Consider the following 71634-nt stretch of genomic DNA (forward strand, 5'->3'; position numbering starts at 1 on the left):
AACTGCAAAGCGTTTGTTCGACCGCCGTAAAGGGCATCTCGAGGGATTAAACGTTTGGGGAAGTCAAACTCTTTTAGAAAGTTTATCACTCTCACGTCGTTTTCCTTCATTTCACACCACTCGTGCTCCCAGAGCGTTGTGACATGCAAACTGTGTGTGTCTTGCAAATACTTTATCTTTTCCAACGACTTAACCCTGACATCACCAAAGCTAACTTTGCGGTTAAGAGGATGCGGTGCTGATGAGGGAAAGCACTTTTCACAGCCGTGATAAAAACAACCGAGAAACTCAAAAACCTTACGCGTCTGACCTACTTCACAATATCCGTCAACGAAATATGAACCGAACCTGACTTCACCTTCGTTCAGAGCATGTTGAATAGGTAGGTTATGTGTGGCGGAAATGTATTCGAGCCACTGAATGGCAGGTGTTGAGTAAGATTTCTGTCTGTTGATGTAATTATCGAGAGGTGGAATGGCGAGAACGTTTTTTTCGAGAAACATTGTTCTAAATATTTTAAGACAAACCGAAGCTATCGTAACGGAATTAAAAGGATCCACCGTTGTACTTTTTTGAATTTCATTTCTGAAAGCTATACAACCTTTTCTCAAAATGTCTACGTCATTTACACAGTATTCAGTCATCTCTTTCTTGAAATCAAAAACTTTGTCAGACACCGTCGCATACCACTTGAAAAAATCCTCCCTGTCTTTGGACATCATGTCATCCACACCATAAAACCGAGGTTCGGGGTACGGTCCTACATAGTTTTGATTTTCTAACGTGTTCCAGAAATGAGGAAAATAACCTTTCTTTTTTTCTGAGAACCCCATGGCCTTAGGAAGATTGCTAAGCTTCATGGGTAAGAAAGACAGGCTATCGATGTATTTCTGGTTGAATTCGGTATCGGTGAAACACAGTATCTTTCCGCCTTGTGCAATAATCTTGGGCGTGATTCCTTCTTTCACTAAATGGTTTAGCAAAAGGTATGAATCAAACCCTCTAGCATTATGCGCGATAAAGGTATAACCTCTGAATCTCCTACAGCGGAAATGTCTAAAAAACGCTGCGACGCATGTGTCACCTGAAAACACCCATGTCTGACCACGGTAATTAATACAGCATAAGAAATTAGCTATATGAGTACCCGTTTCCTGTCTAGTTTCAAAGTCATAAAAGATGTATCTCTCATTAGACTTTTCCCTCTTTAAAGGCTGTATAAAACACCTGTGTTCACAATCTGTATCAAGTTTTTCACCACAGAACTGACACAAACTCTCAGGGCAAACGTGACGTTCAAGACCAAATGGGTCGCGGTACACCCTATTACACTTGCTGCAGTAGAATCCTCTATTGCACTGAGAAAATTCACCTCCTTCTGACTGGCGCAACGCTTTGTGACTATCGAAACAATATTTTGATCTACACAACCTCATACAATCCGGGCATTTTGTTATGTTTTGAGGGTGTTTGTAGCAGTCTACATCACAACAAACGTTACAACTATATGCACATCTATGGTTCCGCATATCCTTAAACCCCGAGTGACAGAAATGACAGACATAACCACATCCCAAAAATCCTGTGATGTTTTTAATACCGTAATAATGATGGTTATGCAAAAACAAGTACAACGTTTTTTCATGCGGTATCTTGCTGGTTTGAAAGAAAGAGAATGCGGCTTTATCGCTAGTTTTGTACACAATTACAATTTTACACTGTAAATGTGCCTCAAATTTACTCACATCGGCAAAGGTGACGGGTGTGTTTTCAGTTAAACCTACAGCGTATTGGAGCTGTTTAGCAATTTTTTCATTTTGAAAATCGCTTTTATCACGATTTAAAAGCTGTGTAACGCATAATGCAAAACACATGTTGTCTTTATTGTAAAAAATATACAAGTGTCGCATCTTCTTCTGTACAACTTCTGAATTGAATATTGTAGCAACTTTCCGTCTACAACCTATACCACCGCGAGGTGGTCGAACTATCTGTACTACCAGTTCAAGCGAATTATCCGTAAATATGTCACGATTACTTTGAATGGTATTTTCGAGCATGGTCAAAAAAGACTGTAAATCGATGGCTCCATTGACTAGTTGAATGTGAGATGACACATTGAGTGTAACGCCTCTAATTTCAACGGTGACATAATCCTTAGGTGAAATCATTTCATTCGCAACTTCTATCACGCTGTTTAAAATCTCTAAAACATAATTATAAAATTCAGCAAAACTGTTGACGTTAGCGATAGAAGAAAAATTCACTCTTCTTATGATCTCTGTGTTATTGAAGTTGTCACGATTAATTATCCTAATATTACTATCTACACCATGACCTATTTGATTGTTTTCAACAGAAGGTGGCGGCGATGCGTTGTCTACGTGATCTAAGGGTACATTTTCACCCGTAGGCGGCGACGCATTGTCTACGTGATCTGAGGGTACATTTTCACCCGTAGGCGGCGACGCATTGTCTACGTGATCTGAGGGTACATTTTGAACTGAAGGTGGCGCACTGTCTACGTGATCTGAGGGTACATTTTCACCAGTGGGCGGCGACGCATTGTCTACATGATCTGAAGGTACATTTTCACCCGTAGGCGGCGACGCATTGTCTACGTGATCTGAGGGTACATTTTGAACTGAAGGTGGCGCACTGTCTACGTGATCTGAGGGTACATTTTCACCAGTGGGCGGTGACGCATTGTCTACATGATCTGAGGGTACATTTTCACCCGTAGGCGGCGACGCATTGTCTACGTGATCTGAGGGTACATTTTGAACTGAAGGTGGCGCACTGTCTACGTGATCTGAGGGTACATTTTCACCAGTGGGCGGCGACGCATTGTCTACTGATGTATCATTTACCATTTCAGGAATGTACTCATGATCAGTTTCGGGATTTTGCAGAACATTAACAGGTTGGTTGATTAAGTTAATAATATTGTCATTTAACAAAATAAGACTTTGATTAAGACCATGAAGCAAATCTTGTTGAGATGCAGGTTCTTGATAGGTTACTGGAGTTGTTGCATTAACGACATTTAGTTCGTTAGATAAGTTAAGACTTTCGTTCAATTGGTTTACAGCTTCTATCAAAAAGGGATTTAACGGCACAGGTTGATCTTGATCATTTAGACTATTCTGCAACGTTAACAGACTCTGATTCAATTCTAAGAACACGTCATGATGAGGCAGCTGTGTTTGTGTCGCTGTTAAATTATCGGTCAACCCCGGATTGGGGCTCTGAATATCGTGTCTAAGTGTCGATCTTAAACCATCATTCAACTCATTGATTGCATCGATTAAAAATGGATTTAACGGCACAGGTAGATCTTGATCATTTAGACTATTCTGCAACGTTAACAGACTCTGATTCAATTCTAAGAACACGTCATGATGAGGCAGCTGTGTTTGTGTCGCTGTTAAACTATCGGTCAAACCCGGATTGGGGCTCTGAATATCGTGTCTAAGTGTCGATCGTAAACTATCATTCAACTCATTGATTGCATCGGTTAAAAAAGTATTCAGGGCTGTGTACGGATCACGTTGTAACAGACTACTTGAAAAAGTCGAAGTTTCACCAAAGCAGAGATCATGTGATGATGTAGGGTCATTTTCAATTCTAATTTTTTTAGCTTCTGAAGAGGGAGAATTACTCGAACGCTTCTGAGCCATTTCTAAAATAATATTGTCTTAACATTTCTTTTATTCACCATAACACAGCAATTTAAGGATTCCAGAGTATTATGCAAGGATTGAACATACTCACTGTAGACATGCTCAAAGTTTTCAGTTATTCTATCCCTTAGCTGAAAAAATCCTGAAGAGAGTGTCTCCAATGTTGGAATTTTCTTCAAGGGGGGTTGATTGTAGTTTCTTACTCCTTCAATGACGGTATCTAAATAGAATACAGATTACAGAAAAATGTGTGGAGGATTGTTTTACACTCTTAAGGGTTGATTGAAAAGAGAATGCTAACGACCTTACCCAAAAAAATCTGAACTATCGGAGTCAGACGTTGTTCCGGTGTCTTCTGAACATGTCACACATACAAAATAATGGATAATTAAATACTTAAAATATCATATAAGGTTAATGAAAGATTTACAACATACATATTTTCATGGTGTAACTTACCCGTAGTTTGTAAAACTGGTCTGAGCTGTGGGGGTTACTACAGCTATCGACTTTTGGATAGACCCCGGATGTTCCCCGTTCTTAGGCCTAGCACGTGCGTTGTAGAAGGCTCGTCGCGGGAAATAATCTCAATACAACTGTCTAAAAATGAATAAACGATGAATTAAATAAATAAATATAACATTTAGAATATAATGTAATATATGATAAAACAATCGACTGAAGAAAAAAAAAAATACAGATCTAAGAGTCAGAATGAAATTACCCTGGAAGGGCCGCGATTGTTTGACCCCGGATGTTCCCCCGTTCTTAGGCCTAGCACGTGCGTTGTAGAAGACTCGTCGCCGGCAAATAATCTCAATACAACTGTCTAAAAATAAATAAAGATAACATTTAGATTATAATGTAATATATGATAAAACAATCGACTGAAGAAAAAACACAGATCAAAGAGTCAGAATGAAATTACCCTGGAAGGGTCGCGTTTGTTTGATATGTTTTCACAGACAATTGCGTCAGATAGGCTGGCCTTGTTCTGTAATTAAAACAGACTTTACGTATAAACCCAACTACAACTAGTTATAATATCAAACGATAAGCATTCTAATACTTATAAATTAACAATAAAGTTAATAATAAACTCTTACCTATTGAAAAGGCCGTGCTCTCAATGCTTAGAAGATCGTAGATGTTCTGTTCCGTTGTGAAAAATCCAAAGACGCGAAGTCATAGCCAAATTTTCGGAAAATTCTCACTTTTTACCTACACGTGTGGGCGTGTCCGCTCAGGCGTTTGCTCCTTTTTTCTCACGCGTGTTTCCGCTCAGGTGCACGTTTCCGCTCAGGATGCGCGTGTGTGACGTTATAGATAGCACCCCCATTGACTAACGATCAGACTGAGAGATGCTCCTAACACAAAGGAGGGTGTCATAATCTTGATTTGAAAACCATCCGGCCTTAGAGGAGGGGTAAGCTATCGCAAAACACCCCCCCGGATCAACTTTTCTTCTCACGCGCGTTTGGTCAGGATGCGCGTGTGTGACGTTATAGATAGCACCCCCATTGACTAACGATCAGACTGAGAGATGCTCCTAACACAAAGGAGGGTGTCATAATCTTGATTTGAAAACCATCCGGCCTTAGGGGAGGGGTGACCTATCGCAAAACACCCCCCGGATCAAACACGAGTTTTAAGTACCTATCTCTATCTATTCAATCAAACATATTTACTTGTTTACAATACTGCTTCCTCTGATGGGGTTAAAACAAACCCTTTAAAAAAAAAAAAAAAAAAAGTCCTTGTTTACAACACTGCTTCCTCTGAGGGTCATAAAACACCATTTTAAAAAAAAGAACATAGGTCCTTGTCACCTGTCTACGGGAACAAGCCAAAAACATAGGTCCTTGTTTTTACAACACTGCTTCCTCTGAGGGTCATAAAACCCCATTTTTAAAAAAAAAAAAAATATAAGAACATAGCTCCTTGTTTTAATTACTTGTCACCTGTCTATGGGAACAAGCCAAAAACATAGGTCCTTGTTTTTACAACACTGCTTCCTCTGAGGGGTCATAAAACCCCATTTTTTTAAAAAAAAAAGAACATAGCTCCTTGTTTTAATTACTTGTCACCTGTCTATGGGAACCAAGCACTGAAATGAGAGGGGGTGGTGGTGGGAGGTCTTGACTTGACTTGGAGTCAAGACATGTCTACCACACCAAAAGGTATAACCTTTAACCTTTAATAATTTCATATCACTAATAACAGATGTCATAACAGCTGACATTGCAGCTGCCAGGGGTAATAAAACTGTCACCTTGATGGAATATGACCTTTAAATCTCTCTGTTGGCACTCCGTTCAGGGTGTATCCTGCCTTGATGCCCGATGACACCTGAGATAGGCACAGGCTCCCCGTGACCTGAGAAGTTCGGATAAGTGATAGAAAATAAATGAATGGATGGATGGATGGATGGATGGATGAATGAATGAATGAATGAATGAATGAATGAATGAATGAATGAATGAATGAATGTTTGCGAGGGCCAGGGCAGATGGGGATGTTTGGGGCTGCACTTTGAGGATTGTTATAATGCAGCTATAACATACTGACCACTGTGTGCATTAACCACAAACACGTCTCATAATACACTGATTATTTATTGACCTTCATTCTTCTACTATTTTGTAACAATTCAAATCACTAGTAAGAGAGAAAGAAAGAAAAAATGAAGAATTGTAAACAGTAAGTATAACTCAGACCATTTTACATGGAAAAGATGATTTTAACATAGAAAGAGAAATATATGATGTAAGACTGCATGAAGACAGAAATAAATAAATTTTGCAGAACAGGAAGTCATATCATGATCAGACATATGTGTGTATGTTACATATATTAATATATTAATGTTGTACATAAACTTGTTAAATGTTTGAATGCAACCAACATGATTTTCTTTTAAAGCAGAGAAATGTAAATAAAAAGTAAACGAATTCATGTTAACAGTCTGTATAATAAATCAGATTATATTTAAGTTTATAACTAAAAGCTTCAATCATAATGTCTAATTATGTAAAAAGTACATTTAGTAAAAAAATATTCATTACTTTATTCATTAATTTTTCAGGGCTCAGACACACTTTCCCAGTTCTAAAGCAGATTAAAAACTCATCTCTTCAGTCAGGTGTAAACACACACACACAATACATCTCATAAATTTATGCACCAATACTTTAGACTTGCACCTTTTTTATGAACAGCAGATATGTTAATCCCTCTACACTGCTTCTCTCTTTCTACCCATCCCGAGGCATCCAGACATTGCACCAGATCCGATCGTCTTCCGAGCAATGAAGATTTTGGACCTCCACTGAGATGATGCTGACTCTATGAAAATCCTGAGACATCTACAGATCTACCAGCTCCAGTTGGACTCTATGATACCAAGAGGAGATCTGAACTCCATGTGATCTTTACACCAATTCAACACTTGTTTGACTGAATATTTGTAATCTCACCCCCAGACTTGCTCATAGGGGATAAATAAATACATACATACATACATACATACATACATACATACATACATACATACATACATACATACATACATACATACATACATACATACATACATACACACACACTGAGAACTATATAAATCTTATTTTTTTTACTATATTAATTCTTTTTTCTCCTTATGTCTACCTTCTGTTCTATGTTTATGTTCTGTAAACCTGCTTTGAGACGAAGCCCATTGTAAAAAGCGCTATACAAATAAAATTGAATTGAATTGAATTAATGGAGAGAGGATTTAAACTGTTTAAGGTTCTAAGCACTCCCTTCAGTGTTGTTCAGACTGGTAAACAGACGCTGATCAATTTTGTCCATGTGATGCTTCACCCACTTGTATTTGGGATCTGCACACACATGACGACCGTCCTGTAGAGTAAAGCTGTAGAGGAGAGAGAAGATTTACATCAGTGTGAAACTGTAATAAAATCAGAAAATCAGACACGCTGACACGCCCCAAACCTCCAAGATAATATAAAGTTAGATTCATATATAAGATTTATAAGTTAGATTCAGTAGCAAGTTCAATTCTATTACACATAAACATAAAGAATTAATAGACATGAAAAAAATGTACTTTATTAAAAATAAACAAGGGACTGAACACTTACATGACTCCAGGTTTTGTACACCGAAAATCTGTTACTGCATAAGCTGTAATGACTCTTACAGGGATTGGTCGTATCTGAAATCTGAAACAGCACTGATCTACTTCATTTCCATCTGTGTGAAAACATTTCTACATTTAGTTCTGTGATTAAATGTTCAATAAGAAAATATTAGACACTTTTATATCTAGTATCAGATGCAGATTATTGTAGCTATTAAACTGTATTATCTCACAGTTGAGTTCTGGTCTCTGATTGGTCAGAAGGTGTTGATTAATTCTCTATAACGGCAGCTCTGACTGTAGTGTAGGTTTATGTTAATGCACTTATTTGTTTCTATAGTAACAGCTTGTTTACAAGGACATGTACAGCAGATTGGACACATAAACTGATTAAAAGGTGACATTTTCTATTGGGAGACGTTAATTGATTTTTTTAAATTAAATTGAAGTGAATAAAAAAGAGACAGAAGGAACTGTTTATAATTGCAGAATTAAGAACAGGAACTAACTTGTTTCACTGACATTAAATGTAACGGCAAACCTATAAAACATATTTTTTAAGACCAATAAATAAATAAGTATGTAAGTAAGTAAGTAAGTAAGTAAGTAAGTAAGTAAGTAAGTAAGTAAGTAAGTAAATAAATAAATAAATAAATAAATGTTGAAATATTGTTGTGGTATAAGATGAATAAAACACTGTTTTGAATGAATAAAGCACTTGTGGACGTTCTGTTACAGAACAATCCTCATCTTTACAGTGTAACAGTAACTCTGCTTCATCACACCACCACATCACTCAGTATTTTACTGTAACAGTGTGACAAACACACAGTGGTTTATTAATGCTGCTTATTTACAGAAACCTGATCAGCTTTTTAGGAAATTCAGCATCAGTATAAACCAGGGGTTTAATACTACTACTGATAATAATAATAATAATAATAATAATAATAATAATAATAATAATAATAATCAACTTTTTCATACTGTTGGCTGTTGTGAAGGACTGAAGGCAGGCGAGAACCAGCAGAACCAGCAGGAGAGAATGAGAGATCATGACTGCTGATGACGATGATGAAGAGAATGATGAAGATAGTGATGGTCAGGAGCAGAATGATATTAGTGCAGATATCACCTCCTTCTTCAGTTTATAAAGCTGGTGAGAGGGGTGGGAGAGTGTGGTCTGGGTGTTTAAGTGACCAAAAATTTCCCCTTTGACAGAAATAAAAAAAAAAATCCACCTCTTTCACAGGAAGTGAATATTTAATGCCTTGTAATCAAACAAATCTCACACTAAGCTATTAATCTCATCAATTAAAATTTAATTAAATATGTGCAGCTTTATTGGAGTTCAACATTAATTCAGTGAAGTCCAAACTCAGATCTCAGATCAAATCACACGTCATTCACAATACAGAGAGATAACTAGTGAAACACATAATTAAGGGTCAAATTGTCACATATCATCATCAGCATGGTACACACACACACACACACACACACACACACACACACAAGCTTTTCTAATATAAAAGGTAGGGATTTTCTATAATGGGTTCATTCAGTGACATGTGTTGAGTAGGGACTTTCAGAACTGAAACACAGACAGTTGCTCTCTCTGTCTTTCACACACACACACACACACACACACACACACACACACACACACACACACACACACACACACACACACACACACACACACACACACACACACACACACACACACACACACACACACACACACACACACACACACACACACACACACACACATCCATTGTAAGCCTTTACAATTTTGTGAATTTTCCTTAGTCATTAGTAGGGACTTTCAGAACTGAAACACACACACACAAACATACACACACACACCCACACACACACACACACACACACACACACACACACACACACAAACACACACACACACACACACACTCACACATGCACACACATTCTAAGCCTTCCTATTTATAAAATATGTGAATTTCCCTCAACAGTATGATATTGTAAGAAACATATTAATGAGATAAGCAGGGAGTTTAAGTGCTTCAGCACACAACTGCATTACACTGCAGTACACCTATAGTAAAGTGTAGTACAACTGCAGTACGCATGTAGTATAGTGTAGTATAACTGCAGTACACATGTAGTATAGTGTAGTACAACTGCAGTACACATGTAGTATAGTGTAGTTTAACTGCAGTACACATGTAGTATAGTGTAGTACAACTGCAGTACACCTGTAGTATAGTGTAGTATAACTGCAGTACACATGTAGTATAGTGTAGTACAACTGCAGTACACCTGTAGTATAGTGTAGTACAACTGCAGTACACATGTAGTATAGTGTAGTACAACTGCAGTACACATGTAGTATAGTGTAGTACAACTGCAGTACACCTGTAGTATAGTGTAGTACAACTGCAGCACACATGTAATATAGTGTAGTACAACTGCAGTACACATGTAGTATAGTGTAGTACAACTGCAGTACACATGTAGTATAGTGTAGTACAACTGCAGTACACATGTAGTATAGTGTAGTACAACTGCAGTACACCTGTAGTATAGTGTAGTACAACTGCAGCACACATGTAGTATAGTGTAGTACAACTGCAGTACAAATGTAGTATAGTGTAATACAACTGCAGTACACCTGTAGTATAGTGTAGTACAACTGCAGCACACATGTAGTATAGTGTAGTACAACTGCAGTACACATGTAGTATAGTGTAGTACAACTGCAGTACACATGTAGTATAGTGTAGTACAACTGCAGTACACATGTAGTATAGTGTAGTACAACTGCAGTACACATGTAGTATAGTGTAGTACAACTGCAGTACACATGTAGTATAGTGTAGTACAACTGCAGTACACCTGTAGTATAGTGTAGTATAACTGCAATACACATGTAGTATAGTGTAGTATAACTGCAGTACACATGTAGTATAGTGTAGTACAACTGCAGTACACATGTAGTATAGTGTAGTATAACTGCAGTACACATGTAGTATAGTGTAGTACAACTGCAGTACACCTGTAGTATAGTGTAGTACAACTGCAGCACACATGTAGTATAGTGTAGTACAACTGCAGTACACATGTAGTATAGTGTAGTATAACTGCAGTACACCTGTAGTATAGTGTAGTACAACTGCAGTACAGATGCTAATTAAAGAACATGCAGTAGTTTAAGGCTTTAAACATGTAGAACAACTGTCACTAACACAAGGTTGTTCTAAACCATTAATCACATGAACCATCTATTCTGAATCATTTAATATAATTACAGTCCACAATACTGGGTATTATATTTTATTCAAGTCCTTTACATTTAAAAATCATGAAGCTTAGCTTTAAAGCCGAAAGTATACCACCCCTCACCTAAAGACCTGTTAAAGGCTATAATTCAACCTGCTTTCTAAATTTAGCTCTTGTGGATTAAACAAATTTGAACCATTAAATAGACCTTACATCAATAGTCAAGCTGTCAATAGGGCTACAAAGGATGGCATCTGTTATTTCCTTTCCACCGCCCTCACCAACAATGATAGCATCAAGTACAACTATGTGACTGTTTATAAACTCCAGATCAGCCTTCAAAACGCAGTCCACACACATGTTGGCCTCTAAGTGCATGACCCACAGACCTGAGTCAATAGTGTGTCAATGAATGCTGACTTGTATTAGTCTTGGATATAACAAAATATGTAAAAGGAAAATATTTTGGCTAGAGAGACTTGCCTATGTGTTTTCCTTTCAAATGCAACATAGAATTACAGTTTGCTCATTTGTTTATATTTACATTTACATTTTAATTGCTTACACAATCTTTCTAAGAATAGAAGATAAGAAGAAATTAAAGGGACCCGATGCCACAACATCCAATAATTATATACAACCCAAATTCCGGAAATGTTGAGACGTTTATAAAAAATTTGATTAAAATTAAAACGAAAAGACTTTCAAATCACATGAACCAATATTTTATTCACAATAGAACATCAATAACATAACAAATGGTTAACCAGACAAATCTGACAGTTTTATCCATTAAATGAACTCATTTTAATGCCTGCTACAGGTCTCAAAACAGGGGTAATAAATGGCTGAAAAAGCAAGACATTTTGAAAAGATTCAGCTGGGAAAACATCCAGAGACTAATAATGTTAATGGATATTAGGTACAGTGATAGACTGGCTAACCCAATGGAATTTGAAAGAGATGCAGTGTTTCCTGAGGTTTGCCAACTTTTACTTGTGCTTCATCAGGGGTTTCAACTCTACTGCCCTGACTCTCATGGTTCTGTTGCAGAGAGATGTGCCTAGCTTGGAATCCAGATGGAGATCATGATAACAAATATATAAAAAGGGAATATGTCATGGCTCAATGCTAAAACTCTATGACCTGACCTGGCCTTTCATTGTAGGGATGGATGCTTCTGAAATCAGAGTGAGGCAGTGTTATTGCAGTGATTCTGGGAGAGGCCCAAGCTGCACCAGGTGGCCTTTTTCTGTTGTTAGCTGCCCCCTGGAAAGCAGAAGTACAACGTGAGGATATGTAGCTGTCGATGTTTTAGCTGGCCCTCACAGAGCAAGCAAGCTGGTCCGTAACCTACAACAATTTACAATTTACAGAGATCATAAGGGTGAAACTTGGTCAGTTAGGAGTTAACAGTGCATGTGCATGTGTGTGTGTGTGTGTGTGTGTGTGTGTGTGTGTGTGTGTGTGTGTGTGTGTGTGTGTGTGTGTGTGTGTGTGTGTGTGTGTGCAAATCAGGTCCATCTGAGTATGCTGCAGTGGGAAGTGGAGGGGGAAGGGAGAAATTGGGATCTTTTCCAGCCCTTGAAACTCCAGAGACGTCCACAGAATTCCCCCATTCATTCACCTCTGCTAGACATGCAAGACTGCTAGACATGGCTAGGGAAAACAAGGAGGAGCAGCCATCTCAATTCTGCTCTGTTATAGAATATGTCCATGTATGTGAAAATGGATAGACCAGGCAGCTACCATCATAAATCACCACATTGAGGAACAACACGCAGATGACTGCTGGTACAGTATGACCCATATACAGTGAATAAACAGGTAAAAAAAAAAATACTCAACTTTACCTCATCAATTTATTAAAAAGTAGACTGGACCTGCCTCTGCTTTGTCATCCTTTGTTGTTTTCTCCAAAAACTTCCAGGGTGTACTGGTCCAGAACACCTAAATGAGTCATTGACATTTTTTCTTAAAAGTTTGTGATCTCATGGGCAGGCAATATCACATCTCCCTACACAATTCCAAATCTCCTACTGTCTTACTTAAACAGGGTGTCCCACAGGGCTCTGCTCTTGGCCCACTACTATTCATTTTGTACATTCAGCCGCTTGGCAACATCATTCTTCGACATGGTTTTAGTTATCATTGTTATGCTAATGATATTCAGTTATATACTGCCTGTCATCCAGATTCTGTTAATGTAAAATCCTCACTCCTCTTGTGCTAGCGAGTTAAAACTATGGCTACACTCAAATTTTCTTAGCCTGAATCTGGGTAAAACCGACATTCTGATAACTGGTCCTCCATCTGTAATAAAAAACAACTCTGTGGACTTTAGACCCCTCACTATCCTTTGATGCCCACATTCGCAGCCTCTCCAAAAGATCTTTTTTTCATTTACAACGCATTGCCAAACTGCAAACTTTTATCTGCAGAAATGATGCCGAAACATTAGTACCTGCTCTGATTACGTCCCATCTCGATTACTGCAATTCACTCTTCTCTGGTCTATCAGCTCACAATCTCACGTTTACAGTACATATAAAACTCGGCTGCCAGAATGTTAACCTCCAATAAAAAATCTGCCCACATCACCCCTATATTATTTGATCTTCACTGGCTGCCAGTCTCATCTCGCATAAAATATAAAATCATACTGCTCACTTATAAGGCACTAAATGCTCCCCCCCACCTATTTTTCCGATCTTCTCTCATCCTATGTACCTTCACGATCACTCCGGTCTTCAAATTCGGAACTTCTTTGTATTCCTTGATACTGTTTATCCTCTGTGGGTGGCAGATCCTTTTCTGACATTGCTCCAACACTATGGAACTCCCTACCTATTGCATTCAGAACCATCACCAATTTGTCTGAATTTAAATCAAGGATTAAGACCCACCTTTTCAACTTTCATTATCAGTAAATGCATATGTACTGGGAGTCCTTAATTTTTTTTTTTAAATGTGGTGTGTGTATCGTGTACTATGTAGAGTCATATCTCTTGTACTGTATGTTTTTGAGTATAGTCCTGTCTTCTGTTATCATCTCATGCAGCTGCATGTGATCCTTCTTCATAGGCAAATGTCCGACGAATATGTATATGTATGATCCTTCGTCCTGGGCAAATGTCCGACGAATACGTACAGTACAGACCAAAAGTTTGGACACACCTTCCAAAAGTTTGGACACACCACCTTTTCAACAGGACAATGACCCCAAACACAGCTCCAGGCTGTGTAAGGGCTATTTGACCGTAATGGGGTGCTGCGCCAGATGACTTGGCCTCCACAGTCACCGGACCTGAACCCAATCGAGATGGTTTGGGGTAAGCTGGACCGCAGAGTGAAGGCAAAAGGGCCAACAAGCGCTAAGCATCTCTGGGAACCCCTTCAAGACTGTTTGAAGACCATTTCAGGTGACTACCTCTTGAAGCTCATCAAGAGAATGCCAAGAGTGTGCAAAGCAGTAATCAAAGCAAAAGGACTTTGAAGAAGCTAGAATATAGAACATATTTTCAGTTGTTTCACACTTTTTTGTTATGTATGTATATAATTTATAATTCCACACGTGTTAATTCATAGTTTTGATGCCTTCTGTGTAAATCTACAATTTTCATAGTCATGAAAATAAAGAAAACTCTTTGAGATGGTGTGTCCAAACTTTTGGTCTGTACTGTATGTGTATATCATACTATATTTCATTTGTCTTGAAATACTGTGCCTTGTAAAGCATCCTCGAGCTTGGGAAAGGTCCTATATTGTTATGCGAGACACAGAGGAGGAAGCCGGAGTGGAAGCAAACAAAGTTTATTGTGAAAACACGGAAGTAGAATAATCCGGTGGTGCGCGGAAAAGCGCGGCCCACAAAGATCCAGAGTAGCAAGGCAGTCTCTGTAATCCGGTGGTGCGCGGTGGAAGCGCGGCCCACAAAGTCCAGAGAGTAGGGGATGAAAGGCAGTCGGTGTACTAACCACGGGAGCGCGTGGGAGAAGCACGAAGCTGAACATGAACATGAACATGAACATGAACATGAACATGAACATGAACATGAACATGGGCGTGTCGAGAAATGTTCAGTGAAACCATGGATAATAACTGACGGTGAGGGGGAGTGAGAGACGGATTATATATGGTGGCTGATGAGAGTGAAATGAGAGTCAGGTGAGAGCAATCAGTAAGCAGGCGAGCCGCTCCGTGCGGGCGGGGCACGCACGGGAGCAGAGTCAGAGAGCTCCCTGACATATATAAATTAAACTTATTATTATTATTATTATTATTATTATTATTATTATTATTATTATTATTATTATTTCTCCCTTATTTATATATCAGGGCTGTTTTTCCATTATAACCATGTATTTTCATTGCATGGACATGACATGAAAAAATAAAAAAATGCATTCTTGTTTGTTTATGGTTCCTTCCACTGAAAAGAGGTAAAATTAGCAACAAAAAAAAAATCAATAAATAAATAAAATTTATTTGCAAGTATAGAATATAGTATGCTGATATTTTATGACTTAAAAACACTTATGCCAAACAGAAAAGTAATTCAGGTCACTGAGGATGTCAGTGCAGGACTGATGTCTGATCACATACATAAACTCCACACACTGGTATACATAGGTCAAGGTATATTCTGGCAAATGGTTTCCCTATTGCAAGTCGCGATGGGTAATTCGCAAAGCACAATGTTCCTTCCGTTTTCCCAAGCCGATACCATAGAAAGGAATTAAAAGTTCGAGGCTCCAGGTGTAAGAGGCGGGGCAACAGTTAAAAAAATTCAAACTTAAAGTTCATGCAAACAGATATTAATAGACAGGTTTCAGTCAAATATTTATCTTTTATTTAGCAAAATTCTGTGTTATAAACATGCATCCTCTTCTATGTTTAATATTCTCATCAAAGTGAGCATCATGAATTTAGAAATCAAAATAATAAAAGATAGGCTACTACACCTGTCAGAGGAAATTAAATTTATTTTTGTGCCCTTTTATTTATTTATTCATTTATTTTATTTATTTATTTTTTTGTTAAATAAATCCATTTGTGTGAAAATGGTATCACAAAAACAAGTAAATTAATGCTGAATAATAATTAATCACGTTTCGTATTAGTTTCTATCAACAGTCCGTATATGATTGGTCAAACATAATAACCGCGCAATTTGAATTTTCACGCACTTTTAACTGCTCAGTCGGAACCAGGAGTTTATTAGCTAATGAAAATATTATAACAAGCATGTATGAAGATGGACACACGGATATGGAAATATTAGATCGTTTATCAGAGCTTGGTACGCAAAGAGGGAATTCAGAGCAAAATATACGGAAATTCCGCTCTGAAAGTGTCCTTAAAAGAAAATGTATCTCCGAAGATGAACTGGAGTTGGCGGTTTCGCAAGCTGTTGTAGAGGTGAGAATGTTTTTTAATCATTTGCTATTATTTAAAACTTCTGCTACACATAGTCGTTCATTTAAAAATTGTTATTGTACATTAACAACCATAAAAATGCTGCATTATAATACAGCGCAGTAATGTACAATAGTCACAGAAGTATGCAGTGTTGTAATGTAACGGAGTACAAATACTTCGTTACTGTACTTAAGTAGAAATGTCACGTATCTGTACTTTACTTCGCTATTTAAATTTATGACAACTTTCACTTTTACTCCACTACATTTCCTAGATAAAATGTAAACTTTTACTCTGTTATATTTCCACTAAGCATCTTCGTTACTCGTTACTACAAAATAAACTCAGCAGAAATGTGTGTGACTGTAATAAGGGAGGTTTGGTGAATCACTGCTCCTAGATTGTATTACGCTCCGCACGCTGTACGGAGAAGCACACAAGTATGCGCAGCGTGCACGCGCGGTCAGAGCTGGAGGCGTTTAACTATAACGGCGGCAACCAAAAGCATTGAAATGTCACTATTCTTATTACCAGAGTTGTAGCACAAACACAATATTATTGCAATATCAATACTAAATAAAAATAACATTTATTGATTTGGTCTTTGTCTTGTGAATATTAGTTTATTAATGACTGCATTCATTGGACACACTGTTTGTAGAGAATGCACACATACATGAACTGATCTGATTCAAGACTGACATCATTACATCATGCATAAAATTTTGGTGTCCACTTTTGCCATTTAATAATACCATAACTTTTGCCTTACTACGTAGTCATATAATTATATAATATAAAACTCTTCTTGTTTTAAATTCTCACTGAGGGATAAAAACCCTAAAGATAAAACCCTAGAACTGTCCCTGGTCTTATAACTACTGAAAATCACTGAAATTTTACTTTTACTTCAAATACTTAAGTACATTAAATATCAGAAAATGACTTTTGATACTTAAGTACAGTAAATATCAGATACTTTAAGACTTTTACTTAAGTGATATTCTAAAAGGTGACTTTCACTTCTACCGAAGTCTTTTTCTAGTACGATACACTGTAAAAAATTTGGAGTGGGATTTACTTGAAAAAAGCTTGGAAAGTTTTTTCACTCAGAAAAGGCTAGTAAATTTACAAATATTTGCCAAGTAAAAGCCTAAACATAATTATTAGTAAGTTTAATTAGACATTTTTAAGTTTTTAATTGTTAAGTTTACTTGGGAATTCCCAGTTAATTTTATTGACTTTTTTTTGTAAATATTACTTAAGTAATGCTTATAAATATATGATGATTTATTGCATTTTTTTTTACACAAGAAGCCTAGTTATCTTTTTTAGTTATCCTGAGTAACCTTTACTTTAAATGTTCTAACATATCTACATATCTAACATAATTTGTGATGCATCATAACTGATGTCTTCAATAAAAAATAAAAATAAAAAAACACTGACAGACATTTTCCTTGAGTACTTTTATTAAAGAAATGATCAAACCAATGGACAAACTATGTGAAACAGTTCAGTACAACTTTAGCTTAACAAGTCTTTTGCAGACATATACACTCAATGCCAAACAAAATGGCCAGCTAGCAGACTTACATCAATAGCTTTCTCTGCAAAGAGCTAACTTTTGGAGAAAATTTCAAAGCATCCAGTCCAAGAAAAAATTTCTGAAACAGTTCAAATGTGTTTCTTAGCTTTGAAGGATAGCTCAAGTTCAGGGAGTAAATGAAGCCCATGAGCAGAAGGCAGGCATTTGTAAGATTCTTGCATCCCGACAGTACCGCAGTTCCCTCAATGACGACATCAGCTATATTGGCATCTTCCTCTCCTGCGGTGCTGCCCAGTACAACAATCTTCATTAGATGATTGGTGAAGCTATCTTCAATCATGTCTCTTCTGACATCCTGTCAAATACACAAATGAGTGAAAAAGTGGTTACAATATTGTACAGTAAGTTGTATGTTCTCTTTATTTTTGTGTGATAAGTGCCCCACACAGAGGTTAAATCTGTTATTAAATGAAGAATGAAAAAATTAAGAAATGAAGAACTGTGTCTGCAAGACACTTAAACTAGTTGCAAAGCTTCAGTACTGTAAAACGTTTTAGGCACTTGTGTAAATATTCTGTAAAGTGGGGATGCCTTTAAAATGTTTTCATAAATTAATTTTCATTTACCTTCTATTGACTAAATCAATATTTGGTGTGATCACCCTTTGCGCTTAAAGGGTTAGTTCACCCAAAAATAAAATTCCTGTCATTAATTACACTACTTAATATACAATACAGTGTTTCGAGGAAAATACATTCTTCAACAAGAAGAATCTTAGAAAAGTGGAACTTAAGTGCATCAATTTAGTTAAATGTGCACAGACAATCTTGATGTAGGCAAGGAAGTGGTACAGTTCTGCTGTAGATTCCATGTTTTTCCATCACATTCACTGTAAAACGTTAATGAACATCTGCAAATGACTACATATTTTAAGCAGTTTAAGTTGCTACTAGAAACAAACAAAAAATAATAAAAGAGAAACTTTAAGAAGCACATTTTTGAACGGTTATTTTAATACACCCGAGACATATGCTAGCATTAGCGACAAGCACGTGTACATGCATACACGCTTATATGAACCGACAAAAAAAAAATCGCCTGAGACATATGCTAGCATTAGCGACAAGCACATGTATGTGCATACACGCTTATATGACCCGACAGAAAAATCACCTGAGATGCTAGCGTTAGCGACAAGCACATGTATGTGCATACATGCTTATATGACCCGACATAAAAATCACCTGAGACATATGCTAGCGTTAGCGACAAGCACATGTACATGCATACATGCTTATATGAGTCGACAGAAAAATCACCTGAGACATATGCTAGCGTTAGCGACAAGCACATGTACATGCATACATGCTTATATGAGTCGACAGAAAAATCACCTGAGACATATGCTAGCGTTAGCGACAAGCACATGTACATGCATACACGCTTATATGAACCGACAAGAAAAAAAAACTTATGCCAGCAAAATACTCATAGTAACATGAGCTATTTCTGTCAGGTCAGAAATAGCTCATGTTACTGTGAACGGATAGAAAATGAGAAAAAATAACTAGCATCAATCAACACATTTACACTAAGTCAACTTAATAACAATTAACTAATATAGGTTTTAGGGTAATCATTTATTGTCAGAAAGATATTTATATATTAGACTATTTACACTCACCGTTTAAAAGTGCTTTCTAAAATCAACGGTTTGCGCGCCGAGGACCAGACCAGACCAGACCAGACCCTACCTTTCGACACAGATGCATTTTGCTAATAACAGATGTTTGTGCAAATCGGTTCTTAGCAAACTTAACTCTGTCAACTATTAACACTTGACGCCTTAACTCTTTAGCCACCAGTCTTAATAGTTCTATAATTTTCTGCAAAGGTAGCTAAATTGACCAATAAACAAATATTTAATTAACTTACCGTGTAATAATCAGTCTTCAAGACGATTTTCCGTTGCACTCCTCTGCCTCTGCGCCACACCGCAACCAGGAACGCATGCGCATAGATTGCCTGGCTTCTTTGAGTACGTTTTACTTGGTTTTGTTATTTTTTGCATTAATTCATTAAATGACAAAACACTAAGTACATATTACTTAGGCAGTTCCATTTGAATTTACCTATGTATTTAAGCACAATTAATAAAAACGAAACCTTAAGTAGCTTATTGAATTAAACGTGACATATTGAAGTAAAAATACAAAATAGTATTTGTTTGTAAAATTTACTTAAATGATGCTATCTTTATTTTACAAGTTCAAAAAAATCATTTTTTACAGTGTACTTGTAATTTTACTCAAGTATTGCTTTCTACTACTTTATACAACACTGGAAGTATGGTAATTACTAAATCACTAACTTAATTATCCAGACCTATTGCCTAACCTAGTGTCAAACACGTGATTGACGTAAACTACACATAGTAAGTTACACATACAGCAGTAAGTTACTACCATATCTACTGTATAACGTAAATTTTTAAACATGTATGTAGGTAACTTACACTGTCAATCCTGTACTTGATACTGTAAGAACTGAATCAAAATGACATACTATTTAATAAATAAATTATTAACTGTATGATACTGTAGTGATAAAATACTGGCTTATACAATCATATTAAATTAATAGTTTACTTCTTAAGATTGATATGTTTATTACATGGTCCACAGTTGTTGTTTTTTTTCCAAATAAGTTATGTTGTTAAGCTATAAGTTAAGCTATATAAGTTATGTAAAACCAAAGAAAAGTTTACATATTCATTATGTGCTGTTATCCTGTTTACATGTACCGTTAATTTTGAATTTTTGGTATGTACAGACTGGACCATATTACAGACGTAAAATGATGACAGGCTACCTTGCTGCACAAGGAGTTCATGCATCAGAGGTTCGAGTGGGGCAGACATTGGCACAGATGCATGAACCATATCACCAGGCTCGATGCCAGGTAGACTTATGTGCCAAAGTACATTATTTATCACAAACATACATAATTATCATGTGTTAGCACCTTCATTATTAAAAGTTACATAATGTGTATTTAGCTTAGCATTTAACTTTCCAATGTAGAGAGATAAAACATACATGACATAGGCAAAGGGTAGGTATAGGGCCATTTCCTGAAGGTTTTCTGGACAAGTTTTAGATTAAGCCCGGACAAGACCATAGATATTTTTGGATTTTTAAACATACTTACTGGTGAGACAAAACAATGGCACTGATATATTTTAAACTATCTCAGAGCAAGCTGTTTTCAGTTAAGAGAGCTTAAACATGCATTTTAGTCTGGGACTACACTTACACCCTGTCTGGGAAACTGCCCCATAGTCTCTCTACACCAGTTTTTCTAAAACTAAGGGCCAAATACTTTCTATATGTAACCTAATTAACTTTGTTTTGTTTCAGGGTGCACGTAATTTAAACCCTGTTCCATATAATGCAGAGTATGTGGGTCACAAACTGCATATGGACCAGAATGAAAAGCTTTGCATGTTTGGTGTGACCCATGTCATAACCATTGATGGCTTCAGCAAAAAAATTGTTGGACATTCCACCATGCCAATAAAAATTCACTCCCTAGCAACCAAACAGAGTAGCCAAGAAACCATTTAGTAACTTCAATATTATCATAATTTTAAATACAAAATGACCACCATGGTTTGAAGGTACAGCTGTAAAGCATGTCAGTGGATACAGGGCTGCATCTTCACTAAACTTTGGTGTACTAGTGTGATGCTTGGGAAATGTCATCACAGTTATGACTTGTGCATGTACAGTTTTATCTCAGGGCCACTTACAGGTAAAATATATGAAACATAGCTATTTTTGCTGATAACTTGTTTGCTGATAACGTATGAGGTTTTCCTAAGTTTGTCAACTGGTTTCCAAAACTCCTGTTAATTTCCTTTTCTGCCCTTGTTGGGTGTAGCGAATTTGGCTCGCAAAGCAAGGTAAATATTTATAAGTAATTGTAATGTGTTATAGTGACTCTAAATATTTTATCCTGAGTTGAAATTAACGGTAATGGAATTAACGTTACACTTATTTGGTCTGTTCGTCCACCGAACAGGCCGTGTAACTTTATTAATTCTATGAAGGAGGTGTCTTCCCAGCCTTTCCAGCCCTCCCTTTTTACTCTACACTGTAATTTAAATTGAATTTACTTAATAGAGCATGTAGTTCAGACCTGATGTTGCAGGTACCTTAATTTGTGAGCGATACTCAGAGACAATCACTTATTTGGCACAAAGATATGGCATTTAATGAATGAGACAAACACAACATAAAACTAACTACACAAACAAACAAAAGAAATAGGGAAAATGAAGATGAAAATAAAATAAAACAAAGAAATTAAAATTGGGGAAAAGGAAGGAAGAGACTGGAAAGAGAAAATTAGAGAAAGGAAGGAAAGGAATGGCAAGCTTAAACTCCAAAATTAATCACACCCTAACTGGGAAATCGACACAGAAACTTAAATTCACCTTAAGATTCAATGAAAGATTACTATTTAAAATTACGCATCTAAATTGGTTGGTAAAGGAAACGGTTACTTGCATTGGCTTACTGCACAAGAGTCCGGATGCAAGAGAGAAAATCTCTGAAAAGTCAGTTAGGGTGGGATCAGACGTTCTTCCAAGTTCTCCTGAAGATCAGAGCAGTTGTCGTTCTTGGAAGTGAAGCTTGCTGGAACTTCTCTGAAGGAAGATGGAGTCGTCTTGAAGCTGTTCCGAAAGTCTGACCACGGATTGGTGGTGTTTGTGACAATTTAAAGGTCGCGAACTCCACCCATCTTTGGGGAGATGACCAATACTTCGGTCAAGGTTTTGGAGGGAAAAACTCCCTTTGTTTCAGGTGTCTGTGGGCGTGGTTTAGCTATCAAACTTTTAGATGACTTTAAAGTTTGATCCAGGATGTATTAAGACGGTATGGCGCCTTTCGTGCTCAAATAAAATACAACAGTGCTTGAAAAATGAGTAACCGATAATTTTGTGGTCATTTGGATACTAAACATGAAGAGTAATGACGGTATGAAGGCAGCGGTACATTACATACATAGATCATTAATCAAAGGGTAACTGAGGTTAATACGATATTGTGTTCTTATAAAGGCAAAGAAACAAAAATTAAACATAAAACAAGATGCACTTTCATTAGGGAAGTAAAAAGAAAACGATAGCTTCGTATACATTCTGACATCAGACCTTAAAGGGGCATACGGCATTAGAACAGGTATACATTAACATGCCATGATCAGTAAGATATGATGATAGAGTATAACGGATTTTAAAATACAATGTTGTTTTCTGACACATGAATAAAATAAACCCTTGTCAGGAAATTAAGGAGCAAATAATTTTAATTCAGGCAAACCTTAAAAGAAGGACACATTACAAAAAGGGTTATAAGAATGAGAACCTTAGAGTACCTTATCTTTGGGTTTTATTAGTAAAAGGAATGTCTCATTGTGTTGTGTGTGTGTGTGTGTGTGTGTGTGTGTGTGTGTGTGTGTGTGTGTGTGTGTGTGTGTGTGTGTTCTGATTGAGGGCCCAGAGAAGCCGCATGGGGTTATCTAGTCTTTGTGTAGGCTCCAGACATTCTGGAGCCAGGTCTGTGTGTAAAACTGGGTTGCTCATCGGTTAATTGAGGATTAGATGTTGAAATTTAGTGTGCCTGGGACATGAAATCTAAAATGACCGGTACCAGACGCTACATGGGCTTGACCCTGGTATTGCTGCTTGCAGCTATATTTAATCTTTGTTAATGAAAATAGTTATTCATTGTTCATGCTAATTCACAGTTAAATAACCAATGTTAACAAATACGACTTTGATCTGAATAATTAATTAGTAAACGACGAAAACTAAGATCAATAAATGTTGTAGAAGTATTGCTCATGCTTGGTTCATTTACTAAAGATTTACATTTACATAGTTTAGGTTTATACAAATTATTTGAGCTCTTTGTAAACCTAAACTATGTAAATGATTAAATTCAGTTGAATCATTTGCATTGAAATGGTTAGTATTTTTTCAGCTGCCTTCTTGAACTTATTTCTTCAAAATTACTTGAAAATTACAGGTGCAGTAGGTGTTGAAGCTAGGCAGGACCTAAACTCTGGTAGGAAGGTCTTAATGTATGATCAGTATTTATTTACATATTTCCTTACAATTCAAATGTTTCTATTAATATGCAAAGGCATTCCTAATCTGCTGGCCAGAGATGGCTGCAAGAGAAGAATTTCAGAGCAACTGCTGCCAAGGGCCTCAGAAGCTGCAGACCTATACAGACATGACATGGGACACAGTTTGACTACTCCATCAGCATTTGGCATCGATCCATTTCAGTCTGAAGAGGACAAAATGTGATAATAATAATAATGCTATGTGATAACACTAAGGGGCCGTTTCCCATACAGTGTTTAAAGGAGTAGTCCACCCTTAAAATGGGGCCTATTGTCTTTTCATGGAAAAAAAATTACTATGGTCTGTGTGGACCATTTTTGGGTGAACTATTCCTTTAATAGTCCCAGACTAAAATATATGTCTCAACTGTACACAACTTGCACTTGAAATTTGGAAAAAAAAAAAAAAAAACAATGTCATGTTTTTGTCTTAAGATATACAACCAGTAATGGTTTTTGTAAGGTATGTTTGTAAAAACACTTTAAAATCCTAATATAACAACTAGTGCTGGCTTAAACACTTTCAGGAAAATAATCCCTAAGTGTCAGATCCAGGTAACTGAAAGGACAAAGTTGTCCTAAGAAAACAACAGGTACACATTTTGGTACACAAACTTTCATAAAATGGTTTTGATACACTTCAAATTTTGACTACTGTTGATACATGTCTGTCTGATGACTAGTTGATTACTTAGCTTAATTACACAGCTGGTAACCCTTCAGATGCGAGAAGGACCTCCTCGATTTTGTCTCTTATTTCTAAGAGCTCTGATTACTCGTGTTTTTTAGCTTGCCTTTAACAGTTGAAAGACAATTAACAGATGTAAGAATTCCAAACCAGATTTAGACATTGCTTTCTAAACAATATTTGAGATCACCTGAGATAGTGAGTTTTTCAAAAAGCATTTGAGATTAAAATGATAAAGTACATCTGTAAAACTACTTTCTATAACTACCTCCAGAAAAAAATAGTCCCATACATAGGAATTTCTAACTGTTTTTGTCAAACTTTATTGTCCTCTGAGAAATCCAATCTCATCTGAAAGTTAATGTCTGTCACTGCAGATAACAAACACCTTTTCTTAAAAGTTTTGGTCAATGTGAACAACTATAGATCTTGCTAACTAGCACATATTCTGCTTTCGGCATCCTTTATGTTGTGGCTATCTGTTTTTTCCATCTGGCAACAAAATAAAGAATATAATAAAAGTCAACAGCAATATCTTGTAATTGTGAAAAACTGGCCACTGTAATATCTGAAACATGTGGTTTCTCCATGTTTACATGGGCTTATATGTAGAACATGGCAACAGGACAGATCATATAGTTCACAATAGGACTGTCTCTGTGCATCAAAGTAGTTTTTACTTTGTAAATTTTAAGAGGGAACTTGTAGCTAAAAACTTTTACTGCGATTTAGGAGAACTCTTAGATACTGTAAAATGATTTCCAAACACAGGCCCAAATCAGAATAATGAAGCTCGAAGTAATGGTGTAACCTAATGAACTCTGTTCAAGTACAATTATTGCTGTGTTGAGTGTGGGATCAGAGCGGTAGGAATTCCTTGCAGATTGTTGAAGCTGACTTCTATTGAGTGAACTGCAAAGAAATCTCTTCAGTAACATTTTTTTATATTAAACTTCATCTCTGACTTCTGATTGTGATTCATCATCATCAATCTATGGACCTTAACTTGAAAGAGACACTCCCACCTCTGTAAAATACACAAAAGTGGGAGTGTTTGGTTTGTACATCTAGACCCATTCGAAGTTGTACATAAAATCACAGATGCCGAGTGATAAGAATTGATAGCCTATAGACTAGGCTAATCGCTAAAGCACTTAAGATTTTTGTTTACATATATTAAATGTTCAAAGATGAATACACGTTTCTGGTGAAAGCAATTTTGATTTTACCCTAGTTTTCTTCTTTTTCTTCTTCTCATTTCTGCAAAAATATCTTCTTTGATGGCAAAAAAGTGCCTGGAGCTCTGCTTCCAATAAGAAGAACCTGTGACAGACCGGATAAATAGAATAGTGAAATTCAGAATGGTACTGTCATGGTAATACACTAAGTAGTAACTTGCATGTTGATGAGCTGTGGTGAACCTTTTGTGCCAGGGGTATCAAGGAGTAGGTTTCCTTGACTATCAGTTAAAATGATGTTTTCATCAGCACCCACAGCAAGGGCTTCTTTAACTTTGGTTGTGATGGTAGACAAACAGGCCTCAGACTCTTTAAAAGGGATTACCAAGGCCTTGTCCTGTACTATTTTGTCACCCTCAAGTTGACCAAGGAAAATGGTTCTGTGGAAAAACACACACGCACATTGTGTCTAACAGATGTTTTGAATATTCTAAACACAGACTTTTGGAGTGCTTTAAAATTGCAACAGAAATGAACGATATCAGAAAACTTAGAAACCTAGAAACCAGACTCATAGATTCTTGTAATGTGTTTTTTTACACACACAACACATTATTGAAAAAAATATTTTTTGTCAGTTTTTACCATCTTAGGTTAATTGTTTGTTTCTGGTTTTGTAGCTTCTGCCATTTTCTATTATTTTGTATTAATAAATATGTATGGTATACTATTACTGGTTATAGAAGATTCAGAGCCATCATCTTGTCAAACAGAGGTTCCACAAAGTATTAAATGAAGAATGTCAGTAAAAAGAGATTGGATTTTTGTGAAAACATTAAATTAAAAAAGATAAAACATTAAAAACAGACTCAAAAATCAACTTACCTTTGGTAGATTTTTTGATTAGTTGCAGGATGGGGTGTGCAAGCAGCAGCAGTAGTAGCAGTGGATGATATTGAAAAACTAAAACGAGGTCGACTCTGACCAGGGTTTGGGTGAAATGGGATTGTGACTGGGCTTGGTAATGCCCCAGACATTTCATCCCCCATCACCTGGAAGGTTCCTTTACCAGTCATGAGATCCAAACTACTAAAGAATCCAGATGTGGATGGAAAAAACTGAAACACCCTGGTCACTGGTCAAGTAAACACTTGATTGTGTTACCTACATGTACAGAGAAATCAAGAGAACAGTTCAATCACAATACAACATAATAATTATATTGAATTTAATTAACACTTTTAACCAACAAAAAAGTTGGCTTGTTTAAGTCCTACATGATTCCATGATTTGATTTTTAAACTAATTGTGTGTATGTATATATATATATATATATATATATATATATATATATATATATATATATATATATATATATATATATATATATATATAATTCTTAGCAATTAGCCAATGCAATCTTTTAAAGTTGTACATAAAAAAATCATGTATATGTCACTTTTTATATTAAAAGATTTTAATATAACTGAAGTCAATTTGCGTAAGTGAAGTTTATGCTGATTGCTACACATTTCATTAGCAACGGGAGGGGGACGTTTATAGGTTATCGATGATTAAAACAGTTTAATTAGAACAAACCTTAAAAATCTTCGCCAAGTTGTCAACTGTTATATCATCCTCTCGAAGTACGGCTGACAACGTGCCCCTCCTCAATGTGTAAGTTGTTCCCAAAGACATCTTGTAAAAGTTCAGAGACCGTGTGATGCCCACTAAAGTGATATCACATTTGTGGTAGTTTCTGTAATGTTATAATTAATGTTTGTGAATATTTGTTCATTAAAGTTTGTGAGTATTTGTTCTGGGGTAACGAACCTGGTCCCACCATCCTTGCACTAAAACATTTTATAGAAATGTCAGGAGTAATTGTGGAGTTCGCCAGCAGGGGTAATATGGTGCTTATCGTACTCCAGGGGGCTTTGCGTCAGTTCGGTCGGCTTTGCGGTTTTCCTTTTTCTGCTGAGCGAGATGAGAAAACGGATGCAGAGTTTGCCCTGTCTGATTTATTTCTCCTGTTTGCAGGTTGGTGAAATCGTAGATTAAGCGAAGTACTCAAAGTTTAATAGGCTAAAATGTCTCTGAATGTTTTAATGTCCGCCAATAAGGCTGTGTTACAAATATGTGGACATATATGTATATATAGCAGCAGCCGCATTTTCGTGCCTGATGACGTCACCTGCTGCAGCCCAAGTCACGTCAGACAGAGATGTATTTTTAGCTCCTCAAACATATTTGTAAAGTCTTAATACTTTTGAAACATCTGATATTGTGTAAAATGTTAAAAATTAATGTTAATTTTTGTCATGGTTGAAAGTTAAGGATAAAAACAAATGCGATATATTTTATAAGTGGTAAAATAAAGAAGTTAAAAATCTGTCAGCTCATGCATTTTAGGAAGAGTAAAGATAACTTTATCTGGAAATGCAAAATGCATTTAAGAACCATATGTAAGTGATAACATAAGCTATATGTTTTCTAAGTTTATTTTCAGTTAACTTACAGAGTAACACCTGGTTATTGTCATTTTGATTTATTTAATCACACCAAACTTATAACTCAGTATTTGCTGAAAGATGAAGAAAAAAAAGGGACAATTGGTATTTTATTTTGAAGCTGTGTATGTCAAAGTGAACATTCAGTGTTTGTAACAGAGGAGGATTTAAATTGTGAATGTTTAATAAATCCTTTTCTGCTGAAAACGGATGCTGAGTTTCCCCTGTCTGATTTATTTCTCCTGTTTGCAGAGAGAGCATATACACTGTTTATGTGGTACCAGCCAGTACCTGTAACAACCGCACCAAGAAACCGCCAATTTAAGTGCTAGCATAAGCCACATCCATTTGACCTGTGATAGGGCCTGTAACGTTACGCCTCATAGAGGTCATTTCACGTAAATACTTTGATAAAGCATTTCACTGAAATAATATATGTTTGTTTATTATTACCATCCAGCCCATGTACCTGATTATTTATTAAATAATGGTATTGACAGACATATTTACAATAATTATGTTTGCAATCCATCCTACATACCTACAGTTTATAATACTGCATATTTCTGTATTTATTTACTAAAAAACTAAATGTAGCCTAATTACTAAAACAACGCCAACTGGTTAAGTTTGTATACTTCAGCCATTGTAGTGTGTAAAGTTTCCTTTGCGAAATTCATTATGAAATTGCACCTTGCAACCTTTTTGTGTTAAGTTATTTTTCCATATTAAATAATCATAAAATAAAATAATAAAATAAAAACAATATTGTCATCATTGCACAATATTTATCTATTCATATTTTGTTGCAGAAAACAATTACAGATTTGACAATAATGCAAAATTAAAGTTCCATCATTACACATTTTCATTTGGATCAAAGCCTATCGCGTGCGCTGCGGGTAACTCACGGGATGGGTAGCCTAATAAGAAATAACATGCATTTTATATATATATAGAGACATGATATATGGCTAAGTTCGGTGACCCATACTCAGAATTCGTTCTCTGCATTTGACCCATCCAAAGTGCACACACACAGCAGTGAACACACACCGTGAACACACACCCAGAGCAGTGGGCAGCCATTTATGCTGCGGCGCAGGGGAGCAGTTGGGGGGTTCAGTGCCTTGCTCAAGGGCACCGCAGTCGTGGCCGGCCCGAGACTCACTCTCTCTCTCTCTCTCTCTCTCTCTCTCTCTCTCTCTCTATCTATATATATATATATATATATATATATATATATATATATATATATATATATTAAATAAATGAACGTTCATTTAAAACAGCATTCATTAAAAAAGTATTAAATGATATCGAAGCTGTCGATTTGGGTGGCGTTTATGATTCGAGCATCTCTAATGTACAGTAAGAAAAAAAGATTAAGCTGTAGATGATTTCAATGGCAGTCTGAATGTCCACATCAGTGGTCACCATCACTATTTCTGAATGTGGTAAACATTCGGTGGTTCTAAAACTGCATCAGCATGAGACCCCCTGGCAGTATGCAATGTGCATCCTAGTTTGTGTCCCCTTCCACAGAAAATGAATGACACGAAACAATTTCAAACTTACAAACCATACATATGAAATAATACAAAATGATTTGATAAGTTATGTTGGTTGGTAGTCTTTTTCTCTGATGATAACGTTCAATAAATTCTATAGGCGTAGTTCATAAAATGTCAAAAGTGTGGCTAGCCCTCTGTGCCATCTGGCAACTCCTCGGGAGACATGATGACCATCCGTTTGGAAACAACTAGGTTAAAATCCATATTAATGGACTTGTATTACATAAAATAATACATAATGTTATTACAAAATGGAGGTTATGCTTTGGTGGGGTTGTTGCCACTGTCTTATTTGTTGAATTCTTTATACTTAACTGGATTTTTAATTGATTCACAAATAAAGACTGAGAAGCATAGGATGACCTTTCATGGACCTTTCAACCCTTCTCGTAATAACTATATAACTTATAAAAACTTTGTTTGTATTGTGTAAGTCTGTTATTGAATTACTTGTACTGCTTCTCATCTTGGCCAGGTCACTCCTGTGAATTTTAATTTCAGTGAATTCTACCTGGTTAAATAAAGGTTAAATAAAATAAATAAATAAAAACTAATGGATAATTATTTCTGTTTTTTCTCCAAAACTTGGTTAAGTTACATTTCCTCTGACAACTTGGTGTGGTAGACTATCTTTTATTATTTTGATTCCTAAATGCATGTTTATAACACTGAATTTTGCTAAATAAACCATAAATATTTGACTGAAACCTGTCTATTAATATCTGCTTGCATGAACTTTAAGTTTGAAATTTTGTAACTGTTGCCCCGCCTCTTACACCTGGAGCCTCGTATTTTAATTCCTTTCTATGGTATCGCGCTGGGAAAACGGAAGGAACGTTGTGCTTCATGAATCACCCATCTTGGGTTGGTAAACGGTGTGTGCTACAGTTTGCTATGCCAATTGCGAACCGCAACAGGGAAACCGTTTGCCAGAATATACCCTGACCTACATAGACGTGTATATCTGTGATCTGGTAGTATGAGTTGACCTTCAGCTTGTTCTCCACATGTGGCGTGTTGTCTGGTGTCTCTGTCATGCTGAGGAGGGGCATTTATTTTTGTTGCTGCTGTGGTTTGGCTCCACTCATCCCCTTACAATGAAGTATCACTGCACCACAGTTCTTCTGACTGTCAGTAAACATAGCACCTGGAAATAATAACTGTCAGTGCAGAGATACATGTGATACATTGATGCCTTCTGAACTGACTCTGTTCTTGTAGGAGGTTCACTTGTAAAAAAGGTTCTGTTCATATGGAAAGTGTTGTTGTAAACTTTTTCCAGAGAAGACTAGGAGACTTGTGCCCCTTTTCCCCAGAGGGAGTTTGAGTGCTGGTTCGGAGCCAGAGCCTAATTTAGAACCAGTTCTGTCTGTTTCGACCGCCAAAGCACCGGCTCTGAACCAGGAAAAGTGGTTCTTAAGTAGCACCAAAACGTTGCTGGTCTAGACTTAAGAACTGCTTGCGTCAGATGCTGTGGGCGGGGCTACTGTTATCGCATTTGATAATGTACCTTAAGTATACTAATGTTTAATACACTTTTACTTTACCGCAATATGATACATTATCAACACACATGAGAGTAGGTAGCTGTACATGCTAAGGCTAACTTTTTTCTGTGTTAACGATAAAATAACGTTAAGTACTTTATCGATTACAACCTGCATTTATACAGATTACATGGAGCTGCATGTACAGGTTTTATTTGCTGCGTTTGGATGCCAATGTAGGTTCACAAAGCCATGAGCATTAACAGTAAAGAACATCCACCATTGTGTTTGTGTTTGCCGCTGCTGCGCTAATGTTGCTGGAACACGTGACACATACTGTATACAGTGACGTCACACTCGGCGCTGTGATGGCTCTCTAGCTGGTGGAAAGGCAAACCGGTTCTTAGAAGGTTCACCAGTGGAACCAACTTTGAACCAGCACCAGTGCTAGCTCTGAACCAGCACCCGGTTCTTTCCGGTGGAAAAGAGGCACTGGATTTCCTTGTGCAGTATTCATTATTGAGTAGACACTCGATGAACATGAGTCTTCAAGTCAGAGTGTACTGGCATGGGTGCTGTAGTCATCAAGTCTAACTAAGTTGTAATTCATTGTAAATATACACATTATAGGGGGCAGTCCCATCAGATAGAGACAAAACCCTATGGTGCATGAAAGGATGTAACAGCCCCACACCAGATCCTGGAATTTCACCTGCCCTTGATCCAATTAAAACAACAGTCTTTCTCAGACACCTTCATTATCATAGGAATGAGTTCACCTCTAACGCTTGGCATTCCTTCGTGACTCAGACGTTGATTCAAATGGCCACCTTAAACAATGGGACAGATTTCACCAAGGGACAGATGATATCCTGAGTTACCTTGCCCTTTCCTTTCAAATGAATGAGATACAGGAACCACAAGTCTAATGTAAAGTTTGAATTTAACTAGCATTGTAACGATTTGGCTTCAGCATGATCCACAAAAATATGCTAGAACTAAAAGGAATTAAAACAATGACTTAAAATTATTTTCCCACAGTGGACACAAATCACACTTCTGAGGAACCAGGACTGAAGCAGATCCCAGAGAAGGACAGACTATATTCCATGAGTTTGAAGGCCTGTTGTGGGGTGTAGGTGTGGACATCTAAACCAGGGTCTGATTCCAAAAAAAAAAAAAGCTGCAATAGTCAGGTCTAGGTGTGAGTATTGAAGCAGATTCTGTAGTCAGGTCATATTCTTCAGTTGTTGTGAAGCACAAAGGGACGGAGAAAGCTGTAGATCCAGATACATGTCATTTATTCCTGTGCAACCATCTGATTTTTGATCTCTCATTGTTCCACATACTCCTGTATGTAGTTGCAAGTTTCTTCCCTCTGTTACTACTCGTCACTTTCATTCTCACTCTGTCTTAACATTCTTTGGTTCGCCATTAGGTTCATATTTGTTGTGCCATTAGAGGGTCCATTCCTAGGCCTCTGTTCAATATACTGTAGAAGAAATAATATGTATATATACATTATTACATTATATATTAATATTAATCACTAGCTGTAAATCCTAAAGTTCAGTAAATTCAATCTCCTTAAAAGCTGATGAATAAAACTGAAGATAAATTCAGTGTTTATTTATAAAGAACCTATAGAGGATTTAGTTGGCACTGTGAGACTGAAAGACATTTATTTATAATAGTTATTATAGGTGATCATTATATTTGTTCTGTGGAAGTGTCCATGTAGTAACTGAGTGATGTTTATTCAGGGTGATGTGGATTTTATTACAGAACACAGTCATGTGATCTCTGATGTCACAGTGCTGTACGTCTCTGTTACTTACATCATCTTTTCGGTTACTGTGATATTTTTTCCTCAGGTTCAGGATTAACACGATCAATACAGCAACCAGAAGCACCACCACTATCAGGACTATTTTGTTCTGATCTGTACAACACACACACACACACACACACACACACACACATATACACACACACACACACAGAGCCGGATTAAATAAATGGACTACACTAGGCAGGCTGCATTTTTTGGGCCCCCCTCCATCGATGTTATTTATGAATTGAAATCTGAAACTTAACAAAGTTACTAATAAAAGTTAATTCACATTTTAATAGCCCAGTCTTTAGTTAAAAATTGGTTATGTTGTATATTAAACAGTTTATCAGACTATTTTTTGATATTCATTATTTATACGTCATTACACGGCTCTATTAAATGCTATTAAATTATCCTCATCCATTGGGAGTGTCATTGTTAAGGCAGTAGTATCAGCAAATAACCAATAGGTGTCAGTAAACTATGTAAACAGAGCAAATAAGTTTATTTGCTCTGTTTACATTTAATCAACACATTTAATTAAGATTTTCTGCAAAATGCAATAGCGTACAACATTTATAAATGTTGTAATTAAGATTTTCTGCAAAATACAATAGCTTACCACATTTATAAATGTTGTAATTAAGAACAAGAAGGCAAACATGACCCCTTCACATTCATCAAGACCGTTTAGAAACCGTCTAACAATAAATAATAATAAATATAAGGATGGAGGATTTAAACTATGGAAAACTAAAGGTATTCAGACTATTAAAAACTTGTATCTTCCACCGCGTCTTCCGCCGCATTTCCCGCCGCATCTTCCACCGCGTTCACAGCTGTCAGACGGCTGCCCGACAGAAACTTTTGCAAAGCCCCCCGCTGTCTCTTCTTTTGTCCTTCTTCATTTTTTTTTCTTTTTACGTTTTGCCGCACCCGAAAGCATCTTCAAAGTCAGCCTACTACTCAAAACACACCTGCCTGCTATATTTGTTGTCCCGCTCTGACGTCTGACCGCCGCGCAGCGTACGTCTCCTCGGACTTAACTGGCTGGCGCCTCTATATAAATATAGTCTATGGTTTAAATAAACATCGTCACTATTTGTATTTAATTAATAAATAATGAAATAAATTGTAGATAGGACATTTGTACATTTTATTTTATTTGTATTATAATTTATTTATATATATATATATATATATATATATATATATATATATATATATATATATATATATATATATATATATATATATATATATATATGGTCCCTCTGTCTGGGCCCCATCCCGCCAATCGGGCCCTAGGCACGTGCCTAGTTTGCCTTTGCGTTAATCCGGCTCTGCGCACACACACACACAGACACACACACACACAGTTTATTAGTGATTTACCACACACCATGTGCCAGTGAGTGTGATTAACTGAACACCAATAACACACCCACTGGGCCTCATTTACAGTGTTAGTTTTAAACATTTATTTCTTTGTAAATCATCTGCAGGAGAATTTATTTGCTAGTAAACAAACCTGTGTGTAGAAAATGTAGAATTTAATGACAGGTTCTCATATGGTCAAGTTTCAGAGCAACTTTAAGTTTTATTTTATTATATTAACTGAATGTTCACAATGATTTCTGACCAATATCAGACTGTTGAATTTTACACACTGACACAAATCACACTGAATACGTACCTCTTACTGTTACTGTGTAAGTATGAAGGATGTTGTTATTCATCGTGTCTCTGATACTGTAAACTCCATCATCAGTACTCTTTACTCCTCTCAGTATAAGATGTGTGTTAGTGAGTGATGTTCTCTGTGTGAATTCAGCTGTACAGTTTAGTAAGCTTTTATACACACTGCAGATCTGTACACCATGTGGATCTGTTGACTTTCTGTGTTTAAAGATCACCTCCACTTGGTCTGTTAAGTGTAAATTCAGCTGTAGATCTTCACCAGGATTCACCTGAACTGATGAATTGAAGACTGAGGAGAAAAAACACCAGACTGTATTTTAACTGGATGTAAATATAACACATTAAACCTAAATCAGCTTTTTGGCAAAATCAACTTTTTATTTTGTTGCACAAATCTGTTAAACAGCTTCAGTTCTAATCAAAATTGCTGAATATTTATTTACTAATTAATTATGTCACAAATTTGCATAAAATACACACAAAATTATTTATTTTTAATATAAAAGTGAACTCGATTTTTGTTTAACCTTTTATTACAGTTTAAGAAATGTTAAAGATGACTAATAACACTGGCTTTTATGCATTGTTAGTTTTTGTGTAGCTTTAGATTTATTATTTCTCCCTCATTTACGTATCAGGGCTGTTTTTCCCCATTGACTGTCGTTATAACCATGTTTATTCATTGCATGGCCATGACATAAAAAAAAACATGCATTCTTACTTATTTATGGTTTCTTCCACTGAGAAAAGGTAAAATTTGCAATTTTTACTGTTAAACAAAAAATTGGGCCATTGGATCATTACACAGGCCTGTGGAAGGAAAAAAAAACTACTGGTACTGCTGGGTTCATCCTTATCTGAGTGAAACAGAGGAGGTTACAGTTCTGAATGTCCCTCTGGAACTTTCCATAAACAAAAATTAACAAAGCATAGTCGGAGCAGTTGTGATGGCAGACAACCGCATCGGGACCAACTTGGAAGTATATTTCTGTATAAATCCTTCCTGCAGCTAAACTTACAATTTCAAACAGTATGACTATAGAAATTCCTGACATTCCTGAGGCTCAGCATCCTGACAGCGGATAAATGATTAAGTGCTGCTCTGACCTGCATTGATTAGGCACAAACACATCTGTTAAACAAAATCCCAGTGTTTATATTCAACAGAACACAAAGGCATACAGACCTCCTAAAGATCACAACCTCAAGACTCAATGTTTTATGAGTACAACATTAAAGACATTGTCATGGATAAGGGCTTCTAAATGAATGGAAAAAACAGACAAACAGCTCATTAACCTGCTTTAAATATGCAGAACTTAATTTATTTTTCTAAAAAAAAGAAAAGAAAAAGAAACATGCATGTTACTGTATTATATTATAATGGTAAAATAAATAAAGAAAAAAATATTTTAAAAAAGATTTAGAAATTAAGTATGTACAAAATAAATAATACTTTGTTATTAATGGATACAGATTCACTCACCTTCAGGTTTGTTCAGACTGTTAAACAGACGCTGGTCAATTTACAGTGTTAGTTTTAAACATTTATTTATTCGTAAATCATCTGCAGGAGAATTTATTTACTAGTAAACAAACCTGTGCATAGAAAATGTGGAATTTAATGACAGATTCTCATACGGACAAGTTTCAGAGCAACTTTAAGTTTTATTTTATTATATTAACTGAATGTTCACGATGATTTCTGACTAATATCAGACTGTTGAATTTTACACACTGACACAAATCACACTGAATACGTACCTCTTACTGTTACTGTGTAAGTATGAAGGATGTTGTTATTCATCGTGTCTCTGATACTGTAAACTCCATCAGTCCTCTTTACTCCTCTCAGTGTAAGATGTGTGTTAGTGAGTGACGTTCTCAGTGTGTATTCAGCTGTACAGTTTAGTAAGCTTTTATACACACTGCAGATCTGTACACCATGTGGATCTGTTGAATCTCTGTGTTTAAAGATCACCTCCACTTGGTCTGTTAAGTGTAAATTCAGCTGTAGATCTTCACCAGGATTCACTTGAACTGATGATATGATGGCTGAGGAGAATAAAACACCAGACTGTATTTTAACTGGATGTAAATATAACACATTGAACCTAAATCAGAGTTTATAAACTATAGAGCAGTAAACACACTTACACTCGATGCGGAGATGAAAATAATTAACGTCTCTGTCATCACACTGACACGTGTATATGTTCCTCTTACTGTCATCAGCTACAGTGATGATGAGGGTCAGATCTCCCTTCAAATACTGATTATGGGAGATTTTAAATCCTTCTTCTGACCAGCAGGATGTCTGATCACACCGAGCCACTATATAACTTTGGTCATTGATCCATGTGGCCTGATGAGAACATCTCCGATTACAGGGCAGAGCAGCAGTCTGATTAATCTTCACCTCTACAGTAGTGACAGCTGATGCAGGAACTGAAAGAGAAAAGCAGATAAACAGAATAAAATCTAAATCTATACATGTACATATAATATTTTAAAATCATCTAGGACATTTTGTCACAAACACATGCTTTTTATGCAATAAAGTTAAAATTGCTATAAAAAATAGACAAAAAGTGAAATAAAACTGAGATAAATATAAAATGAAGGTGGTAATGATCTTAACCCTTGTGGACATTTTAAAAAACACTACCAGTGATGTTCATGAACTAAACTAATATAAAAATACAAACTTTTTTTTTTTTTGCAAAAATTTGTTAAACAACTTCAGTTCTAATCAAAATTGCTGAATATTTATTTACTAATTAATTATGTCACAAATTTGCATAAAAATACACAAAAAAGTAAACTGGATTTTTTTTACCTTTAATTACATTTCCAAGAATGTAATTAAAGGTAAAAAAAAATCCAGTTTACTTTTTTGTGTATTTTTATGCAAATTTGTGACATAATTAATTAGTAAATAAAATAAAATAAAGTAAATAAAAATACACAAAAAAGTAAACTGGATTTTTTTTTTTACCTTTAATTACATTTCCAAGAATGTAATTAAAGGTAAAAAAAAATCCAGTTTACTTTTTTGTGTATTTTTATGCAAATTTGTGACATAATTAATTAGTCAGGGCTGTTAGTATCAGGGCTGTTTTTCCCCATTCCCCCATTGACTGCCGTTATAAACATGTTTATTAATTGCATGGCCATGAAATGAAAAAACCATGCATTCTTACTTGTTTATGGTTCTTCCACTGAGAAGAGGTAAAATTATACATTTTTACTGTTAAACAAACAATTGGGCCATTGAATCATTACACAGGCCTGTGTAAAAAAAAAAAAAAAGTTTTCAGAGCAACTTTGTTTTATTTTATCATATTAACTGAATGTTCACAATGATTGTGTTGAATACATCACATTATAGCATTACATGATATGTTTGCTTGCACCAGATGATACAAGCACAAAGTCACTCCCATCTGCATCTTCTGTGTCTTCTACACCATCTACATCTGGAGAAAACTCATCAGCTTCAGGCATTACAGAGACCACTGAAAGAAGCACAGCAGCCACCAAGTCCTCTGGAAGTAAGAATCATCATGGCTTTTATCAGGCTTTTGCTAAATCACTAGTAAAGCATTTGCTTAGCTAACCCATCCGTTACTATTTTGTATTCTGTTATTAATGAATTACTGCTAAGTTTTTCCTAATAGTCATATCTACCCTACCCTCCAAACCTAACTGTTTATTTTGTAATAGTGATACAATGCCAAACACTTTCTCCTCTTTCTTACAGTTACATCGGCCAAGAGCAGGAAAAGGAAGACAAAAATGGAAGCAACACTGGAAATCTTCAGTGAAAAGATCAGCAGTGCCCTCAACAACACAGACAACGCCCCCTTTCTACCAGGCACCAGTAGAAGCCTCGCAGTACAACTCAAGAAAACTGCCGCCTCAGCCTACCTTTTACAACTTTACTCAGCTTCCTACATTTTGCATGGGTTCACCTCAGCCTCCACCATGTACACTCTCAAGGTCCAGCTCAGCAGCCCTTCAGCCAGGCCTCAGGACATCCACCATTCTACCGACCTCCAGATGATGATGATGATAATGTTGAGAAGTAAATCAGATCACTATATTGTTAATTGCTTTCAGTATTGTTGTTCAATCTATGCAAAGTGTATTCAACATTCTAAACGTTAATTACAGTTTAGATTATATTGTACAGTTTGATTTCAGGTTACAGTTTGAACGTTATACTGTTATTAAATAGACAGAGATTTGCACTACAGCAGAATATTTTTTATTTTGAATATTATTATTTTCTGACAATAAATGAGCAGGTTTCCTTATTTTTTTGGCCAAGAAAAGTCCTTGTGTGGAACATGGATTAGGTGTTTACATAAACCTGGCCAAGTGAGAATTTCATTTTTTGTATTTTTTTCAGAACAAAACTGACCATTTCATCATATGTATGAAAAACATTTCTTGTTACTCTGCACTTTGAGAATGTTATGTTTAAACATTGTCAATTAAAGTTCTTTTGTGAATCAGTGTTCCTGGAAGGCATCTCCTTTGGGCAGTTTTATGAACTCGGGCATGAGGACATGGCGCACGGCCATGCAAAATTCATGCACAATCGCGCACACAGAGGACCTGGCAATGCCAAACAGGTTACCCACCGTGCAGTAACTGATCCCCGATGCCAGCCAATACACCCCAACTCCTACACGTTTCCGTGTGGAGATGGGTCGCCTAAAATGAGTATCCTGCAGCAAGAATCTTGAGGAGAGGCACTGACAGAGATAATCAAAAGCCGAACATTCGGAAATTTTCAAAAAACTGCTTCTCTATGAAGCTATTCACGTCACATTCCCACCACTCCTGGCTTCGTCTCCACATCCACATAGACCTCTGTAGTGAATTTGCAGCCATAACCCCGCAAAAGGCCAAAATAGTTAATTTTGCTCCCTTTCTCCTCATTCTTCTCGTCCTCAGCACCTGCTGATTAAATGTTACGGCTGCCATTACACAAACATTTGGAAAGAAACGCTAAAATGCTTAGTTACTTCATAACCTCGCCAACTTTTTTGCGCAACGGTGTGCTGCGTGTGACGTCATTGTTATTGTTCGTTTGTGCATGTGGGTCAGTTCGAAACAGCAAACTGTTCACACTGGTATCTGATATAGGCCACATTTAAAAGGTAATGTGAACAGCCAAACAAAAAAATCAGATCTGAGCAAAATATCTGGATTTACTTGCAGTTTGAACGTGGCCTAAATGAATTAATTGAAAAAAGTAACAGTCAAACGCACCATATGGTAACGGTAACGGAGTTACTTTATTTAAAAAAGTAATGCGTTACAGTATTAGTTGCTGCCCAACACTGGTGGTATGCGTTCCATCCCTGGTTAGAATACTCTATACCAGGGGTCGCAACCTTAAACACTCAAAGAGCCATTTGGACCCATTTCTCACAGACAAAAAACACAGGGAGCCACAAAACCCATTTGACATCTAAAATGAAGAGAACACTGCATGTATCGTCATTACCTTTATGGAAACTATAGAAAAAAAACTGTAGTGTGTTGCATTTATGAAATCAATGAACTGCTACCGAGTAAACGAAATTTTATTTCTGCAGGCAAACAAAATATTTTGAGCAGTTTGAACTAACCTTAATAAAAAAGCTGAAGGTTACTTTTTATATAAAATGTTCAATGTCTAATTGAGTCCTCTTCGTATTCATGGCAGGGCTCTCAAGTTTTGAAGACAGGCAAGCGTGACATCTCCAACACCCCCGCAACCCCAATTTTTTTCATTGGTTGTTGCATTAAATCTTTCCCAGATAGTACTATTTTCTGATTGGCTATTGTGTAGCCCCTTTTTTTTTGATTGGCTGATAAGTGTCAGGCTCGACTAAGAACTGGGACGTGCTTGATTCCTGCCCGGTTCCATAGAAACAGCGGTGCAAACTGATACATTTTGGGCGCTGCGGCTTATTAAATATATGATAAATAGTCAGTTTTTCTGTGTAAGAAATACGATGTGTGGCGCGAGAGCATGAGAAAAGACCCAAATGCGTGACTGTCACTCTCAATGCGTGACACTTGACAGCCCTGCATAACACCATAATTTTAATTTGCCGGCTGCAGCAAGCCCAAAAATGCGTCTGCTTCTGTGTGTCGGATTTCGCAAGTCGGCGGTTACGGCGCGTATTTTGAGCGACAAAAAAAAACTAAACACGGTTAATTTAAATAATCTTAGAATTTAGAATGACATTTTTAAAAAAAAAAACTAACTAAAATAAATTATGTTTAAATTAAATATTTATTTTCGAAATCTACAGGGAGTCGCAGGAGAGGGATGAAAGAGCCACTTGCGGCTCCGGAGCCGCGGGTTGCCGACCTCTGCTCTATACGTTTATTCAATCCAATTACATTTATTTTTATAGCAGTTTTAACAAATCATATTGTCTCAATGCAGCTTTACAGAAGCATAGAAACAGAAGAAAAAACATTTAAAAGTTTAAAATGAAGTTACTATATATCTCTAACATCTATCCCTATCACTAATGAGCAAGCCAGAGGTGACGGTGGCAAGGAAAAACTCCCTGATATGATATGAGGATAAAACCTTGGATGAATGAATATATGGAATGATGGATGGATAATTTGATGGTTAGAAATTTGGATGGATGGATAGATGGATGGACAGACTGATGGATGGAAATAGTGAGTCAGAAGAAAATGGATAGAAACAGTCAAACGGATATTTTTTGAGCAGAAAAGTAAAGAACAAAGAAATGACAGGGTGATAAAGAACATGTAGATGGATGGATGGATGGATGGATATATGGAGTTAGTGGGTCAGAAGAAAAAGACAAACAGACAAACCAATATTTTTTGAAAATAAGCGTAAAGAATTAAGGATTAATGTTTAGGATTAAATGTTCACTAAGTTTTTTTTATCTCAAAAATAATATATATATATATATATAATTTTTGTATAATATATATATATATATATATATATATATATATATATATATATATATATATATATATATATATATATATATATAAACACTTAAAGCAGAATAGGTTTCAGTCCATTTTGGTAACCTAACATAGCCTAGCGAGGCATAGAATAACGTAACGTAACATAGCCTAGCGAAGCATAGCATAACGTAACATAACGCCTAGCAAGGCATGGCATAACGTATCATAACAGCCTAGTGAGGCATAACATAGCGGAACGTAACCTAACATGGCCTAGCAAGGCATAGCATAACGTAACAACATAGACTAGCAAGGCAAGCCTAACCTAGCATAACGCAACATAGCCTAGCAAGGCATAGCCTACCTAGCATAACATAGCATAACATAGCATAACATAACGAGCTGGCATAGCAAGGCATATCGAGGCATAGCATTACCTAACATGAGGTAATCTAGCCTAGTATAGCAAGCATGGCATGACCCATCGTGACGAGCATAACAAAAGCATAGCATAACCTTATATTATAACATAGCGAAACATACAATAACATAAACTAGCATAACATAACATAGTATAGCGAAGCATAGCCTAACGTAGCGAAGCATAACAGACTGTACAACACGCCAGCCTTGAGGTCGCTTCCGGCTCAACTAAACGCACCATTATACACGAACATGCACGCCATATCGATTTACCGGAAGTTCAAAGCGTCTTCAAATTTCCCCTTCGTCTCGAGTATACTAATACTAATCACGACCTCTTATAGTTCCATATCACAAACACAAAAGAAGAAAGCTTGCGGTTTAAACTCTAATAGCCGCTGAGTTTAAATCGCAGCAGCAGCAATGCAGAGAAAACAGACCCATCAAAATGAGCTGGCATGGCAAGGCATATTGAGGCATACTGTAGCATTACCTATCATGAGGTAATCTAGCCTAGCAAAGCAAGCATGGCATGACCCATTGTGACGTGCATAGCAAAAGCATAGCATAACCTTATCTTATAACATAGCGTAACATACAATAATATAACCTAGCATAGCATAACATGCATAGCATAGTGAAGCATAGCCTAACGTAGCGTAGCATAACAGACTGTACAACACACCAGTCCTAAGGTCGCTTCTGGCTCAACAATCCCACCATTATACACGAACATGCACTCCAAAGTGTCTTCAAACTTCCCTTTTGGCTCGAGTATACTAATAGTAATCACAACCTCTTATAGTTCCATATCGCGAACAAAAGAAGATACTGTACCTTGCGGTTTAAACTCCAAATAGCCGCTGAGTTTAAATCGCAGTTGCAGCAATGCAGAGGAAACAGCCAAGCAAACAGCCTGAAAAATGCATTTAGACAGGGCGTCCTGTTTGAAAGAGACCAATTGCACGCTTAGGAATCAGATCAGCTGATGAGCGGGGTGAGAAATTTTTTACAATCAGCTGAAAGCCAAGCCCTACTATGTGCCCGCCTAACTGACGCTGAACGCTATATTTATAATTTATGTTAAATATGTTTGCGAGGTCCGAGGCATGGGGCTGTTTGGGGTTGTACTTTGAGGATTGCTATAATGCAGCTACTGTATAACATACTGACCACTGTGTGCATTAACCACAAACACGTCTCATAATACACTGATTATTTATTGACCTTCATTCTTCTACTATTTTGTAACAATTCAAATCACTAGTAGAAAGAAAGAAAAAATCAAGAATTGTAAAAAGTAAGTATAACTCAGATTATTTTACATGAAAAAATGATTTTAACAGAGAAAGAGAAATATATGATGTAAGACTGCATGAAGACAAATAAATCAATTTTGCAGAACAGGAAGTCATACCATGATCAGACATATCTGTGTATGTTACATATATTAATATATTAATGTTGTATGTAAACCTGTCAAATGTTTGAATGCAACCAGCATTATTTTCTTTTAAAGCATAGAAATGTCAATAAAAAGTAAATGAATTCATGTTAACAGTCTATAGAATAAATCAGATTATATTTAAGTTTATAACTAAAAGCTTTAATCATAATGTGTGATTATGTAAAAAGTCCATTTAGTAAAATAATTATTCATTACTTGGAGAGAGGATTTAAACTCTCTTCAGGTTTGTTCAGACTGTTAAACAGAAGCTGGTCAATTCTGTTCATGTTGTTCTTCACCCACTTGTCTTTGGGATCTGCACACACATCACGACCAATCTGTAGAGTAAAGCTGTAGAGGAGTGAGAAGATTTACATCGGTGTGAAACTGTAATAACATCAGAAAATCAGACACTCTGACACGCCCCAAACCTCCAAGATAACATAAAGTTAGATTCATATATAAGATTTATAAGTTAGATTCAGTACCAAGTTCAATTCTATTACACATAAACATAAAGAATTAATAGACATGAAAATATTAACTTTATTTATTCATTAAAAATAAACAAGAGACTGAACACTTACATGACTCCAGGTATTTGACACTGAAGCTCTGTTATGTTATATGCTGTAATGACTTTTACAGGGATTGGTTGTCTCAGAAACTTGGTACAGCACTGATCTGGTCCAACTACAACTGTGTGAAAACATTTCTACATTTAGTTCTGTGATTAAATGTTCAATAAGAAAATATTAGACACTTTTATATCTAGTATCACATTCAGATTAGTGTAGCTATTAAACTGTATTATCTTAATGTAAGTGAGAAAAGGAACTAGCTTGTGTATAAAACGTTTGTAATCAATTCCTGTATGAAAGACCAACAAAGTGTTTAATAAATAATTCATTACTCCTGATACTTTCTGATATTCTTCAGCTCCTGTCATCAAATGAGTCTCATCCAGCTTTATTTGCTGTACTTTTTGTAAATTAGAGAATAATTGCATAAATAATTTAAATATTTTGTCTTTTAATTACAAGTTTACAATTTTACAAGTTTAAATGAAGAACAGAAACAGGTATGTTATTGTATTGCATTACATTATGTAAATAATGGTACAATACATCAAGAAAAAAGATTAGAAAAAAATATTTAGAAATTAAGTCAATTTAAAAAAAAAAAAAAAAAAAGGTATTCCACCTGCTCTATTACAGGTAATGATGCACAAAATAAATAATAATTTGTTATTAATGTATAGAGATTTACTCACCTTCAGGTTTGTTCAGACTGTTAAACAGACGCTGGTCAGTTTTGTTCATGTGACTCTTCACCCACTTGAAGCCGGGATCTGCACACACACGACGACCGTTCTGTAGAGTAAAGCTGTAGAGGAGAGAGAAGATTTACATCAGTGTGAAACTGTAATAAAATCAGAAAATCAGACACTCTGACATGCCCCAAACCTCCAAGATAATATAAAGTTAGATCCATATATAAGATTTATAAGTTAGTTTCCGTACCAAGTTCAGTTTTATTACACATAAACATAAAGAATTTATAGACATAAAAATATTAATTAAACTTTTATTATTAATAAAAAATAAACAAGGGACTGAACACTTACATGACTCCAGGTATTAGACACTCAGGATCTGTTTCTTCATACACTGTAATGACTTTTACAGGGATTGGTTGTCTCGGAAACTTGGTACAGCACTGATCTGGTCCAACTACAACTGTGTGAAAACATTTCTACATTTAGAGATTAATTGCATAAATAATTTAGATATTTTATCTTTTAAGTACAAGTTTACAATTTTACAAGTTTATGAGAAAAAAAAAACAGACAAAAAGCTGCTTAACCTGCTTTAAATATGCAGAACTTTTTTTCTAAAAAAATATATTTATAAAATAAGTACATTTATAGTTAACCTAAACATATTCCACCTGCTATTTTAAAGGAAATTATGTACAAAATTAATATTAATTTGTTATTAATGTACAATTCACTCACGTTCAGTGACGTTCAGACTGTTAATCAGGTCAATACAATTCATGTGATGCTTCACCCACATGTCTTTGGGATCTGCACACAAATGACGACCGTTCTGTAGAGTAAAGCTGTAGAGGAGAGAGAAGATTTACATCAGTGTGAAACTGTAATAAAATCAGAAAATTAGACACTCTGACACGCCCCAAACCTCCAAGATAATATAAAGTTAGATTCATATATAAGATTTATAAGTTAGATTCAGTATGAAGTTCAGTTCTATTACACATAAACATAAAGAATTAATAGACATTAAATTACTAACTTTATTTATTCATTAAAAATAAACAAGAGACTGAACACTTACATGACTCCAGGTTTTCGACACCGAATATCTGTTACTGCATAAGCTGTAATGTTTTTTACAGAGATTGGTCGTGTCAGAAAGCTGGTACAGCACTCTTCTGGTACATTTCCCTCTGTATGAAAACATTTCTACATTTAGTTCTGTGATTAAATGTTCAATAAGAAAATATTAGACACTTTTATATCTAGTATCAGATGCAGATTATTGTAGCTATTAAACTGTATTATGTCACAGTTGAGTTCTGGACTCTGATTGGTCAGAAGGTGATGATTAATTCTCTAGAAACTATTTATTATTGTATAGTTAAGAACATTATCAAACTTGTTTCACTGACATTAAATGTAACTGTAAATTTATAAAACATATTTCTTTAAGATGAAAAATTAATAAAAAATTAATAGTTTTTTCGGTATAAGAGAATAAAACAGTTGTGGACGTTCTGTTACAGAACAATCCTCATCTTTACAGTGTAACAGTAACTCTGCTTCATCACACCACCACATCACTCAGTATTTTACTGTAACAGTGTGACAAACACACAGTGGTTTATTAATGCTGCTTATTTACAGAAACCTCATCAGCTTTTTAGGAAATTCAGCATCAGTATAAACCTGGGGTTTAATATTACTACTGATAATAATAATAATAATAATAATAATAATAATAATAATAATAATAATAATAAACTTTATCTTACAGTGGGCCGTTGTGAAGGACTGAAGGCAGCCGAGAACCAGCAGAACCAGCAGGAGAGAACGAGAGATCATGACTGCTGCTGAAGATGTTGAAGAGAATGATGAAGATAGTGATGGTCAGGAGCAGAATGGTATTAGTGTAGATATCACCTCCCTCTTCACTTTATATAGCTGGTGTGTGTGTGTGTGTGGGGGGGGGGGGTGTTTAAGTCACAAAACATCTAAAAAAAAACATCTAACACAGGAAACCAGCTCATGGTTTTCACCTAAAACATAGAAGAACATAATATTTAACACTTTGTAACCAAACATATCTCACGCTACTCAATTTTTTTATGTGTACAATACCATTCCACACTTTCACTATACACATTCCATTAGCATTATTTAAGAGTCTACAATAATCTTAAAAAAAATGTCAGTTTTATAATACTCAGCCAAGTGGCATCACATTAAAATTATTAGACACAACTGGAAAATTCCCAAGTAGAAAAATCCTGGCTTTGTTCATGAAGAATGGAAACTACAGAGGAAGAGCTGTGTGAGAGAGTTAAACAGGAAGGTTAGGGTTAAGGTCATGTTTTTATATGTCCTACATGCATTTTCACACACTTTCCTTTCATTATTATTATTATTATTATTATTATTATTATTATTATATCAAACAAACCGAGCTCAGAAACATGATGTAAACCTGGAAATTGATAACATCGCATGACACTAATCTCATTATTGTCACAAACCTTCAAACAAATAATGCTAACAGGCCTCATGACCATTATCATAAGATTAAAAAATAACATATCAAAGTCAAAACAGATCTATATATAAAAGACAAATCTAAAACTATCTATATCTATAAATCTATAAACATACAGATTTTAATAACAAAAACAAATCTGGTTTAAACACTGCATTCTGAAAAGATCCTGGAAGAAATTAGTGTGTGTGTGTTAAAGAAATGTGTTACCATGAGATTTGAGCACAGAGATTTCAGCTACTTTTTTGCTATATACTACTATGTATTTTGTGTACAACATGTTGTACACTGGGACACAGGGAGCCTGATATTCACCACAGATTTACACACATAATGTCATTTAACTGTGTTTTTTTAAATATGTGCAAAAAGTGTTTTAAAATTCATTTTGATTTGTGTCAAAATATTAAATCAAAATGAATGTTTGTTTTTATTACAGTGTTAAAATGTAACTTTATAAAGACAGAAACAGCCAGAATATGATCTAAAAATCACCACCAATGCTATACAAACATTATGTATCACTATCAGCAATGCTGTAATAACACTACACCATTATATATACCATATATACATGTTTATATAAACAAGAAACAATAAAAGATCATAACATTAACAGATCATACACAACCTGAATTCCGAAACAGTTTGGACATTTTTTCAATTGAAATAAAATGAAAACTAAAAGATTTTTAAATCACTTGAGCCTATATTGTATTCACAATAGAACATATATAACATAACAAATGTTTTAACTGAGTAATCTTCCACTTTTTTCCGCTAAATAGGTTAATTTTAAATTAATGCCTGCTACAGGTCTCAGAGTAGTTGGTCCAGCATCATGTTTACCTGGTGTAGCATCTCCTACTTTTTTCAGAACAGTTTGAAGACGTCTGGACATCGAGGTTATCTGGTGTTTTGGTGTTGGAATTTGGTCCCATTCTTCTCTGATATGGAATGCAGGCAGCCGATTCAGCAGCTGGATTCTTCTACGATGAAGCCATGCTGTTGTAATAGCTGCAGTATGTGGTTTTCATTGTCCTGCTGAACTACACAAGGCCTTCCCGGAAATACCGTAGATGTCTTTTCACTTTTCCACTTTGAAACAGTCCATTTTCAATGTGCCTCGACCCACAGGATATGACGGTGGTTCTGGACCATGTTCACATATGGCTTCCTTTGTGCATGTTAGAGCTTTAGGTGGCATCTGCAGAGGGAAGGCCGAAAGTGTTCCTGGGTCCACAATCATGCCGATGAGTGATTCAGTGTCGTCTGAGGGACCGAAGACCATGAACATCCAAGAAAGGTCTTAAGCCTTGTCCCTCACCCAGAGATTCCTTCAGTTTCTCTGAATCTTTTGCTGATGTTCTTTACTATAGATGAGATTTACAAAGCCTTTGCAATTTGATGTTGAGGAACATTGTTTTTAAAGTATCCCACAATCTTTTTACACACTTTTTCACAGATAGAGTCTCTGCCTATCTTTACTTCTAACATATCCCTTTTATAGCTAATTATGCCACAGACCTGATATTAATTAACATCATTAGTTGCTGGATGTTCTCCCAGCTGAATCTTTGCAAAATGCCTTGCTTTTTCAGCCATTTATCACTATTTTGTGACTTGTAGTATACTTAAAATTAGAAATGAGCTCATTTAGTGGATAAAAGTCCTAACTTTCTCAGTTCAAACATTTGTTATGTTATCTATGTTCTATATTGAATAAAATATTGGCCCATGTGATTTTAGTCTTCAATTTATTCAAATGTTAGCAATTGCAGTTCTGGACTCATATTAATTCTTCTATTAATAAATAAATATTGTAACCTGTGTTATAAAACACTTGTGGATGTTCAGTTACAGAACAATCCTCATCTTTACAGTGTAACAGTAACTCTGCTTCATCACACCACCACATCACTCAGTATTTTACTGTAACAGTGTGACAAACACACAGTGGTTTATTAATGCTGCTTATTTACAGAAACCTCATCAGCTTTTTAGGAAATTCAGCAACATGGTGCACTGCAATATTCTGTCAGCTCCATCAGGCCAAAATGGATGCTCACAGTAATGGGGATAGAGTCTTGTACAAACAGGCCAAATACACAATGGAAAAGGAGATCAGAGTGGCAAAGAGGAATTATTATGAAAAGATTCAGACTCAATTTTCCTCTAATGACTCAGCTTCAGTGTGGAAAGGCCATCACCAACTACACAACACCTTCCCCCTGCAATGTTCAGTGAAGTTGATGTGTGTCAGGTCTTCAGGAAGACCAAGAGAAGGAAGGCTCCAGGCCCAGACAGCATTTCACCAGCCTGTCTGAAAACCTGTTCTGATCAGCGGGCCACCATCTTCACACGAATCTTCAACAGATTACTGGAACTGTGTGAAGTCCCCTCATGCTTCAAAAGCTCCACCATCATCCCCATCCCGAAGAAATCCAGAATTACCAGACTTAGTGACTACAGACCTGTGGCTCTAACGTCTGTGGTCATGAAATCATTTGAAAGACTGGTTTTGGCTTATCTGAAGGACATCACTGGACCCTTACTGGACCCTCTGCAGTTTTCCTACAGAGCAAACAGGTCTGTGAATAATGCAGTCAATATGGTACTGCATTATGTTCTGCAGCATCTGGACAGACCAGGGAGGATCCTGTTTGTGGACTTCAGCTCTGCCTTTAACACCATCATCCCATCACTCCTCCAGCCCAAATCAACCCAGCTCTCTGTGCCCTCCTCTGCCTGTCAGTGGATCACCAGCTTTCTGACAGACAGGCAGCAGCTAGTGAGACTGGGAAAACTTAAATCCAGCACCTGCACCATCAGCACTGGCGCCCCTCAAGGTTGTGTATTGTTCCCACTGCTCTTCTCACTGTTCGGCCTCATCCAGGACGGTGACAAGTTTGTTTACAGACTGGAGGTTGAACGGCTGGCTGTCAGTTGCAGTCTTAACAACCTGTAGCTGAACACGCTCAAAACAGTGGAGATGATCGTGGACTTCTGGAGAAACCCCCCTGCTCTCCCCCCACTCACCATCATGGACAGCATAGTGACAGCAGTGGAGTCATTCAGATTCCTGGGAACCACAATCTCACAGGACCTGAAGTGGGACATTCACATAGACTCCATTGTGAAAAAGGCTCAGCAGAGGCTGACACTCTTTGAACTATTGCCATCTGGTCGACGCTACAGAGCCCTGAGCACCAGAACGACCAGCCACAGGAACAGTTTCTTCCCTCGGGCAATCTATCTGATGAACACTTGACATACACGGAACATACAACTGTATTTACTTAACATCACATTATTTACCAAAAACACATATTTATATTTCAATTGCACATTTTACACTTGTACATTTGTACATACAAATTGTCTATATTATATATGTGTTCTTGCCTTGTCAATGTCATACTTTTACACTGTGGAGCTTCTGTCACTAAAACAATCTGATTCTGATGGATGAAGAAATGTATTTGTTATTTCACAGAGGAAGGCCAAATGCAGTGGGCATTTTAACTGGTAGTACAAGGAATTTTATGGAAGGAAATGTCCCTCCCAGTCCTCAGGGGACATCTGTATCAAACCTGTCTACAATCTGTGTCCGTTGACTCGGAAGGGCCCAAGACAGAGGAAGTTAATAATAGTGGAATAATGGGTTTTTTGGGGGAGCATCTGCCGTAAAACCTGTGTCAAGTGGGATGCTCTTTCCCTACTCCCATTATTCCCTTATTACTCGCCTCCTCTGTCTTGGGCCCTTCAGAGTGAACGGACACAGATTGTAAACAGGGTTTGATACAATCAACAATCTGCAATCTGCGTCCATTCACTCGGATATAGGACATAGTTGGACATACTGTAGTTGGAAATACTGAGTGCGTTTTTCAGCACCACTTTGGGCCGTACACACTCTCACCAAAGTGTTAACCATCTCTTCACTTCTTAAAATTGCAGCAACTAAGTTTATATTCAGACTTTTCACTCTTATGAATAATTTCCTAAACAGCTTGCCATAATATATATATACGTATGTACAGATATCGATTTTGTACATTTGCCCTCTTACAAAGAAATGATCAGTCTATAATTTTAATAGTTTATTTTAACTTTATACAGAGACAGAATAACAACACAATCCAGAAAAACACAATTTAAAAAAGTTATAAATTGATTTCCATTTCAATGAGTGAAATAAATATTTGATCCCCTATCATATCAGCAACATTTCTGGCTCCCAGGTGTCTTTTATACAGGTCACAAGCTGAGATTAGCAGCACTCACTTTTAACCCTTGTATGGTGTGCCCCCCCTGCACATTTATATTACATACAGGATGTTCGGGTTCCACTGAACCCAGGGCTAATAAAAGTGTGGAAATTGTCGGTCCTGTGTTCCTTTGACCTGTCACTTTGTCCTCATCCTGTCTGGGCCTGCGGTTAGTGTGTGTGTATGTCTACAATCCCCTGTCTACAATCTGTGTCTGTTAAATACCAAATGTATGGTTGGAACGATACGGAAAAACAAGTCTGAGCTCATAACCCGACTGCTGACTACAAAGAACAGGCCTGTCAGGTCTTTCAAGTTTGTGTACACAGCTGTCACATCCCTGGTGTCCTATGTGCCAAAGAAAGGCAAGAATGTGGTACTCGTGAGTACACTGCACAGGGATGGGAGAATCTGTGGCCAGGAGCATCAAAAACCAGAGATCATTATGGATTATTATGCCACAAAAGGAGGGGTGGACAACATGGACAAGCTGGTGAGGACCCTACGCTGGCCACTGGTGATGTTCTTTGACATATTGGACATATCAGAACAGAGGGAAGCTCCAGAGGAGACGACTCTTTCTCGAGGAACTGGGAAAGGCACTGGTGAGACCTCAAATCCAGAGACGACAACCAGCCTCTGCGTCCATCATGAGGAGGATTCAGGAGGAGAATGCTGGTGCCCCATTTAACAGACCTACAGAAACACCATTTGCAAAACCTGAAGTGAGTGTGTGATGCTGTTGCATATGTCTGTCACTCATGCCTTGCGAGAGGGAGAGGTGCTAGTAAAATAATTTCCTGATCATTTCATCATTCTAGGTTGCGTCCACCAGCATCAAAAAGAAGCGCTGCGAAGTGTGTGGACTCAAGATGGAGAGAAAAACACAATATACATGCATCAAGTGCAAGAAATACATATGCAAGACATACACAGTAAAACTCTACCCCTCATGTGTTATATAGGCTGGTATGAAAAGGCAATGTGTTCAGTGGGTCTGATGTGTCTAGATTGACATGATTACTGTATGCGTTCAGCTTTTGTTGTGTAAACTGACCTGAAATTTCAAATTAAGTTCAAATAAATAAAAATAAATAGTTTTGAAAAACTTTGCTTCCTTGTAAATTTGTTGATTTTTTTTCCACTCATAACTTGATTAAATTTGATTGTCTTTTTTATATTACATTTTATTAAAAAACAAACAAAAAATGAGTAGCAATTTAATTAAAAAATGTGATGTAATAAAGGTAAAGGGCAAATATTAACCATATATGCAGTTTATATTGTTTGTAATTGGGATGAAGTAAACATTTGTAGAGTATTTTAACATAAAATTTTTGACTGTGCTGAATTAAAAACCCAAAAAAGCAGTGGGTCCACCAGACCGACGAACACTGGCTGAGTAACAAAAATGAGAACACCATACAAGGATGCTTGTATAAACCATAGAAGGAAGTTCTTCAAATCTCAACTTGTTACCTGTATAAAAGACACCTGTAATCATTCATTTTCAAAACTCTCCAGCAAGGCCAAGACCAAAGAGCTGTCCAAGGATGTCAGGGACAAGATTGTAGACCTACACAAGGCTGGAATGGGCTTTAAGACCATCGCCAAGCAGCTTGGAGAGAAGGTGACAACAGTTGGTGCAATGATTCGCAATTTGAAGAAACACAAAATAACTGTCATTCTCCCTCGGTCTGGGGTTCCATTCAAGATCTCACTTTATAGAGTTTCTATGATCATGAGAACGGTGTGAAATCAACTCCCAAAAATACACAGAAGGATCTTGTCAATGATCTCAAGTGAACATCATATTCACCAAGACAACGGTTGGTAACCCACTATGCTGTGAAGGAGTGAAATAATGCAGTGCTCGCAAGGTCCCACTGCTCAAGAATGCACATGTAGAGAACTGTCTGAAGTTTGCCAATAAATATCTGAATGACTCGGAGGAAAACTGGGTTGAGAGGAAAAGTGTTGTGGTCAGATGAGACCGATGATGAGACCAAAATCGAGCTCTTAGGCATCAGCAGGAATGCAGCCTTTCAACCCAAGAACATCATCCCCACCTTCAAATATGGAGGTGGAAAAATTATGCGTAGGGGTGTTTTTCTGCTAAGGGGACAGGATAACTTCAAATACTTATTTCACTCATTAAAATTCAAATCAATTTATAACTTTTTTTGAAATGATTTTTCCTGAATTTTATTTTGTTATTCTGTCTCTCACTGTTAAAATAAACCCTTAAAATTATAGACTGATCATTTCTTAGTCAGTGGGCAAATGGGACCAGATAACTTTTCCCTTACTGTACATATATTTAGTTATATGGTTTATATAGTTATCATTGTATACATCTAGAAATAGCAATAAATTAGAGTCATATAATTAGGTTCATTGAAACACTGAGTTAACACCTCACATTTAAAGTACGGTTACATCTGGGGGTTTTCATTTATATATATTTTTCTAATTGATACATGCTTATTGTATACTGTGCTATCTTTCTGGTTCCTTCATGTGAGTTTAACCAATATACAATGGTATAATTTACTCGAGGCTGTGGTGGGTTTTCCTTTGCTTCACCTATGGACCCTGCTCTCCCAAAGAATTGTGTACCTTCCAAAACTCTGTTCTATATGCATCACATTGTTAGACACAGTATTAACACCTGGATAGTGGTCCAATATTTACATACATGTTCATACAGTTGTGTCTGTAGAGAAAGCACGTTAAACTTTACTAACCGAAAATGAAGGGACTTGTCATCATTCATTAACTACTATTGCATGGGACCACCAATTGAGGGCACTGCTGCCCAGGAAGTGTAGCTAGTAAACACACACACACACACACACACACACACACACACACACGATGGGAATTTCATCTCTTTTCATTGAGTCATCACTGAGATTCATTATAATCAGTATATTTGGCTCATGAATCTCACTAATAAGTGTCGACTCTTTCAAATGATTAATTGCCACTTTAACTTAGAACGGACAAAGTAAAAATTGCGATGAATCGTTTGGTAGCCAAAAGAATTGAATGTACTTTGTAAGTTTATAATCTAAAACCTTCTGATACCCATCTGTTGGGCTCATTTTCTCTTTATGTTTTAAAATCATCAAATGTCATAAAGCATAAATATATCTTCTTAGCACTTATTTGTAGCGAAACAGTAAATGTTTGTTTGTACTACTAGGCAACCAGTTATAATTTGTGTTAAATATGTTTGCGAGGGCTGGGGCAGATGGGGCTGCTTGGGGTTGTTACTTTGAGGATTGTTATAATGCAGCTAACATATTAACCACAAACACATCTCATAATACACTGATTATTTATTGACCTTCATTCTTCTACTATTTTGTAACAATTCAAATCACTAGTAAGAGAGAAATAAGAAAAGATATGATATAAATCTGCATGAAGACAAACAAATCAAACGCAATTTTAAAGCAGAACAAAAAATTATACAATGGAGAAAAAAAAATCAAAGAATTAAACAAACAAACTGATCAGACATGTGTATATGTTACATATATTAATATAATAATGTCGGTATACACCAGGGGTCGGCAACCCGCGGCTCCGGAGCCGCAAGTGGCTCTTTCATTCCTCTGCTGCGGCTCCCTGTAGGTTTGGATAATAAAATTTTAATTTAAATTTATTTATTTAGTTTTTAAAAAAGGTCATTCTAAATTCTAAGATTATGATGCTCTTGTAACATTAAAATAAACCATGTTTAATTTTTTGTCGCTCAAAATATGCGTCATAACTGCCGACTTGTGAAATCCGACACACAGAAGCATACGCATTTTTGGTTGCCTGCAGCCGGCAAGTTACATTTTAAATTAAATAAAATTAATTTATTTAATTTGTTAAAATTTTGTCAGGTGTCACGCATTGAGAGTGATAGTCACGCATTTGGGTCTTTTATCACACTCTCCCGCCACACATCGTATTTCTCATGCAGAAAAACGTTTTGACTATTTATCATACTGTATATTTAATAAGCCGCAGCATCCAAAATGTATCAGCCTGCACCGCTGTCTCTATGGAACCGGGCAGGAATCAAGCGCGTCTCCTGGAGTTCTTAGTCGAGCCTGACACTTATTAGCCAATCAACAAAGAGGCTACACAAAAGCCAATCAGAAAATAGCTATACCTGGGAAAGATTTAACCCAACAACCAATGAAAAAATTGGGGTTGCGGGAGGGGGTTGGAGATGTCACGCTTGCCTGTCTTCAAAACTTGAGACAAGAGGACTCAATTAGACATTGAACATTTTATTTGAAAGTAACATTCAACCCAGCGTCTTTTTACTTAAGGTTAGTTCAAACTGTTCAAAATATTTTTGTTTGCCCGCAGAAATAAAATTGCATTTACTCGGTAGCAGTTCATTGATTTCATAAATGCAACACACTACAGTTTTTTCTATACATTCCATAAAGGTTAAAAACGATATATGCTGCGTTATCGTCAGTTTAGATGTCAAATGGGTTTTGTGGCTCCCTGAGTTTTTTTTTTTCTGTGGGAAACGGGTCCAAATGTCTCTTTGAGTGTTTAAGGTTGCCGACCCCTGGTATATACAAACATGGTACTGTACATTTTAATAGGTTTGAATGCAACCAATACGATTTTCTTTTATAGCAGAGAAATGTAAATAAAAAAGTAAATGAATTTATGTTAACAATCTTTAGAATAAATCAGATTATATTTAAGTTTGTCTGACTAGGTACTTTAAGTACATTTTGTAAAATAATTATTCATTACTTATTAATGGAGAAAAGATTTAAACCCTCTGTAGGTTTGTTCAGGTTGTTAAAAGCTGGTACATTCTGTTCATGTGATGCTTCACCCACTTGAAGCTGGGATCTGCACACACATGACGACCGTCCAGTAGAGTAAAGCTGTAGAGGAGAGAGAAGATTTACATCAGTGTGAAACTGTAATAATCTTGTCTGTATCTGATGCTGAGAAGCTAGTTCATGCGTTCATGACCTCTAGACTGGACTATTGTAATGCATTACTAGGTGGTTGGCCTGCATCCTTAATAAATAGGTTACAGTTAGTCCAAAATGCAGCTGCCAGAGTTCTCACTAGGACAAGAAAGTATGACCATATAACCCCAATTTTATCATCTCTACACTGGCTACCTGTTAAGTTTAGAATTGACTACAAACTGCTGCTACTTACGTACAAGGCTCTTAATGGTTTAGCTCCCATGTATCTAACTAGTCTTCTAACACGTTACAATCCTTCACGCTCTCGAAGATCACAAAACTCAGGACTTTTGGTAGTTCCCAGAATATCTAAGTCTACTAAAGGTGGTAGAGCGTTTTCTTATTTAGCTCCCAAACTTTGGAATAGTCTTCCTGATAGTGTTCGGGGCTCAGACACACTTTCCCAGTTTAAATGTAGATTAAAAACTCATCTCTTTAGTCAGACGTACACATAATACATCCCATAATATCATGCACCATTACATCAGACCAGCACATTTTTATGAACAGCAGATATGTTAATCCCTTTCCACTGCTTCTCTCTTTGTACCTATCCCGAGCCAACCAGACACTGTACCAGCTCCCAACGTCCTCTGTGGGACGAAGCCTTTGGACGTCCACTGCGCCGAGGCCGACTCTAAGAATCCTGAGACATCTCCAGTTAGAACCTTACACCACTACAACATTTAACTGACTGTATATTACAATCACACCCCCAGTGTCACCCATATGAGGATGGGTTCCCCCTTGAGTCTGGTTCCTCTCAAGGTTTCTTCCTTTACCAATTTAAGGGAGTTTTTCCTTGCCACTGCTGCCTGAGTCACCTCAGACTTGCTCATATGGGAATAAATACATACACATTGTGAACTATATACAACTAATAATAATCTAGAATTTTTATTCTGTTAATTCTTATTTCTTTTATTATTCGTTAATTCCTTTATCATTAATTATGTTTACCTTCTGCTCTGTGTTTATGTTCTGTAAAGCTGCTTTGTGACAATGTCTATTGTAAAAAGCGCTATACAAATAAACTTGAATTGAATTGAATTGAATAATAAAATCAGAAAATCAGACACTCTGACACGCCCCAAACCTCCAAGATAGCATAAAATTAGATTCATATATAAGATTTATAAGTTAGATTCAGTACCAAGTTCAAGTCTATTACACATAAACAAAGAATTAATAGACATGAAAATAGTAACTTTTTTATTAATTCAAAAAACAACAAGGGACTAAAAACTTGCATGACTCCAGGTTTTAGACACTTAGGATCTGTTACTTTATACTCTGTAATGACTCTTACAGGCATTCGTTGTGTCAGAAAGCTGGTACAGCACTGATCTGGTACATTTCCATCTGTGTGAAAACATTTCTACATTTAGTTTCTGTGATTAAATGTTCAATAAGAAAATATTAGACACTTTTATATCTAGAATCAGATGCCGATTATTTTAGCTGTATAACATCTATATAATATTAACAGTTATCTGTAATATGGATCATATGTAAGAGATTTCTATAATAGGCTACACTGTTCTATAATATAATTAACATCAGTCACATTTATGTGTATCTCTATTTCCATGTGTTATAAATCAAACGAAATGAAACAACAAATATCTTTTCAGCTCTATTTCATATCTACATCACGAAATCTCCAGTCTTTTATCTCCCTCCCCTTTCTAAACATGTGCGCATAACCAAGATCATGTGGTCGGTTCATGAAAAGCTTGAACGTCCATATTCCAGGTTACACAAGTAGTTTAGACAGAGTTTGTGATGTTTTATTTCTCAACGGATCAGTACTTTGTATAATAAAAAAGTGTTAATGAAGTAATGACAAACTCTCTCTCTCTGTCTTGTGTTTTCTCTGTATGTATATCTGTATTGTATATTTACAGAACCACATTTCTATACAAAACCAATAAATGAACTGATGTAGAATTGAAACAGTTTCACTTTGAGACATTATTGTTCTGACCAGACAAACTGTAGCCTTCAGACAAACACTAAACATCAGCAGACAACACAGTTAAACACTACAATCAGCTTATTTCATGTAACCAGTAATAAAATATCGTTGTAAAGATCAGTAATAAACTTACCCAAGTTACTCGAGGGGAGAGCCACAGTACATCCACAGGGTCATTAACCCTCAGTGTGTACAGTACTCACAGTCTGAGATTGACGCATAGTCCATGAACCCTGAACACAGGAAGTGCTGCAGCAATGGTACTCCCACTCGACAAAATACCCCAAGATCGGTTCCAGAACTTTAATTATGTACTCTTATAAACCAAGAACAATAAGTGGAGCTAAAACTCTTATACAACATGTAAACCAAAAAATAAAACCTTGGAAAAGGAATAATTCAAGAAGATAATACAGGAAAAGAAAGAAAATAAATCTCACCAGCTACAGAGATTTCATCTCATTCCTCAGTTTAAGATGTTTAGAAGAGTGAGTGAGTGTAGTTTGTGTGTCTAGGTGATGAAAAACCTCTCAATCACAAGAAACCTAGCTGCTGTTTTCACCTAAAATGAGGGAGAATCTGATTGTTTAAAACACTAACCAAACATCTCACTCTTCTGGTATTAATAGTGTAAAATAAAATGAAATTAAGTGTCTCTTTATTATTAATATATATATTATTAAAATATTAATCTTGTAAATATTTGTTGTTGTAAAGTGTTGTGTAGATCTTTGTCTGTACTCACGAATACATTGTTTTTTGTTCATACTGTATGTATAAGCACAAAGTCAAATGTCGGTAGATTTGAAGCTGATAGATGCACTGGAAGTATAAATAAATAAATAACAAAAACAAAAGTTTCATTGGTGAAGTAATTGGACTTCTGATCAGGATGTCATTAGTTTTTAGTAATTAATCCCAGCACACTGTTCAAATGTATAAATGAGATTAATGTCAGTTGGTGTGGATAAGGACATCTGCTAAATATTGTAAATGTTCTCCACTACTTACACTACACCACTGTAGGTACTTCAATTATTACATCCTACCACCATTGTAGAAAATACCATAAACTAAAATTATACTACAGTGGCTGAGAAGTGCAAAACAAAATAAATCCAGAAACAAAATAACAATTCATAAAAAATTCTCAAAGAATATAAAATATAAGGTGCCTGATTCTTTTGACACTGTGTGTCAAATAAATATGAAATCTGTTACCAGGGGCTTTGATAACAGAAATTCCAGCCACTGCTAATTTCATTGATTTTATTTTGGAATTTCAAACACTAACAGCAGTATAGATTTCAATTAATTTTGTGTACCATAAGCCCTATACTGGGAGCCGAATATTCACCATGGAGCACATAATTTTTAAATTTAAACAAAAAGTGTTTTATTTATCTAGATTTGATTCATAGAAATTAAATCATCATGAATGTCTTTTCTGTTCTGGCACCAAGGTGGTGGAATGACATTCCCCTAGAGGTCCAGACAGCTGAGTCACTGGCTATTTTCAAACGATGGTTGAATACCTACTTATTCATGAAACACTTCAACTAGCATTTTCATCCCTGTTTGTTGTGTCTGTGTATTTCATATGTATGTATGTATGTATGTATGTATGTATATATGGTATGTCATGGTATCTTAAGTCTGTGGCCTAGTGAATCAACTATTCAAGCTGGCTCCAAATGATCGCCAAACTCTTCTTAATATTAGATTGGCTGTTGAAAACACATCGATCTATAACGTTATTCAGGGTGGAAAAATCCACTCACCCCCTCCTCCGCTCCTGTGTGGATTACCTGACTATCTTTGTCGGACCCTATGCTCTCCCGGGAGGAAGAAGCGACGCCGCGGTAAACGCGGTGGCCTACTGGTGAGAGCTAGGACCTTGATGGCCTTGTTTCCAGAGGCTGATCCCCGCTGGATTTTGTCCAAGCTTGGCGTGGATTGTTGCCGATATGTGCTCCCACGCTCTTGGGATCCCGCGTATGGGTGGTTGGTGCCGGTAACAGTTGCAGGCGTGGATGGGAAGCCGTCGGCCAACATTTATCAGCCTCCTCGTTTTAGAAGAGGTGGTGTGGACATATCTCTCCTCCGATTCTTTAATCGTGCACTTCTGTTGCTGAAAGACTGAACTCCAGTGAGGTTTTCCTTGGTGAATGCTAGATCATTAGCCAACAAGTCTTTTATTCTGAATGACTTTTTCACTCTCAGGGACTTGGACATGTTGTGTGTGAACTAGACGTGGATCGATGTTGGTGAGTCAAGTGTATTTTCAGAAGTCGTACCTCCGAATTGTACGTATTTTTAATGCTCCACGGGTTACGGGTCAAGGAGGTGGAGTAGCAGTTATTTTTAAAGAACACTTAAACTGTCGTCGTCTGTCTGTTTACTCCTATTCCGGCTTCGAACTCAGTATTTTTGAACCTCTTACGGGTCGCTGTGCCGTGCACGAAACGGAAGTAGAAGTGACCACTAGGGGATGACCCAGAAACTTTAAAGCATCAAATCCTCTAAAAACACGAAAAAACCTATTTACCTAGTAAAGTTTATACTCTCAATATTTTTTTAAGCCCACACACAAAGCACAATATGATTCACAGCCTTCATACAATTAGAAAAAAATTTCGGACAAAACTGACCTAGGTGGCGCTATACCGGTTTTTCCCTTACCTTTAGACGCGTCTCTTTCTTCACTGGGGTAATATTCCAACACAAATAATCCACAAAAATCCACACAGGTCCAAGGAATTGAAATCTGTAAGCCTTTTAATCCAAAACGCTCTGGTCGCGCCGCAAATATTCCGTTAATGTTCTGAAAACTGGAAACAGAAGTGCGCCATCATCTCGTTTTGCCGCTCTAAGTCCTAATTGGGATATTCAAAAATTCAAAGCCTACGTCATATTTATAGCCCAGGCCCTAACGAATCAAATAAGCCCTCATTTGAGCCAATCGGTGCTTGTATGGCAGAGATAGACGGCTGGGAAGCCAATGGTGGCATGACCTAATTTTGGGAACCCGCCTTTGACTGACAATTACTCCTTCCAATAGCAATGAAATGGGCTGGGACCCGTTTAGCCAATAAGCAGACGATTCCAACGATATGCGACATGCCGTGTGTTCTCTGGCAGTGTCTGCGTGAAAAAGCTGCGCAGAAGAATTGTTGCGTAATCCCTGACCTTTTGTCCCTCTCACAGCTCAGGGTGACAAGTTACAGGCCTGTTTTCACACCAGAGTGATAGAGAGAGAGTCTAGGCTTATTTATGGCTTGTCAGACTGAGCCTGCAGCCTTTTATTTCAAAGTTATATAGTAAACAAGTACACAAAAACGCTGCACCCAACGACCAGGGCCATAGAAAAATATTTTTATTGAAGCCATTTTGGGGTCTTTTGACTTGAAATTTTTTTTGGTGAAAGCCAAGACATGTGGCTATGACTCTCAGTTGTTATTTTGTCCCTGAAACTATCTTGGCACTTATTTTAGAGACAGAAAATGTTTTCTCTACTGCTATGAAACCAATTATAATTTATTTTATAAAATGGGGGAGATGGGTGTGTTGGGGGTTACATATTGTGCACTGTGGAGGAGAAGAAGAAGAAGAACAGACTGAGCGCCCTGAGGGGAGAGCTGGCACACGCCATCACATGACACTCAGGAAGTTCATTTCTTCTCTCTTCCTTTCTTTTTCTCCTCTGCACATAGCTTTTTATTTCCTCTCCTCTCTCTCTCTCTCCTCCTCTCCTTCTCCTTCTCCTCTCCCTCTCCTTCTCCCTCTCCCTCTCCTTCTCCTCTCCTTCACCACTCCTCTCATGTCTTTTCTCTCCTCTCCTTCACCTCTCCTCTCCTTCTCCCTCTCCTCTCCTCTCATGTCTTTTCTCTCCTCTCCTTCTCCTCTCCTCTCTTCCCCTCTCCTCTCATGTCTTTTCTCTCCTCTCCTTCTCCTCTCCTCCCCTCTCCTCTCATGTCTTTTCTCTCCTTCTCCTCTCCTTCTCCCTCTCCTCTCCTCTCCTCTCCTCTCACGTCTTTTCTCTTCTCTCCTCACCTCTCCTCTCCTCTCCTCCCTTCTCATTACCTCTCCTCTCTTCTCCTCACCTCTCCTCTCCTCTCATCTCCTCTCCTCTCATGTCTCTTCTCTTCTCTCCACCTCTCTCCTCTCTCTGTAGAAAGCATGTTGTTAAACACAGATAGGGAGAAGAGAGATATTTAGATTTATTAACAGAGAAATTAAATTTAGATCTGAGCTGATTTAGTCTGATTTGACTTTGAGGATTTCTAATATACAGAATATTAATATTGATGAGGGTAAATAGTGCCATGAATTAGTGCATTCCACTAAAAATCCCTTCCATTTGTTTATTTATTTATATTTCTTGGCACAATTGAATGTTTTAATTTTGTTTTGAATCATATTATCCACCTCGTGCAACACATGACGACCACAACAGACTCAGGGAGTCATACACATTGTATTATACCTTTTAAAAAAAATAAAAAAACAGAATATACCTTTCAAAAATAAAATGGACAAAACTTATAGTGTTGTTATTATGTCCTTTGACATGTTCCTGTGTTATAAGGGAAATAAAAAAAATAATAAAACACTTGTGGAAATGCTGTTAAAGGAAAATCAACACTACATAACATAACAGTCACTGAAAGGTCGGGAAGGATGAGGATAGATAAAGTTTGCACTGATGAAGATAGGACCACAGAATGCCCCAGAGGCATTTACAGTATGGACCGCTGCGCATGCCACGCAAGTGTGAGGCTGGTCTGAAACCCAGTTTGGTCTCTTTGGTCACAGAGATGGACACCACTAATAATGTATGCCTGTGAGGACAGTGGTTGGCAGTATGAGGACAACCAGGTAAGTTGCCCACTATGAAGAGGACAGATATGGGTTATGGGGCTCCATCCACAGCAGGCCCCGTATGACTGGGTAATTATTGGAAATAGTAACCAGCAGCTGAAGCTGCTCTTGATGGAGGGTGCAAAACTGGAGAAGCGGAGACTCTGTCCTATGGAAAATGAGGCCCCTCCCATTAATGTCTTGGATTATTATGGGTCGAAGGCAGTGGGTCAGTGTGGAGTCTGAGATCTGAATGGATCTGTTTGGTTTGTCCTGCCATGTACTGTGATTAAATGTTTGGTAAGAAAATAGACATTTTTACATATGGTATGAGATGTGCAACGAGCAAAAACAGTGTGCAAAAAAGCATGTAAACAGTTTGATATGGGGGCTGCTGTTTATTTGGATGTATATCGCCATATCATTGATATGGTGATCAATATTTTCAGGACAGAGGAGTTTATGCTTTGCAAATTCCTATTGAAATGACAAGCTGAATTTTCTTTGTCTTATTAATTTGAAGAGGAAGTTAAATGCTGGTGAGGAAACCACTGTTTATTGCAGTTAAATAACATGTATTTACTTTGGGGTACTTGAAACTGTTTTGTGTCATATATAATACCACATGTGTTGAGACATTATTTTATGATCAACAGGCAAGATAGGCAAGATGTTTCTGATGTTGATAGATTGTGGTAAATAGATCATGGTCCTAATAAGATCTATTGATTTATTTAAATGTGTTTATTTATCTTATCTCATCTTATAATTGTCATGTTAGAATTATACCAGCTCTCTTTTGCTGGATCCAAGCCAAGTGCAAGCTACATGTAATCGCTCTTTGCCCCCTAGAAATGGTAGCACCACTGAGTGTGGCTGTAAGGCAGAGTGGTCAAAAGCCAGTAAGAGGGAGTCAATAAGGCACGGCATTTAACTCCTCACTCTCCAGGAGAAGTCAAGCTGAGAGGGTCTGGTTCAGCATTAGGGGATGTAAGAGTTTGTTTCCGGAAAGGAACTAATTGTGTGCAATTCCATTTGTGTGTGTCTGCAGATTCGCCCGAATAGAAAGACAAATCTTCCCACTCTGCTAATTTGAGCCATTATCCTGGGACTGATTTGCTGCCTCCACCTTCCCTGCACTCCCCAGCGCTGTTCAACTGCTGTGAAGATTTTCACCATTGCCTTCACACTTTCACGTTAATAGAAATTAAAGAGCACTATTTTCTTCTCCCTGTGTGGGTGTTACCAGAGGTAAAGAAATAAATCATGCTTTGCAGCTTCATTATTGTTTGGGAAATCTTTATTTTTAACACAGATTCAATACGTATGCATGAATGTGCGTGTAATTGTGTACATATTTTTTTTTATTATATTTGTGTATAAAAGTATATGAATTTGTGTTAGACACATAAACTTCTTTTTAATGTAACTAACATGAAATTGGACCACACACAAACCTGCAATAAAAACAAAACAAAAAAAATTACAAATACTTGCAGTAAATAACTAACAGTAATAATGTATCATAACGTATAATAACATAAATTTTAAATACTATTAAGAACCCTCCAAAGTGAAGAGTAACAACTGGTTGAAAACTTACATGGCTCCAGCTTTTGGTTGTTCACATTCCTCCAGTATGTGAAGCAATACAAAACTCCTCCATTTGAACCTGTGTGAAAACATCTCTGCATTCATTTATCATGAACAACAATATTCTTATGTTTTACACAAACATTTATAGAGGAAAAGTATTCAGACTACTATATATAAAGTACCAACATTAGTACATTGTTGTGAAACCAATAAACATCCAGAAAATGCTTATCTAATACATTTGTTTAATTATTTATGTAATTATTAGCAGCCTTCAGAAGTCAAAGTGAGTATATTTGAAGTTTATATGTTAACTGGAGGTTTATTGATAACAAATGGGAGATATACAAGGGGAACATTTCCTATGAGTCTTTCCTTTTCCTATCGTCTTATGTGATGCAATTATGAAAATTCTGTATTTCAGGATTTATTCTTATTTTCTGACCTATAATAAACAGGGTGAAAGATTAATGACTGAATTTAAGACCCCATGCATAAGCAGAACATCCGTTTTTCCCCCACTTCCACCATTCAGTGAAAATAGAAATTACTATGCTCGTGAACAGAAACATGCAAAATTACAAATAGGTGGATAAAAAGATGGGAATCTGTGGAAGGAAGCCAATAGTCCAATGCAGACAAGGAAGAATGTCAGTAGCCAAGCGATGACCTCAATAGGAGGTTGTAGTACACAGTCAGAGACCCAAAGCGGCTACCCACTATGCCATAAAGGGAGTTGCCTTCTGCAGTTACATGCCGTGAAGACGACAGGCAGGGACCCACTCATCACTGCTAATTTAATAACCCCTAGCTTCTTCTCCTGCTCGTCAAACATGGGATGAGGTAGCCAAACTGTCATTCAAAAGGTGACATACCCAAAGCTGAGTGCCACAGTGTTTCATGGGTGCCTGACAAAAGAGGGAGTGCACCAAATCTTGGTTAACTCTGTCGGTCTGGCCATTTGACTCCAGATGGAATACTGAAGATAGGCTTAACCGTAGCACTTCTTAGACAGCAAGAAGTCTTCTAGAACTTACTAACAAATTGAGGGCCTCGATCAGTGACCAAGTCAGATGAAAAGATAAAGACATTACTAAATGCCAAAAGAGAAGCCCAGCAGTCTGCTTGGCCCAGGGGAGTTTGGGCATTGGGAAAAATAAAATAAATAAGTGTTTCTCAGCAACCGAGGGATCACTGGCTCTGCAAGTCTAGATTGGAGGCTTTTTCGTGCGACAGTGACTGTAGCAGGACAGGAAGCTAGATCAATAGTCCAGCACAGATATGGAAGAATGCAACTTGCCAAGTGATGACTTCAATAATCATAATCATAATAATAATAATAATAATAATAATAATAATAATAATAATAATAATAATAATAATAATAATAATACTACAAATAATAATAATAATAATAATAATAATAATAATAATAATAATAATAACGATGATTTATAGGAATTATGGCAAGATCAAAACTCGAACTGATCATTTTGTGTGAATTGCCATTTTAGTTGAAGGCATACCTGTACATATATACATATGATTATAAAAGTTTCTTGATATACTTGTATGCCTGCTTTTTTAAGTTCATAGAAGGGCCCCAGAGATACAGTAGTGAGTGTAAAAAAATACATTGGGGTCTGTGCGTGTTTATTCTTTATTTATTGATTTTATACATTTGAATGGTACAGTGCGCACATTTATGTTTCTTTCAAATTGAATGGCACAAAGGCATAACAATTCTATGTTTGAGACATTATTGTTCAATGTCAGCAATGCTCTAAATGTACTGCTATTTTTACTCTAATACTAATACTGTGGAAGTCACAATTCGCATATTATTCTAAAAAAGTAAAATTACAGTCATACTCCCTACAAGTTTATATAATAATTGCTCTAGACTACAGTACTAATTAAGACCCTAGTAGAGATATTAAAAAGCAAATTGCATGATTAATTCATTTACGTACCAGTGTGACAGGAGAATCTGTCTTTCCAGACTCTGGTTAGAAAACAAAAAGCTGATTATAATTTTACATTAATTATACCAACATATACTAAAATACACTGTCTGTACTACTAGACAAACACTACACCACTGTAGATACCACTATATTATATAATGTAGTTTACTTCCTATTGTGAAAAAAGATGTTTTAGATTTTAATTTATTTGCTGTACTTTATGTCAGCAATTAGGATTTGTTAGGAGCTACATCATGCCCGGCTCCAGATATGAGATGAAAGGTGGGCCAAGTGATATTCCAGGTGGGGGTCGTATTGGGGTGGGGGTGGGGGGTTTCTTTAATGTTTTAATCTCTCATGTCTATAGTTTTAATACCATATATTTAAGACAATTGTTAGTGTTGTTTGTTATTGTTGTGTTTGTGTTTTCTTCATTTTTAATATTTATTTGTACATATTTTGGAACTATTTAGTAACTTTATATATAAATAGGGTTAACATGTTTATTTTTACATTCTCTCTTTTTGCATTTGTAATATTTTTTGACCCCTTAACAGATCTTGTATCAATTAAGTAACTTTAGATTTGATAAATAGGGGCAATTCTTTTGCACGCATGTTTTTGAAGACCGCGGTCACGTTCTAATGCTGCTTTCCAGTTTCAAAAACCTGTTGAAACGAAAGTGTCATTTTCAGAGAAAGCAACACCGAACACTCGACACGGAAAACAAAAGCATGCATCGCGATCTACAGAATATTCAAGCCACAGCCGTGACTCTACATCTCTCTCCCTCCAAAGAGAGTTCGGGGGTATGATTTCAGAACCGGCTGGTAAGGATTCGCCCTGTTTAAATCATTCGGGACAGAATTGCTGCATCTTTGAGTGGGTGTATTTGTGCTTTTGACACCATTGGAAGCTGCAGATGAACTCGACTCATCCATTTCTCCGAACCTCATTGCCGCAAATGGATGAGGAGGTGGTAGCTGTGTCCTGGAGAGATAAAGTGGTTTTCTTTTGTCCTTTCGGAACAAGAAATCTGTACATGTTGTATTTTATTAGGCTATATATAGTGTGTTAATAAAGTTCACTAACAGTTCTAATAAAGTTACTGTGACTGTCGTTTATTGCTTTATAAGCACATCCATTTACCGTGAATGTGAATAAATGAGCTAAGTCTGTCTGTCTGTCTAGGAGGGGAAAAAAGGGGGTTGGGCAGAAATTAGAAAATAACGTATCTCGAGCTGAATTGAATATCGCACCAATTTTGTGATTGGCTGTTATGTGGTGTGGGGCCCACGGTGGGGTAAGCCTCTGATTGGGTGGGCCAGGCCCACTCTGGCCCCCCCGTGGAGCTGGGCCTGAGCTACATGGACATTTACCTGCCAGACCAAAAGAAAGTGCAGGCAGGTATTTCTTCATAGCCGGTTTTCCGTTTGTTATTCCCCATGTGAGCTGTGCTTTACCCTTCCCATTGTTCCACATTTCAAATCATGTCACCAGTTCCTTACTTACCCTAATGTTTTGCTCTATCTATATCAGCCCTTTTCTATCTCTTTTTGTCTTTGTTTCTATCTCATTGTTTTCTGTTTGCACAGTACAGTGTTTCTAGGTTTCCATGTCATTGTTATATTTTGTTTTTAAGTTGTATTTGTCCCATGTAAGTATAATTGTATTTTATTTATATTAATTAAAACTGTGCTTTATTTGATCCTTCGTTTGGGTTTGCTTCTCTGCACAAAGGTGATCATGATTACCACAGAGACCGGGTTTAAACCCCGCTTTGGGTTGTTTCTCTCAAGTGTTTCAGAATTACTAACCTTCTGCAGAACCAGCAGGATTGCAGAGGTAGTTTCCTATTTTATTCCTAATGAAAAAATGAGCTGGCATAAAAGGTAAAAGCTGGTAAAAGCCCTGGACTATATATATATATATATATATATATATATATATATATATATATATATATATAACTTTTATATCTGTCTGTCACTCATAGCTTTTTGTATGCACAGTACGGTCAGATGTGTTTTGAGGTCACCATATCATTGTAATGTTTTTTTACTTGAGTTGTATCTGTCCCTTGCTTTATTTGATCCTGCATTTGGGTCTGATTTTGCGGGTGATTGTGATTACTGCAGAGATCTGGGTTTGATCCCTACTAGTTGGTATCTCCCAAACGTTACAGGAAGCCATTAGAGGGAAAAATACTGCAGACACACATACTAAAAAAAAAAAAAACAAATAACAAATTACCATGCTTCTCTGAGTCATCTTGCTGAGTTGGATGACTTGTAGCTAAAATAGAAAACAGCAAAACTTTACCAAGAGACAACATGTGGAACCATAAGCTGTGAGGTAGTAATACTACACACTGTGCTAATTTACTGCAATTTTAGTTTTATACTATAAATTATTCAGACCTGCTACCTTTACCACTCATCCAAATGAGGCATCAGTACAGTTTTATGAGATAAAATGTGAAGACTGCTATGCTAACATTAGACCACAAGAGTTATTATTATTATTATTATTATTATTATTATTATTATTATTATTATTATTATTATTATTATTATTATTAATATTAATATTATTATTATGTGCTAAATTTGACGTATCATGATAGGTACTACACTTCCTAGTACAACTACAGAAATGGTCTCTCTGTTCCAGTTATGACCAAGCATTGTTTATTCTATTATCCTGCTTATTCTGTTATTCTGCTTCCTGCTTCGCTACTGTTCAGATGCTTTTATTTGCGCTCTGTGCTTTGCGCTTTTGCTTTTTCTCTTTTATCTTTTGATTTAACTACCAGCAGTTCAGCACAGTGCTCTAACTAAACAATTGGGCACTCACACTCAAACTACAAATTCCTGGAACTATATTGACATTTGGAATATCCAACAACTTGGGGAATTTGTCATAGCGGTCTACCAGTCTGCTATTGCCGGCAGTTTACAATCCTAAATCAGGACAACACAGCTGCCCACATTCAAACAGAAGAGAAAATGCCTTCTTTTGGATCTCAATCCACCTGCTGCTCAAACTGCCACTGACTTCTAGAAAAGATTGCAGTTCTCGAAACAAAATTACTTGTGGTGCTGCCGACCCTGCCAGAACATACAGCAGAGCTTCATCGTGGTCCCTCTCAACATAAAGCTGGTGAGTCCTGTGAACCTAATGCTTCTAAACAGGTCATAGTGAGCTCAGAGAAATTTAAAGTAATTGAGGACACAAACTGATGGCATAAACAGGGTGTGAGACCCAAATGTGCTGCATTAGCATCATCTACCCCAGATATGGGTACAACTCGAGTAGCTAATATTGGTATTCGACCACCCCCCGTGCGGCTTGAAAATAGATTTGAAGCACTATTGAGTTTGGGTGAAGAATCCCAAAGTGTAAATGGACACAGATCACATCAGCCAGTAGCTAACGGGGCTAACAAACGCTCAATATCATACAGGCAGCGGCACTCCACTCAGACAGAAGCCAAGTCAAGCACGCTGATAGTGGGTGACTCTATTATCAGAAACATTGGAAGCAGGCTACCCGTACATACTGTTTTCCTCGGGAAATGGTTTCTGATGTTAACAAGGAACTTTGCAACATTCTGATGAAACATAAGTCTCTCAGTCAGAATGTCATACATGTGGGAAAGAATGATATTTGGAAAGAGCAGTCTGAGCTCCTCAAAAGGGATTTCAATGAACTTTTTGAAACACTTGCAAGACTGAAAGTTCAAGCATTCATCAGTGGACCTCTCCCAGCCAGAGGAACAAATATGTTTTCTCGGCTACTAAGTTTAAATTCATGGCTGCAAAAAACCTGCACCATGAGAGGACTGAATTACATTGACAATTTTAATATCTTCTGGAGTCAAAGGCAACATTTTAACAGAGATGGTATCCACCCAAACAAACTAGGTGATAGGTTGCTTAAAGACAATATATTTTTCTTCCTTCATCCTTCCGTTGACAAGGATAAAACTCCGCAGCCACAACAACTACTGTTCACAGACACAGCTCAGGCTGAGCCCTGCCCACAGAACTCACTACAGCTGGATGG

The 71634-nt window shown here is 36.7% G+C and overlaps 2 protein-coding genes and 3 long non-coding RNA genes across 5 annotated transcripts; all 5 read right to left on the bottom strand.

The window, feature by feature from the left end:
• Positions 1-3863: 3863 nt before the first annotated feature.
• On the bottom strand, positions 3864-5406 carry LOC125140720. The gene is made up of 6 exons (XR_007139936.1): positions 4790-5406; positions 4612-4677; positions 4408-4512; positions 4143-4283; positions 3993-4038; positions 3864-3903 (listed from the first exon to the last, which is right to left on the bottom strand). It is a non-coding gene; the product is annotated as an uncharacterized LOC125140720 (long non-coding RNA).
• Positions 5407-7433: 2027 nt separating this feature from the next.
• LOC125140715 (C-C motif chemokine 4 homolog) lies at positions 7434-8920 on the bottom strand. The gene is made up of 3 exons (XM_047809996.1): positions 8812-8920; positions 7826-7937; positions 7434-7596 (listed from the first exon to the last, which is right to left on the bottom strand). Exons 1-3 carry the CDS (start codon positions 8879-8881, stop codon positions 7473-7475), a joined length of 306 nt encoding a protein of 101 aa, XP_047665952.1. The 5' UTR covers positions 8882-8920; the 3' UTR covers positions 7434-7472.
• Positions 8921-32063: 23143 nt separating this feature from the next.
• Positions 32064-34622, bottom strand: LOC113649492. Its single transcript, XR_003442157.2, has 3 exons — positions 34508-34622; positions 33535-33638; positions 32064-33188 (listed from the first exon to the last, which is right to left on the bottom strand). It is a non-coding gene; the product is annotated as an uncharacterized LOC113649492 (long non-coding RNA).
• Positions 34623-43824: 9202 nt separating this feature from the next.
• LOC113649503 (C-C motif chemokine 24-like) lies at positions 43825-47862 on the bottom strand. Its single transcript, XM_047809929.1, has 7 exons — positions 47128-47862; positions 46431-46542; positions 46088-46194; positions 45698-45809; positions 45344-45456; positions 44658-44769; positions 43825-44421 (listed from the first exon to the last, which is right to left on the bottom strand). Exons 3-7 carry the CDS (start codon positions 46146-46148, stop codon positions 44283-44285), a joined length of 537 nt encoding a protein of 178 aa, XP_047665885.1. The 5' UTR covers positions 46149-46194; positions 46431-46542; positions 47128-47862; the 3' UTR covers positions 43825-44282.
• Positions 47863-56969: 9107 nt separating this feature from the next.
• LOC113649487 lies at positions 56970-60667 on the bottom strand. Its single transcript, XR_007139934.1, has 3 exons — positions 59277-60667; positions 58475-58527; positions 56970-57072 (listed from the first exon to the last, which is right to left on the bottom strand). It is a non-coding gene; the product is annotated as an uncharacterized LOC113649487 (long non-coding RNA).
• Positions 60668-71634: the final 10967 nt, after the last annotated feature.

This window comes from Tachysurus fulvidraco, chromosome 1, assembly GCF_022655615.1.
Source record: "Tachysurus fulvidraco isolate hzauxx_2018 chromosome 1, HZAU_PFXX_2.0, whole genome shotgun sequence".
Classification (NCBI taxonomy): Eukaryota; Metazoa; Chordata; class Actinopteri; order Siluriformes; family Bagridae; genus Tachysurus; species Tachysurus fulvidraco.

Coding starts and splice junctions, on each gene's coding strand:
- LOC113649503 (XM_047809929.1), bottom strand. CDS start 46,148: ATGTGGGTGAAGCATCACATGAATTGTATTGACCTGATTAACAGTCTG. Junction 45,810..46,087: donor CAGTCTGAACGTCACTGAAC/GTGAGTGAATTG, acceptor GTTTTCACACAG/TTGTAGTTGGACCAGATCAG. Junction 45,457..45,697: donor TGTCTAATACCTGGAGTCAT/GTAAGTGTTCAG, acceptor TCTCCTCTACAG/CTTTACTCTACAGAACGGTC.
- LOC125140715 (XM_047809996.1), bottom strand. CDS start 8,881: ATGATCTCTCATTCTCTCCTGCTGGTTCTGCTGGTTCTCGCCTGCCTT. Junction 7,938..8,811: donor GTCCTTCACAACAGCCAACA/GTATGAAAAAGT, acceptor GTTTTCACACAG/ATGGAAATGAAGTAGATCAG. Junction 7,597..7,825: donor TGTACAAAACCTGGAGTCAT/GTAAGTGTTCAG, acceptor TCTCCTCTACAG/CTTTACTCTACAGGACGGTC.